Consider the following 71608-nt stretch of genomic DNA (forward strand, 5'->3'; position numbering starts at 1 on the left):
TAAACGACAGTATTTTCACATTTCAGAGGAGGAAAAATTTGGCACACGCTGAAACACTGTTTGTGGAATAAAAAACACTTTATTTTACTTTATTACAATTGTATTGCCTCTCCTTTGAAAAACTGAGTTGAACATTTGGGCCAGCAACCTCCCAGTCGAAGTATTTAAGAGTGAAACCTGCTCCGAGCTGAACAATTGACGTAAGACACTAACCCCATAGACCTTCCTCCCATCCAGGCAATTGTTCCTATGTAATACAGTACTTCCCTGTCCTCATGGTTTATTTATTCTGCTCAAAGGAGGATGTTTATGCAAGTAGGCTACGGCTTCCTTGAAAATGGTGGAAGTTTATATTCATATGCTTTTTTTTCTTCATATTTCTCAGAACCTTACGGTAAAAGATTATGCAAGGTTATGCAATTTTTCCCGGTTCCCGACTCAGGATACAGGGAGTCAGTATATGTGCTTCCGATATATGATCTGAGCTCAAGAGGCAGAATCAAGGGGAAGAATCCCAAGCCTTCCCACTACAAAACATATTTGTGTGAAAGTGAAAGCGAAAGCGTGAAAGTGAAAGTGAAAGCCCATTGGGAAACTCCAACTCCCATTGTCATTGTGACACAGCACTCCACAGCACACAAGTGAACACTGCACACTGCACACAACGAAATTGCATTTATGCCTCACCCGTGCAAGGGGGCAGCCCTCAGTGGCGCCCCATGGGGAGCAGTGCGGTGGGACGGTACCATGCTCAGGGTACCTCAGTCATGGAGGAAGATGGGGGAGAGCACTGGTTGATTACTCCCCCCACCAACCTGGCGGGTCGGGAGTCGAACCGGCAACCTCTGGGATGCAAGTGTTCTCATATTGGTTCAAAATTAGACATTCAACTACTGTGTTTTCAAATGTTCTTGGCGTAGAAACCCCCATACCCCCAAAAGCAAAGACCCTGTCTCTATAGCATCTTGGTTAAACCCCCAGATATTTGGGAACCTCGTGATGGATACAATTTAGCCATATTTTATTCATGAGTTTGATGTGAGTCTGTTGCTGTCCTTAATTGTTTTTCTGTTGTGGTGTCTGTGCTTTACTTATGTACAAGGACAATTGTACAAGAACGGAGGGAGACCCTTTCTTGTTGTTTGGCCAAGAGGCCCAGGGAGTCATAATCTGTCCCAAGGTGGACAAAGACGAGCAGACGAGTAGCCAGTGGTGTAGTCTACGTAGAACGCGGGTATACGGAGTATACCCACTTCTAAATTTCAGGGATTTCAGTATACCCACTTAAAATTGATTGATTGCTTTGAATAGCACAAATATATACAGTATACCCACTTCAAAAAAATGCTCAAATATACAGTATACCCACCATAAAAAAAGTAGACTACACCACTGTGAGTAGCCAACTGAAAATAAATGATACAGGTCCGCAATGCTCCCAAAATTTTAATGGCACGACGTTTCAGATTCTCAGTCCTTCAGTGCTGTGGAGCTTTCTTATTTCTTTTCAGAGAGGCAAAGCCTTCATTCCTGCTAAATCTCATTGGAGTTTAAAAAATATATATATATTATTGTAGACTACAAAAACACGTTTCGGCATGTGCGGTCTTCCCTTAGCGCACTATGGCTCTCTGTAATGTCATAGCAATGTTGCTATGATGTAGTTAAGCATTTTCAGCAAGTGAGTAGGGTCGCCGGCGACCCTATCTGCAGTAAGAGGCTACGGCAGAGCTAACACCACACAGAAACTTTTCAGAACAATTTGTTCGTTTGTTTTTCAGTTATTTTGCTAATAAGCAGAGTTATATACAAAAGCATGACCTCCTAGTTGAAACAAAAACATAGCCTTTGAGCATGGCCGTAGCCAGGAATTTGAAATAAGGGAGGTCCATAGTGCACGTGCTAGAAATTTTTTAAAGGTGCACTGTGTAGGATGTTGCCCGGAGTATCTATTGTATTTTCATGAATATTTGCTAAATAATGAACTAATATTTACTAGTATGACCACAGTTTACAGTATGTTTTGCAGCTGAAAAGATTTCTGGAAATTCAAAATGGCGGACAATGGAGAAGATCCCCTTTTTCATGTATGAAAAATATGATTTTCTCTAAAAATCCGGAGCTCCCTTACCTCATATGTGGCTATGGCCATGGCCTTGAGATCAAAAAAGAAACTCAGTGAAGATGAAAAAAGGGCCTATAACACACACAGAGTTTATAAGATAGAGAAAGATTGAAAAAAAGACATCAGCTGTACAAACAGTGAGGAGGAATCTAAACACAAGAATGTGGACCAGGCAGCTAGAAAACACACACACACACACACACACACACACACACACACACACACACACACACACACACACACACACACACACACACACACACACACACACACACACACACACACACACACACACACACACACACACCAGGCCCGTAGTCAGCCTTGTGGTAGGGGGGATCTTTCCCCCCCGACAGTGGACTTCATTTGGCTCCCTATTCCAATGTCCCCAAATACATTTGTTATTTTCTGTCACTTCAAATACTAAAGCCAATACAATAGGAAATATGTAGGCTATCACACTGCATTGTGTGTTTGTGGGTAAACAACCCCATACAATAAGAAATATGTACACTGCACTGCATTGTGCAAGCTGGAATGTGCGGAATAATGGGGAAAGCGCTCAAGTCGCTGCATACATAATGTGTAGTGTGTGTATGTGTGTGAGTGTGTGTTGGCTGGTGTGTGTGTGTGTGTGTGTGTGTGTGTGTGTGTGTGTGTGTGTGTGTGTTGTTTGTGTCATGGAGGCTGTCATGTAATAGCCTGGTCCTGACCATCTCATAATACTACCATTTTATTTGTGTGTGTGTGTGTGTGTGTGTGTGTGTGTGTGTGTGTGTGAGAGAGAGAGAGAGAGAGAGAGAGAGAGAGAGAGAGAGAGAGAGAGAGAGAGAGAGAGAGAGAGAGAGAGAGAGAGAGAGAGAGAGCACTGCATCATGCATGTTTGCATGCATGCATCTCTTTACATAAATCGTCATCTCGCATGCATGCTGACCATCCTCTGCCTATACAAAAAAGCTTTGTGTTTATAGTGGTGTGTTTAGAATATGTAGCAATATTTCAAACATATATTCAAATATTGTGACTTGAATATGGAGTGTAATGGGGGTTAAGAAGAGTAAGTATAGCTTCATATTTTGGGCAACATTTGTGCAATATGCCATGACTTATTTCAATGAGACCTTCAAGTTGTATGTCTCAGGCAGCTGTGCTATAAGTTTGAGGTTTTAACAAGAAGCAACATCCCACTCCTCTCGATGGGATATGTATGACCCCACATAGACAGCCATCCACATTCAGAGCACTTTTGTTCATTCATTTTGCCTGCTCCTAGTCCTATAACCTACAGTTTAATTCTAAACTACTACACCATAGTCTACAGTGGTGTAGTCTACTTTTTTATGGTGGGTATACTGTATATTTGAGCATTTTTTGAAGTGGGTATACTGTATATATTTGTGCTATTCAACAGGCTACACCACTGATAGTCTATCGTTTTCTTTTAACGGCACCCCTCGCCATACCACCCCCCCCCCACACACACACACACACACACACACACCCACCCCCTCACCCGCGACATCGCGCGGACCCAACCAAGCATCCAAAAACAAGGGAGGACGGGACTCAGCATATTGGAAGATAGAACCAACTGGGTTGTTCCGTGAAACTCTCACTGGGGTTGTCACAGTCCTACAGGAGTTGTAACATTTAAACTCGTGTTGCGCACAGTGGCATAGGCATCTAGACTACGATCTAGTTGGAATTTTCACGTCTCAATGATTGAACAAGTGATGTTAAACCACTGGTCGACGATCTTCATCGCGATTCACTTGTCCAGTTATGATGGGGGTAAGTTTGTTTATGGTCCGATTGTTTTAAACTTTACGAACCTGGCGAAGAGAGCGCATGCGGTAGGCCCAGGCTTTGTCATAAGCAGGCTACAGTTGTCAACTATTTGGCGAATTTAAAGGACGTCTGACAGTGATTTATGAGTGACTTATGATTACTATGATTTCTGTGACGGTTGTTGGGCACTTTATGTGGCGGACGTAGGCCTATTGCACCTGCCGTGCGTGCACAATGCTCATTGATCTAGCCTACCACCTCTAAGTATTGCGCACAGGACGAAATGGGCTCAAACTATTTCATACATTTGAGTTGTTCCTCCATTGCTACCGCCGTATAGGCCTAGATGTTCTGCGACGATAGAATCGCGCTGCCACAGTTAGACTGGTGGAAAGAAGGGGATAATCTTTTTTTTGCTTCATAGCAACTCTAGTTATGTACCTTTTGAGAACTCTTGGGTCTTGGGAAAAGCATTCTCTCTCCCCCAGCCTATTTCATACAGTACACACTGCAGACCCGAGCAAGCTGGCAGGCAAGCAGACATTCAGAGCTAGACAGACACGCAGACAGATTGCCAGAGATCAAGAGAGACAGGGGTTGAATACTTTTAATGTAGTCTAACTAGATGCTTCTTCTCTATACAACGTTGTAGTTGTGGTTCTGTATTTTGTTCGTGTTTTGGTTGTAATCTGCAGTTTGTCTTGTTATTCCATCAGCGATATCCAATTCCCTCTGACTTCCATGCAGAGGTGTGTACCTGGCTTGGATGATGCTGAACACTGAACACATTTGGTGTTCCCATGTGGGTTTATTGCGTAATATCAAGAACGGATGTCTGTGGAAACAATTCCTGAGAAATTCACAGCCCATGTGTGGGTTTCAAAATACCTCCATGCAGTGGCGTACACAGGCATTTTGGGGGCAGGTGCTGAAGGGGGGGTTGTTGGGCTAAATGGAACTTTCAGCTGCCTTACTAGGCTATATGTTTTATATTAGCCTACATCAGAGGCATTATTGTCACATGCTTTTGACCGTGAAGTATTTGTAGACTATCATGTCGAAATGAATATAGAAGACTACATTGAGACAAAAAAAAACGTTCAAAAAGAAGTTTCGAAAAGGGCATTTTTTCCGCTTGTAGGGTACTTTAGCACCACCTCGTCCCTATCTGTGCACACCTATGCTTCCATGACTGTGCAATTCTACAGGCAAAGAAAAGGAGATTGCCCTAACAGAGCAGGTGAGGAACAGTGCCAGTGCAATTGCAGGACAAATGCCATAGGCGTAGCCTTTATACTTTTGGATATTGCATTATCGTCATCGTCATAATCATGATGAAATAGCCTACATGCAGTCTGATTTGTTTGATGGCTATGCTACACAGCCTGTGATCTTGGAAGCTCTTCTTATGAATTCTTGGAAGCTCTTCTTATGACTTCTTGGAAGCTCTTCTTATGAATTCTTAGAAGCTCCTACATTATGAATTCTGAGGCTACTCTGAATTGTGCTTGTGTGCTTACAAAACATGGGCTTTGGAAATAGTGACATCCATGCCCACAGAAGGGCATGTTAAGCTGCGGTCAGTTATTCTGGTATTTAACCCATTGATGCCTAAAGCACTTGCAAAAAAGGCTGCTGAACGCCTACGCTCTTTTTAAGAAAAGGTTCCCTCAGTCTATAAAAACTGAAATATATCATCCTCTGAAGCACATAAAAAACATGCCATAGGTTGCATGTAAACGCTAAGACCCCCATCTTGCATTAGAATGTGTTCATTCAACTCTAACATACCAAGATTTTTAATAAAATTGTCTAAAATCTCATGAGCCTGAATGTTGCGTCATGCAGCTCCAGGCGTCAGGGCCAATGTTCAACATCCAGCATCAATGGGTTAACGGGTGCATTTAGGCCTTTCCTAACTTTTCTGCCACTTCATGTGTATATTTCTGAGCTTACCATTTGGTCAAGTCTGTGTAACAGGCCATTTGACAGAGAAAATGCCCGAGCAGGTGAGCTTGAGCAAGTTTGTTAAAATTGTTGGTGGTTTTTGAAATAGGGAAATAATATTTGTAAACCTACTATAGGCCTACCGTATATTATGTGGCACATAGATATCAATAGAGCAGTGATTCTCAAACTTTTTCAGGCCGAGGACCACTTTGTCCCCCAAAAAATGTTCAGGGACCACCTGTCAACCGAACTGACAGTTGACGGGTGCTAATTTGACACTGCTAATTTCAATGCAGAACACTTATTCTTACTCACATGTATTATGTGGTTATTGTGATGAAATTAAGACATCAGCTATGCTTATCTTTGTAATAATGTTACAAATATAGCCTACTGCTAGCTTGTCTTGGAAAATTAGAAATCCCCATACGGACCACCTGAGCTGTGTCGCGGACCACTAGTGGTCCCCGGACCACACTTTGAGAATCACTGCGATAGAGTTACATCTTTGATCCATTTGTCTTTCATCCTTGGACAAGGGTTTCAAGGAATGTTAGCTAAACTGATAGGGATGGATTAAATACAAACTGAAAGACAGAAGGTATTGTTTGTCTGAACTCTCAACCATCTGCCGTCCAGTTGTCTGTTCATAGGGGGAGTGTGCTCACACTGGGAGTGAATGTTTCCATTGAGTGCCATTTGTTTCAATCTTTTTTGTCTGTTTTTGTTTGTTTATCTGCATGTGTGCAAACAGTGTTATTTGAACAGGGCAGTAAGATTGAGACAGGGAATTAGGGGGAGAAAGAGATGGGACAGATCCCAGCTGAATTTGAAACTGAGTTCTTGTAGGCAGCTGCCCATATGCTGGTGTTTTAGCAGCCCAATGTTGAAGGGGAAAGCTCGCACATCCAGGCGTCTGACCTGGGAGCAGGACCAATAAATATCCAGATAAAAAAGGGGTTCTACCCGAAACGTGACGGAAAGAATACAAAAATAATTGGGAGCATGAAATCCTGGTTGTAGCGAACTTTTCTCTTTTTATCTTAGCCTCCCACTGTACCACAGAACCCCCCTCAATTTGTTTCAGTGTCCCCCCTTTTTGCCCCTACCCCTTAGCCCTTGCTATTTGTGGTAACATTTATTTCCTGTTCATCCTCACACCACACATATTCATTTGACTTATTGTTTCCTGTGACATTTTAAAGGTCTAGTGTGTAGGAGTTTGGGCCAAGAAATGACAGTATGATGCCAAATAGCTGCTGTGACATCCTCATGTATCATAGCGTGAGAAAAACAAGACATTTGGATTGTGGTGATGATGATGGTGGTAGTAAATATTCATGAAAGAGCACCCTTTGATTGGCTACTTTGTATCTGAACTTGTTGCTTTTTGATGAGTAAGCTTTGTAGAGTCATATGGAGCACCACGACAATGGAACATTGTAATAGTGGTTGAAAAGACTACTGCTAGGGGTGTAATTAATAATCTCAATGTATTGATACATCGCAATATAATCTGACGATTGAATAGAATCGCATTGTATCTTGGGGCATTTTTTAAGTATCGAAAATAATCGAATCGCTGGCAATGCCCTAGCTCCATAATATAATGGAAGTGAAAAAGTAATTGGAAAAAAGTTGAATCGAAACGTATTGTATCGTATGGTGGGGCATCGAAAATAATCAAATCACATCGCATCGAATAATAAGATATCGACATTGAATCATATTGTCATGGAGGCTGTGATATACACCCCAAATGTATAACAGGAGCCATGTCGTAGTCCCTTAATGGTCACCGTCCTGCCACTGGGACATTGTAACTATAGTACATAGGACCACACCACTATGACAGTGCACAGGGCCTGTAGTAATACATTACGACTTGTTCATTGCCATTCTGGTAACATCTACTTTATAACAGGGGTAGTGCCGTAAGAGATTTAACAAATAAAGGACAAACACAACACTGCTGTTTTCTAATCGATATCTTAACAGGCTCAAAGCAGTCACTGACTAGACACTGACACTGACCCTGACTATTCACTTGGTATTCCTTTCTTCTTAGGAGGATATGGAACTTGTGTTTCAATGTGGTTTGCTTGTGGTCTAAAAAATTATCTATCCCCTAGAATCTCACATATCCAGTAAAATGTATAGGCTATGTCAACACAGACATAGTATGTGGGACAAGTTGACTTGGAGAGGGAGAATGTGAACCCCTTACATGTCAAATTGTTCTTCCTTTTTGTCATGTCACTATGTTCTTGAGAAAACCCAACTTCCTGTAGCTTATTTTGGCTTCTTTGCTAGCACACATACACTGTCTATTATTGTTTTTCGTTCTAGCGGATATGTGTGCACTAAAAGATGAAAGTCAGCATTTTGGCCAGGGATGTGTTTATAGGCATACTTTCTTTAGAAGAATCTGAAAGACGTATCTTTCTGACATAGCAGTACCAACTTTTCCCATGGTCAAATTGCATTACATTTCAAAGGTCTTACATTCAAGGTTTTGAAATGTAGGTAATTTAATCAACTATATGTTATCCAGACTTCACTGGAAATGTTCATCAATTGGTTCTAAGGAACAGGCAGTTAGACATTGCCATGTGTGACTAGAATTGCAAACAGTTTTCCTTTATGCCTTTTCCAGAAGAGTGTGACAAAGGGTCACGCAACTGGCACAGGTGACCAAGGCAGCTAGCAAGCCGAGTTGAATTAATCAGTTGGTACATGGCCTAGAACAGGGGTGTCTATCTTACATTCAATATGGGCAACAGCAAAAAATCTGGAACGAAGTTGCGGGCTGAACAGAATTTGTATTGAATGGTGGACTGTATTTGCACATTTCGCAATAATGCAATATGACGATATATATCGTTGTCGTGATATAAAAGTGTATATCGTTACCTTTCTCCTATATCGTTTATATTGTGATAGTAATTTTATCAGTTGTATACAATTGAATATAATTTAATTACATTTCATGTTGTCACAATACACACTATAAGTTTGTGTAACTGTAAAAATAATAATAAAAAGATCCAATTTAAAGAAAGGTTGTTTTGCGACATGAAAAAATAAAGAGCAAATAAAGAGAATAACTGAAAACGTATGTAATTGTGCTATATCGTGATATACAGTCCCAGGAAAAAGTTTGTACACCCTTTGAAATTTCTTACATTTCTGTCAAAATTAATCATAAAACATGGTCTGATCTTCCTGGAAATCTCAAGAAGGAACAATCAGAGTCTGATTTAATTAATTCCACCCAAACATTTACATGTTATCATATTTTTATTGGTCATAAGGCCATAACATTCACAGGAGAGCAGGGCATAAGTAAGTACACCCTTGCATTAAGTAGGTTTTAACCCTCAGTTAGTTGCAATATCATCAACCAGACTTGTCCTGTAGTTGCAGATCAGATTAACAAAACAATCTGTTTGTATCTTGTCTCTCTCTTCTTTAGAAAACTGCCTCTCGTCAGCAAGGTTTGTGGGATGTCTGGAGTGCATAGCTTTCTTGACTTCATGCCATATAATGCCATATAATCTCAATTGTTTTTTGTTCCAGAAAGTGTATTTCATTATTATGAAGCCATTCTAAAGTCGATTTGCTTCTAAAGTATGGGTTGTTGTCACATTTCAGGACCCATACTCTTGTGTGCTTCAACTGTGTGACAGACTTCCTCACGTTTTTTCTGTAAAATATCACAATAAACTTGAGTTCATTGTTCCACTGATAATAGCAAACTGTCAAGGGCCTGAGGCAGCAAGGTAGCCGCATATAATGATGCTCCCGCCACCATAGTCAGAAGAGGAGATGTAACCAAGAATAGCTAAAAATGGGATTCATTCTGCCAATCTTAAATTAATGGGGTTTCTGTCCAAAAAAATATTGCTGCACCTTTGAGGTTTGCGAAAAAGCATTTATATGCTTCATAAAATTACTGCAAAATATTCTGTAGACCAACGTTGAAACCAAAGTTGAATTGTTCAGGGGAACACACAATGTCATGTTTGGAGGAGAACTGGAGAACCACACCTTCACCAAAACATCATCTCCACCTTCGAGTATGGTGGCGGGAGCATCATTATATGCGGCTGCTTGCTGCCTCAGGCCCTTTTCAGTTTGCTATTATCAGTGGAACACTGAACTCAGAAGTTTATCGAGATATTTTACAGAAAAAAGTGAGGTAGTCTGTCACACAGTTGAAGCACACAAGAGGATGGGTGCTGAAATGTGACAACAACCCATACTTTAGAAGCAAATCGACTTTAGAATGGCTTCATAATAATGAAATACACATTCTGGAATAGCCAAGTCAAAGCCCTGACAAAAAACAATTGAGATTATATGGCATGAAGTCAAGAAAGCTATGCACTTCAGACATTCCACAAACCTTGCTGACGAGAGGCAGTTTTCTAAAGAAGTGGGAGACACGATACATCCAGATTGTTTTGTTAATCTGATCTGCAACTACAGGAAACATCTGATTGAGGTTATTGCGACTAACTTAGGGTTAAAACCTATTGAATGCAAGGGTGTACTTACTTATGCCTTGCTGTCCTGTGAATGTTTACATCTTATGGCCAATGAAAATATGAAAACTTGGAAATGTTTGGGTTGAATTAGTTAAAGCAGACTCTGGTTGTTCCTTCTTGTGATTTCCGGGAAGATCAGACCATGTTTTATGACCAATTTTGACAGAAAGGTAAGAAATTTCAAAGGGTGTACAAACTTTTTCCTGGGACTGTATATCGTTATCGTGATATAAAGTAATCCATACAGTGATATAGTTTTTTTCCATATCGCCAAGCCCTACCCAGTCCCCAGTGGGGCCAACGTTACCCCACTTCACCACTTGTCTTCTCAAGACATCTCTACAAAGTGCCATATACTGTAGTATCTTTTTAAGCCATCTTCTGACTAAAGGTTGACTATTATTTGTGTGTGTGTCTGTGTGCTCGTGTGTGCGCGCGTGTGTGTGTGTGAGAGAGAGAGAGAGAGAGAGAGAGAGAGAGAGAGAGAGAGAGAGAGAGAGAGAGAGACAGAGAGAGAGAGAGCGAGCAAGTGTGTGGGTTGGTTTTGGGGTGAATGGGTCCTTTCATATGAATGGGTCACTTTTTTCAGACTTCCTGAAATTCCTCACCTGAGTTTACTGGAAGTGGAAATACCCTCTTTCCTGGCACCGCTTAGGCTGGCCAGTCTGGGTTTAACAGAAGTTACTTTGGATAAAGTTTCACATATATTTACTAGGGCTGGGACATTAACGTGTTAATTTCAATGAATTAATCACGTGATTCGATTAATTAAGTAATGTGATTAAAAAATTAATCGCAGTATAATATAGCTACATAGTTCTGGATTAGACCAGTGGAGGGCAGTATTACACCTGATGGTGAACAGTGTGCTGAAATTGAGAAGAATTCTCTATTCTTTTAAAAATGAACAATATTTTTAGATTAAGCTTGTTTATTGTAATTATTCAAAATCCATGTGAAAAAAAATATTTTTCACTGTTCTTAAGTCAGATATTTAAATGTGATTATAATGTGATCAATTGGATTAATTCATTTCAAAGCCTATAGATTAATTCGATTAAACATTTTAATCGAGTCCCAGCCCTAATAATTACAGATTCCTGTGAAAAATCAAGTGCACACACATGTTTCCTTACCCAGAGACTTTAAAAAACAATATTCTAGAGGTTTCTTTCATAGGTTCAAACAGTAAACTACCATCTGATCTCCCTGAGTAGCGCATCTGAGAAGACCTGTCTTGAGAACTAGTTACGATCAGCTGATTCAGAGCTTGTTGGATGTAATTTGTGGCAGTGACAGGATTTCTTTTTTTACTCGTTTGAACCTTGTGTTGATGCCACTGAAATACAGTTTCTGAGACTGAACATCTGCTCATCAAAGAGAGGACAACTATTCATTCAGATCAAACCCAATAAAAGCTGTTTCTTAAAGGTACACTGTGCAGGAAATTGTCAAAAAAGGTACTGCAACTATGCTGCTCATTGAAACTGGGTTGCCCATTGCCAAATTTGATTTTTCATGAAAGTTTACCAAGTAATAAACTTATATTTTCTAGTATGGCCCAAGTACAGTCATTTTTGCTGCTAAAAATGGCTAATTCTTGAAATTCAAAATGGCGGACCATGGAGAAGATCCCCCTTTTCATGTATGAAAAGTGCGATTTTTCCAGTCATAATGAATACTTAGTATTTGGTGGTTATATGGTGGTGGTAAGTATTCATGAAAAAGGTAACAGTGAATGGGAAGCATGAATTCTGGAAATAAACAACTAAAAATCTTACACAGTGTACCTTTAAAACGTAATTATTGCTGTTGCTGCAGCTGCTTTAAAAAACTTGTTTGCTAGGGGTGTAAATCACAGTCTCCATGATGACACGATACAATATTGATTTCTCAAGAAACGTAAGAATGCCCCACAATCGATTCGATGTTTTCCAATTACTTTGACTATTATGTTATGGAGAGAGGGCATTGGGCAGGGACCAGCAATTTGATTATTTTTGTTTCGAATGCCCCACCACGATACAATTCGATTCAATCGTCGGCCATAATAGGATCGATGTATCAATACATATCGATTACTATTTACACCCCTATTGTTTGCAGAGTAAGTACAGCTACAGTGAGTCTGATTGACCATGTGTGTGTAGCACATGGCACAGGGGCATTGGCTAGACAAGTTTAATGAGCCATGGTGGAGGCAGGAAGGGGTTTCCTTTCCACACCATTTGCCGTGCCCAGAGGTAGATGCAATCCCTGTTATAAGTTTGTTAGGTTATAGCTAGAATAACATTAGTCAAGTAGTAATGTATTTATAAAATGTCTGTTATGCTGCAATAGTAATATTGCCATTTAACAGATAAAAAAAATCTGAGAACAACTAAGTGTTTCACTGGCAGATGTGTTACCACTGGCTACCACTGTATGTAGATCAGTGATTCTCAAAGTGTGGACTAGGGCCCACTGGTGGATGGCAAAGAAGTGGGCCTTGAAAAATAATTTTCAAAAAATCAATCGACAATATATGTGTATCTGTTGCTGTTGACTATTTATTTGAGTTGTATTGTTGTTTGGGTCAGAGGTCGGTTTGCCCCTGAATGTTTGTGAACATTTCAAGTGGACCCCAAGTTGGAAAAGGTTGTGAAACCCCTGGTGTAGTAGATGCTAGATTTGTAGATTTGTGTCGCTAGTATCTGCCATTTTTAAGTGCTTCCAAATGCTGTTTGTTGTGGTGTCCACTGTCCAAGAGAAGGGAATATTTACAGTGCCCTGGGTAGTGGGTGGGTTTGGTTGAGAGGCAGGCCCCACCACGCTGGGCCTCAAAGGACGGTGCTGATTTTTTCTGTTGTTATATGGAGTTCTGTGAGGTGAGGGGCCGATCTAAGCCAAAAATGACTGGGACGTTTTTTGTGCCACTCCAGCCCTGGATAGAGAAGAAGCTTAGAGGCCTGGGTCTGAAGTCAGGCTGAGCAACTATCCCCTCCCTGTTTTTAAATAGTAATTCAAACAATCCTTTCATCTTATTTAGTATGTTTCCAAAAGCTTTTCAGGGATTCATGAGCTGGGTCAGGGAGGGTGGCAGGCCCTTCTGAATTTATTTTGTCGCCCTCAAGGACCTTTACCCACAACTAAGTCATTCTGCTCTACAAAGGCAAAGTGCAGTAACATCAAAACTGAAACTCAAAAACATGCCCTAAAAACCTTGGTTTTAGCTGTACATTTGACAAAGGGGACACATTTGGAGCATAAGGCTTTGTCACTCACAAGATAAAGGGGGTGTTCTGAAAACCACTTTAACTCAGTATAAACTCAATTTTTAAAGGGACACTGTGCAGGAAATGGTCAAAAAAGGCGCTGCAACTATGCTGCTCATTGAAACTGTGTCGCCTATTGCCAAATTTCACCTTTTCATGATAGTTTACTAAGTAATAAACTAATATTTTCTAGTATGGCACAAGTACAGTCATTTTTGCAGCTAAAAATTACTATTTCTGGAAATTCAAAATGGCGGACCATGGAGAAGATCCCCCTTTTCATGTATGAAAAGTGCAATTTTTCCAGTCATAATGAATACTTAGAATTTGATGGTGGTGGTAAGTATTCATGAAAAAGGTAACATTAGTGAATGGGCAGCATAAATTCTGGAAATAAACAACTAAAAATCTCACACAGTGTTCTTTTAACAAAATATGATGCAGTTACTGCACTTGCCTTTGTACGGCAGTATTGTGTAATAAAGGAGTTGTAGGGTCTACTTTTAACTTTTTTTAAACAACTTTTGACAAATGAAGTTGCAATGTGTTACATACCGTAAGGGGCCTATACTATAAAGCTGGTTCAGGATAAGTTAAGGTTAAGTTAAGAGGTAAATCATCTAATACAAGAGCTTGTCTTGGGAAAATGAGGACTCCAGGCTCTTCTATTAGATGATTTGCCTATTGACTTAACCTTAACTTATCCTGTACCAGCTTTGTAGTACCGTCCCAAGGCCCTGTGCAATGTCATAGTAGTGTGCTTTGTATTTGAGCGGGGAGGGGTAAGGGCTGAATTGAGATTAAGCCTTAGTAGAGTAATCAGGGCCGCTGACAGCTTTGGCCATTCCCAGGACAAAATCGCCTGAAAGCACCGCCCCAGCCCAATTGTTGTGATTTTGGGACATTTGTGACATCTAGTGGCCACTATGGCCTTGTTATTCTTGTTTGGTGGGAGTGTGACCATGTTTGTTTTTGTTTACATTGGTCCGTTTTGCCATGTGCTTTGTCTCCGCCCCTTGTTTTTTTAGCTGCCTTTGCCACCTGAAAGGTTGCCCGGTTACCACCAGACCTAGAGTGCATTGCAATATGCGACCTTGCCTCCTCCACTTGCCTCCTCCACTTGCCTCCTCCACTTGCTTCTCGTCATGATGACATCACTGACAACAGCATTATATTTCAATATCTTGCAAAAGCTCAATTGTAGAGTCTTTTTCTCATTTGCAATTGGGATGGTGAATGAAAAACAGTCCCTCAAAAGTTGTTGTGGCGAGGCTGACAACTGGGAAACTTTATCGTTTTCTCCACGGAGGAGGGGCCAGGAGGCGGGACGAGGAGACAAGCGCAAGTGGAGGAGGCAAGGTCGCATATTAAGACGCACTCCTAATCCTAAGTGATTCAGATCGGAGCAATAATGTAGAACTAGAGGCAGTATGGGAGTTCACAGGCTGCCTGAAAGTCACCTTTGCCTGTCTGATTGTTAATTTGTTTGGTATTTCAACCTGCCTTTTTCTTTATTCCACATTGAATCTGTGTAATGCTGCTTCGGTGAGTGACTTTGAAACTGTGATTTAAAATCTTTTTGAATATTGCTCTGTGGATTACTTTGCTTTGGACTGTTTTGCCCAGAAGAACTTTTGCTTATGGATTATCCTGAAAACTTTATTGGATTGAATATATCTTTTGCGCTCGGATTAATTGAACTTTGGATATCTTAGACATTGTGAAACTTGCCATTTGGATTTTGGAACTTTGACTTTTGCGCTTTTTCGTTTTGGAGCTTTATCCATGAATTATTGTGGATCCTCTGTGCCTTTGAACTTTAAAAACAAAACTAGGGCTGGGCGATATGGAGAAAAAACTATATCACGATATGGATTACTTTATTGTCACGATAACGATATATATCAAGATATAGCACAATTACATGTGTTTTCAGTTATTCCCTTTATTTGCTCTTTATTTTTACATGTCACAAAACATTCTTTAAAATTGATCTTTTTATTCTTATTTTTACAGCTACATGAACTTATAGTGTGTATTGTGACAACATGAAATGCAATGAAATTATGTTCAATTGTATAAAATTGATAAAATTACTATCATGATATAAACAATATAGGAGAAAGGTCACGATACACTTTTATATCACGATAATGATATATATCGTCATATTGCCCAGCCCTAAACAAAACCTTTCTGTTACATCTGCATCTGCATACCTTGGACTTTTTAACTGCACTGACTGAGACTCTTAACATAGAACCCAGGACAATCACTTTTACTCCACTGTGTGTGTGTGTGTGTGTGTGTGTGTGTGTGTGTGTGTGTGTGTGTGTGTGTGTGTGTGTGTGTGTGTGTGTGTGTGTGTGTGTGTGTGTGTGTGTGTGTGTGTGTGTGTGTGTGTGTGTGTGTGTCTGGGCTTGACACAGGCACATGCAACCGGCCAAATGTTTGTAAAACCTGGCTGTGGCTGGTAAACATTTCAGTGTCACTAGCCAATTTGGCAGGTAGCTTATTCCTTGGTATGACATCATATCAAAGTAGCCTATATTCTGTTGTTTTCCCTTTTTATGCCAATTGTTTGTATTTAAGTTCAAGAAAAAAGTCAGTTACTGAGCTTCCATTTGTTTGCTTTATATCCATGTACAAAGCTATGCACTTGTCTTTTTGTTTTAGCACCTCATCTTCTGAAGTTAGATGTACAATATCATGATAAAGAAAAATAAACAATATCAAATTTGTGGTTAGTAGAATAGCTGAATATCCTGTGACCTGGGAAAACCACTAGCCACAGTGCCTGGTTTGTGTGCATGTGCGTGTGCGTGTGCGTCTGTGTCAGTGTCTGTGTCTGTGTCTGTGTCTGTGTCTGTGTCTGTGCGTGCACGTGCTCATTAAGGTGGCCACCTGTGCACCTGTTGTGTGTGTGTGTGTGTGTGTGTGTGTGTGTGTGTGTGTGTGTGTGTGTGTGTGTGTGTGTGTGTGTGTGTGTGTGTGTGTGTGTGTGTGTGTGTGTGTGTGTGTGTGTGTGTGTGTGTGTGTGTGTGTGTGTGTGTGTGTCTGTGTGTGTGTGTGAGAGAGAGAGAGAGAGAGAGAGAGAGAGAGAGAGCTAGAGAGAGAGAGCGTGGACGTGTATATGTTAATTGATGTAAGGTTTCAGATTTTGCTATATGTTCACTGCAATGTGCAATAATGTGTATTAGGTCTTTGTCTATGTCTTGTATCTACTGTACTGTATGTATCTAAGCTGTCAGACACCTTAATTTCCCTCGGTATTAATAAAAGTACTCTACGCATCTGAGTCCAGTTCCATTGGGTATCCATCCAACCCAGGTTTAGTTCCAGACCGTTGTAACAGTAATAAGGAACCAATTCTGGGCCTCCTCTCTCCCTGGGCCCGGGACAACGATCGGCACCCCCTGAGAGTAGTCCACTGGCAGAAAGGTGTGTCTTATGAAGACACTAACCTTTTTTTTCCGCAAAAGCTTAAAGGGGTATGCCATTATTTTGAGGCTAAATACAGTTAAAATTGTTGCTGGGGTTTATAAAGGTGGTAAAGTGTCTTATTTTTCATGTTAAGCGTTGTCTTTCTTTAAGACAAGTTAAAAGAGGGAATATGTCGCTAAGCTAGTGAAAGTCAATGGATCCGTGTCCCCTTTAACAAAAGCTTTTACCTCTCTCCCCATCTCCCTCAGCTGCATTCGAGGTGCGAGTCCTGACCAATCAGATGGTAGCAGTACACGGGTCCCCAGCCGTCCTGGGATGCGCCTTCAGCCCTCCCCCCAGCCTACAAGACGTGGTCATCACATGGCAGAGGACGGAGGACAAGCGCGTGGTGCACAGCTACTACTACGGGACTGACCAGCTGGAGCGGCAGAGCCCGGCGTACAAGGGCAGGACGGCTCTGTACCACGGGGAGCTGGAGAGGGGCAACGCGTCTCTGAGGTTGGCGCGGCCGGGCCGGGGAGACACAGGGGGATACCTGTGCAGCGTCAGCACGTCGCAGGGCACGGACAAGGCTGAGATGCGGCTGGGTTACGCAGGTGAGGGCGTCGTCTACACAGTAAAACCAAAATGCAGTGTTAATTCAACACTCAGAGAGTTCCTCTGGGACCAAATGCACGCTAGAAGATGTTAAATTATTGAATTAGAGGTTTTTTTTGTTTGTTTTTTTACTGTGTGTCTGTGAAGCCTCTCAATCATCTAGGTCGTCGTCTTTGTCGAAGGGGCTTATAGTTCTGAGCAAGTGCACTTTCTTTCAAGCTCCAGTTGCTCACAAATTAAGTCAACTAAGATGACTGAGAACTTAACTCACAACTAAACTCGTTTTTCAGTTTCAGGTTTTCAAGTCAAAAGTCACCCTCGTAAACTTAAGTCTTAACGTCTGTGAAGCTTCTCAGGGCTGCATGTGTAGAAGCACTGGTGACTGGACATGTGTAATGCTTTTTGGGGGCCCACAGAGACAATAGGCCTATATATTGCCCAGGGGTAAGCCCAATCCTTATAATATGCTGGTCAGATGGGCAGACTAACATTAGCCAAGTTGTAATGTGTTTATTGTGCTGTATTCATTAGTAATAATATACAATTTGATTGATATTGTGCTAATACAATGCAGGGAATTGGTAGAGGTGTGTGTGCATTAAGAGGTTTTAACCCATTGTGTCCTGGAGCGACATATATACGCTGCATACAGCCTCTTGAGATTTGAGGGTATTTATTAACAATGTTGGTATGTTAGAGCTGAATGAACACATTCTGATGCAAACAAATGTCTTTTATCTGGAAATATGGCGCCATATAAATCAACTTGTTATGAGCTCAGAAAAGCAGTGAAGCTGGCCAAGAAAAGATATCGAGAGAAAGTTGAGTTGAATCTGAGTAACAACGACAGTAGAAGTGTATGGCAGGGGTTGAAAATGATCACTGATTATAAAAGACCCCCTCTCACAATGGCTGCGGACTCAACGCTGGTCAACGAGCTCAACGCATTCTATGCGCGCTTTGAGGTCAGTGACGACGAGCGCACTCACAGTAACGCACGTGTTTTTAACAGCGCAAGTGATGCAATTGATGTATACACCGGTGTTTGTCCTCTACCATCAGTGTCTATGCACGATGTTAGAAGAGTACTTAAGCAAGTAAACGGCAGAAAGGCAGCTGGGCCAGATGGTATTCCTGGAAGGTTGTTAAAATCTTGTGCTGATCAACTTGCTCCTGTCTTCACAACAATATTCAATCTGTCCTTAGCCAGCTCCACTGTTCCCAATTGTTTTAAAAGGTCAACTATCATACCCGTACCCAAAAAGGCCAATCCAAGCTGTTTGAATGACTACCGCCCCATTGCTTTAACATCTGTTGTAATGAAGTGCTTTGAGAAGCTTGTTAAAAATATAATCTGCTCTTCTGTCCCTGGCTCATTAGACCCCCTTCAATTTGCCTATCGTGAAAATAGGAGCACTGATGATGCCATCTCCCATGTCCTTCACACCACCCTTTCTCACCTGGATAAAGGACAGGGCAACTATGCAAGACTACTATTCATTGACTACAGCTCAGCATTTAATACCATCGTGCCCTCAAAACTAGTATCCAAGCTGAAAAACATTGGACTTTGTCATTCTCTATGTGCATGGATACTCAACTTCTTGTCAAACAGACCTCAGGCAGTGAAGATTGGCAACTGCTCCTCTAGCATAATCTCCCTCAACATCGGCGCGCCGCAAGGTTGCGTTCTCAGCCCTCTGTTGTACTCCCTTTATACCCATGACTGCTCAGCTATCCACAGCTCCAATTCCATCGTGAAATTTGCAGATGACACAGTGGTGGTAGGACTCATCTCCAACAACGATGAAACAGCCTACCTAAATGAGGTTGAGATGTTGTCATCCTGGTGTGCAGAGAACAGTTTAGAGCTCAACGTCACCAAAACCAAAGAACTTGTGGTGGACTACAGAAGAGGAAAAGATCAGAAGAACTATGCTCAACTGGAAATCTTTGGTACCCCTGTGGAAAGAGTGAGCTGTTTCAAGTATCTAGGCGTCAACATTTCTGAAGATCTGTCTTGGTCACCTCACATCACCACCGTAGTGAAAAAGGCCAGGCAGCGTCTGTACCACCTCAGGAGGCTAAGGAAGTTCAGAATTCCATCAGACATGCAGAAGTCCTTCTATTCTGCCACAATTGAGTCAGTAATTACAGGAAGCATTACAACATGGTATGGCAACTGCACAGCTCAGGACAAGATAGCCCTGCACAGAGTAGTGCATGCTGCAGAAAAAATCACTGGCGCCATCCTTCCAGGGCTGCAAGATGTATATGCAAGAAGGACAAAGACACGAGCACAAAGGATTATGAAAGACACATTTCATCCTAGTCACTCCATGTTTGAAAGGCTGCCCTCAGGGAAACGACTACGTTCCATAAGATGTAGAACAGAGAGACTGCGTAAGAGTTTTTTTCCTCAAGCCATCCGCTTTTTGAATTAAGACAATAACTATTTTTAATTATTTTTAATTTAATTTTATTTTATTACTTTTATTTTTTACCATCCAACACAGCACTGAGCAGTTGCAACCCCCATTTCACTGCCAATTGTGCTTGCACAAGGAAGCATGTGACAAATAAAAAATCTTGAATCTTCTTGAATAAAACAAAGGTCCTGGCTTTTAAATACAACTTATTTCATGTTTGTATGTGCTTCGGAGGGTGACATATTTAGGATTTAATAGGCAGTGGGCACCCTTTCCCCAAAAGGGCTTAGGACAAAATGGGTTAAGTGGACAGTCTGGGTCCGTGAGATAGAGGAGGATACCTGTGCCGTGTTAGCCATCATAGGGCACAGACAAGGCTGCGATGCAGCTGGATTATGCAGGGGAGGGCCGAGGATAGTGTCAAAAGAGTTATTTTGTAGGCAATTCGATGATTTTGGAGCTTGAAAAAGTTTAGTTTGCTTCTTCTTCATCATCTTTCCATACAGAGGGTCTTTACTGGCCCTTGTCTTCATTGGTCTTAACTTGCCCTTTACTAGTCACCAAAGACAAGAGTCTTTACTTACGTCTTGAAAATGGAGAGAGATGTCTTAGTGCCTCTGGAAGTTTGTTCCACCACTGAGGAACAGTGACAAAGAACAGACTGGGATTGCTTAAAGCGAGCAGGAGGCATGGCCAGATAGTTTTTGTTGGAGGAGCGTAGGTAGCTATCTTCCAGGAACATGTGGCCTTAGATAGGAACTAGGGCTGTAACGATATTGTATCGAACCGAGAAATCGTGATACACAGAGTCACGATACTGTATATCGTGATACGCCCTTTCAAAGTTTTATTACCCATTAGTCCAGAAAACAACCTTATGATTTGATGTGATAGTATTTCCAAACTTCAGTGGAGATACATTTCAGAAATCGTGGGGTGTATTGAACCGTAGGTCAAAAATCGTGATACGAACTGAATCGTGAGTTGTGTGTATCGTTACAGCCCTAATAGGAACGTAGGAACATATGACCTTCAGATTAGCTGGAGCCGTTCATGAGGGGGAGTACAAATGGGAGTTGCATCTTTCCCATGAGCAGCCACTCCTGGCCCAGCTACACTATACTTCTAGAACACTCTGTTCTGGTTGTCCTGTTTAAAGTTCCAGAACTAGGGCCAGATGGGTTTTACAGGTACAAGAGACAAGAGCTGGACTGCCCTGACGAAGGCTCTGTGCCACTACACGTGGGTGTCTGCCCTGACTATGTTTTGAGCTTAAAATAGCCATGTTTACATAAAGGCTTTTTATACATTTTTGGATAATAATTTTTTCAAGGACAAGAATAGCTGGTTTCCAGACTATACTCACTGTATCAAGCTTGTGTTACATTACTACATTGCAGTTGGCAGACACTTTTTAACCAAAGCGACTGACATAATCATAGCCAACATCACTAGCAGATACAAAGTGCACAGGAAATATACAGCACAATTGCAGATGCTAAGTAGGGTTAGTCTTTTATTTATTAGTTTATTTTGTTTTGCTGATGTTCATTAGCACAGGGTTAAAGGTACAATGTGCAGGAAATGGTAAAAAAAAGGTACTGCAACTATAACTATGCTGCTCATTGAAACTGGGTTGCCTATTGCCAAATTTGATCTTTTCATGAAAGTACACTAAGTTATAGACTAGTATTTTCCAGTATGACCCAAATACAGTCAATTTTACTGCTAAAAATGGCTATTTCTGGAAATTCAAAATGGCGGACCATGGAGAAGATCCCCCTTTTCATGTATGAAAAGTGCAATTTTTTCAGTCATAATGAACACTTTGAATTTGATGGTGGTGGTAAATATTCATGAAAAAGGTAACATTAGTGAATGGGCAGCATGAATTCTGGAAATAAACAACTAAAAATCTCACACAGTGTCCCTTTAAGTAGTAGAGTACACACACGTGCCATAGNCTCTGGCTCAANACTGGGGCAGCTCAAGCATTGTTGGAAGTAGATACCAGAGATTCTTTAAATATATAGAGATATGCCAGTGTAATAGGTTGCTATGGGCACCTAACATGACGGTCCGGTCTGCCTAAAGAGACGTGTCATAATATTCCTAGCATTGAATAGAACAGTCCTTAGGTCTGCCTAAAGGGGGATTCCCCCCCTCCCCCTTGCAATAATAGAACCCGGAAACAATGGGCCAATGGAACCTCTCTCTCTACTCTCTCTGGTAGTGTGGCGATAGCCAGGCGAGCTCTGACCAGATACTGTTCTCCTCAGCTCTCCTCTGGGAGACCCTGGTGACAAATAAAGTCTTTGGTGTCTGTGTGAGTTGGCGTCTGGTAGAGTGTGTGGCTCTTTCACATCCTAGAAGGGCATACTCATACTGGCCAGCGCTGCACAGACAGAAGACTGTCTGGTTCTTTGCGACCAGTACACACAATGGGCTGTCTGGTTCTTTGCGACCAGTACAGACAATGGGCTGTCTGGTTCTTTGCGACCAGTACAGACAATGGGCTGTCTGGTTCTTTGCGGCCAGTACACACAATGGGCTGTCTGGTTCTTTGTGGCCAGTATGAGTATGGCCTTTTACTGTGCTGTTTCTGGGTGAGAGCTGGTTCGCACACTGAAAAAGACACTATGGTCAAGCATGAGGAGTTTTTTTCATTTTCTTTTATTTTCGTTTCAGGGCTCTGCCTTCATCAGTGCTCTCTGTGCTCACTGATGAAGGCAGAACCATGAAACTGAAATCTCTTCTACTCTGGTCTTCACTGTCTTTTTCACTGTGCAAACCTGCTCTCACCATTGAACTGGTCTGCTTGGGTGGTCCACACATCTGCTGATTTCTCTGTAGATCTTGAGCGCAACAGTATCCTTGCTTACTGTATTGGTTATGGCCCTGAACACCCCACTGACCTGACAGATGTTCTCCTCCTCAGCGGTCTTCTCAGAGCCCCGGCTCAGTATACTGGCCCACGACTCTAGCTTTACCATCCGGTACGAGAGCCAAGGCTACCCAGAACCAGAGGTCCAGTGGAAGGGTTGCTCAGAGCAGAACTTGACACACAGCTCGGAGGTGCTCGAGGCGAAGGAGGACCCGGACCTGCTGACGCTGAAGACTCAGGTAGAGGTGGAGAACGTCTGCAATTTGAGCTGGACGCTCGTCGTGGTGAACCGTCCCCTGGGACAGGTCATGGAAAGGACGGCCAGCTTCATATATGGTAAGCTTTCCTTCCGCATCCTGTCCTGTGAGACTTTTTTTAACTTTTAATTACCGAAAATATTTTCAAATTATTTGTTTGATTTGAAGAATGTGTCCTAACAGTAAACAAAGTATCTCATTTCTTTCCGGGGAAAGGCCTCTTGAGAAAACAGAAAGTAGTCTGCCTGTTGGTACCCAGTCCGTGCTGCCTGCACTGTCTGTTCTGCAATCTGGAATCTAGAATCCGCTTTCTAATCAGTTTATCTTCATGTTCCATTATCAACTCCAATGCCTATACACGTAATAGGTTCATACTTTCTAAAACACTTCAGTGTGAGTAGGGCAGGATAAACATTCGGCAGTAGAAATGACATAATACTTCAAACTATGAAACGCATTTGCCAATAACAGACTCTCTGATACAGATCAGGCAAGCTATGTCATTTGGCACAGCTGGATTTTTATTTTATTTTTATTATGTAACCAGGAAGGGGCTTTGATTGTATATATATTGAGTGCACCTGCTTTGTAAAATATTTACCCGACACTGAAGAAGGTTAAGACCGAAACGTCTGGCAATAAAACACAAAACTTGGGAGCGCTGTCCAGTTCTCTTTATTTGGTATATTCTTGAGGAATGAGCACCCAGTTTTTTACTTTACTTTGGTCGAGTTGAGCGCGTTACACCCCTTAGGCTAACCAGGAAGGTCCCATTGGGGTATAAAACCTCTTCTTCCAGGGAATCCTGGCCAAGGCGGCATAAAGACAAACAAGCAGAGGAGGCACATGCAGAGGACTTACAGACAAACAAGAAAAGCACATGCAAGGATATGCACAAGCCATACATGCATCAGAAATGGGTGCAAGCAGATAGACACTTGCATAATGGATAGCGGAGGCAGTATGGATAGAGTTTAGTAAGTGAAGGATTCTTGCACACCTCCTTGGTCAGGTGCGTAGGAGTGGAAGCCCTGGTGTGCGGGAGCTTTCTTTGCTTTAAAGTATTGAGGACCAGCGCTTCCGAATATGTATCTGGTGGTATGTACTGTAAAACAATTTTTTTCGTATTTCGTGTTTCCCACAACACTCGACTCGACTCAGTTCTCTGACAGCAGACTGTGAAAGTGGTCGCCAGAGTCATCGTTCACTTAGGCCCTACTATTGACTGAAATAAGTAGGGCAGTGATTAATTAACCTACAAATCCTAAAATAGTGCTGCTATAACTCTATAACATTTGGTCAACCTTCAACAATAGTGTCAATTTTACTGTTTTCAGAGTTTATTCTACTCATTTTCTCATTTGCAGTTGGGTCGGTGAATGACGAATAGTCCACAAAAAGTTGTTGTGGCTAGGCTGACAGTGGTGAAACTTCACTGTTTTCTCCACGCAGGTGTGGGCGTCAGCGAAACACGAGGCCACAAGCACAGGCCGAGGATGGGAGAACTTTATATGTCTAGTGTTAGGCTGCCACCTGCTGGGAATATACAGTAGCCTTCAAGTATTTACCACAAGTTCAAAGGTCGTAATCTGCATTACATTACTGTACATTACATTACATTTGGCAGATGCTTTTATCCAAAGCGACTTAAAATCAAGGACATAATCATAGCATACAACACTTGGTGATAGAAAGTGCACAAGAAATATATAGAAAAGTAAATCCATGCCAGGTAGGGTTAGTTCCTTTAATGACTTGAAGTACATTAGCACAGCATATTACATTAGAGTAGACACACACACATACAGGCCACCATGCATACACCATGCCTTAGAGTCTTCCCCGGGTCTGGGCCAGTTCAGGCATCAGTGCAGTAAATAGTGAAGAAGAGAAGAGTCTTGGTTGAGAGGGATGACCCTAGTCTTTTTGCCTCTGGGAGTTTGTTCCACCACTAATAGACAATGACAGAGAACAGCTTTGACTGGGATCGCTTGGAGACATCCTGTGGCAGAATCAATGGCGTCATACCTTGTTATGATGCAAGTAAAAATATGCCAAAGAAAACCATGCTGACTACACTTACAGTACATATAGCCTTTGTAATAGAAAATATACTTGCAGTGGCATATTATATGGAAGAGTTTTAAGAACAGGTAAGCATTATCTTTAATAGATTTAGGCCTACAGAATGAGGAATGTACATAGATGGATGAACCACTTTAAGAAATGACCAGACTCCCTTTGTACATACCAGACTTCTCTTCCTCTAATTCTCAGCAAGCATGTACGGGGTTTCTAATAATAAGAGATTGAGAAAAGAGAGGGGGAGTCCTTAATTTCTTTTATGGTTTTGTCATGACTTTGAACCTTATTATTTTTCAGATGATCAGAGAACGCAAGTGGACTGCAGAGGGCCATTTGCACTCAGTGCCATGTGTGTAGCTGGCACACTTGCACTCTGCACTTGTGGACTTATAGTGCTCTGGCGACGAAGGACAAAAATGTCAAGTGTACCTCAGTGAAGTGTAGCCTACCACCAACTCTGCCCTCTTTGCAGAGCCACCAGGAGTCAAATGGGTAGAACCCCTGATGAATGGAGAAGACCGACCAATCCAGTTCTGGCTATGGGGGCAAAAATCTGTATGTCTCATTCAGAATAGAAGGGGCAATGTTCCACTCCCTCACACTTGCATTTGACCAGCAGAGGGCAGCAGAGTGAACCAAGAAATTCCATGTTATTATAAGAAGTGGAACCACTCAAATGTTTTAGTCGTTGGATAGGCCTATTATTGTAACCTCTTACTGCAGATGGGCCTGTCAACCGGCTAGTCACTCTTTGGTGAAAACACTAAACTGCTTCATACCAGCATCGCTATGCCAATGCAGAGAGTCTTAACAAACTGATTAAGACATGTTCATTTTCGTAGTGAGGAGTCCGCACACTCAAAATTCCTTTTGTTGTTTTATTTCATGGCTGACAAAATAATAATAATAATAATAATAATAATAACAACAACAAAAAGGATTTTGAATGTGCAGACTGACTCCTCACTACAAAAAATACAGTCAGCCTTTGTCCTGCACCTTTTCCTGGGATGTGCACAATCTTCAACTTCAACAAGGACTTGTTCATTACCATTTTGGTGTCAATGAGGTTATAATGATGGCCCTGCAGCACTATTTCAGCATTCCAGGTGTAAAGAAAGAAGAACAGTGACATTTCAAATACCTCTAAAGATGCATCACCTCCATCATTTCAAGTTGTGGGATATTTGCAGATTGAAAGTTTGAAACTTTATTTGTACTTTCATATTGTGAACTTCATGGAAACATGAATGTAAATATTAACATCACAGAGTTGTATTTTAAAGTTACATTTTGAAGTGACTGAAAATAACAAATGTATGAATGAATCAGTCAAGAACACTGGACATGAATGATGATATTTCATTCTGTTTAAGAAGTAATACAACATGGTGTGTGTGTGTGTGTGTGTGTGTGTGTGTGTGTGTGTGTGTGTGTGTGTGTGTGTGTGTGTGTGTGTGTGTGCGTGCGCGGGCGCGGGCGCGGGCGCGGGCGTGTGCGTGTGTGTGTGTGTCCATGTCCGCCATATTCAATTACCAGTTAAGATCACATTTGTGAGGGCAGAATATATTTTGTAAATAAACAATTAAAATGGCATAGCCTACTCCTTTAAACAGAGCTGTCAAATAAAAAAGACAACTTAAAATTGAAAACTTAATACATTTAATATCAGTTTTCCTGCTTTTGTATCTTGTTCTGTAGGTCTGAAACTACCACAGTATTAAACTACCACACATACACTAATCCATTTTTTTTAGCACATGTAAAGGAGTAAGGGACATTATTTTGTACGACTTTGTAGAAATAACTGCATTAGACTCTAGACTAGTAGAAATACTGTAGCCTAAATGTGCTTATTATAGTTATGGCCAATGCGTCATCCTGGTAAAAATAGCAAGCAATGAACACAATACATGCACTTACATTACTTCCTGTGCACAGACTGTTACATTCTCAGTATTATCAATGCAGAATGCACCTTATATTGCACTAGTCAAAGCCACGACATGGCAATAATGTCAGACCAACAGCCTGAAATCGTACATTTGTTTGTTATGCTCGTGCACAATACTGAATGTCAAATTACAGTCATCTATGAAATCAAATGAAGGCAATACAACAAAACATTCCTCTAGTGGACTGATTCTCAAACAGTGGGAATTGAAGGTATTCCAAGTGGGCCTTGAAATCATTTGCCACAAATCAAAATGTTGATGTTGCTGCTCATTACTTGTATTATTTGTATTGTTTATTGGGCTAGAGGTGGGCCCTGGATATTAGTGACCATTTCAAGTGGGCCCATGTTGGAAAAGGTTGGGAAGACCTACTGACATATAGTTAACTACCATAGTAGGCTACTACACTACTATGACATAATACAGGGCACACCAGGCGTGGCACCAGGCGTGGCGCCAAATATCGTGGGGGCGCCAGAAATGCCCAAAATATACCACAGAGTTAGAATGTCAAACGAAACAAAAAAAACTCTACACTTAACACGTTGATAATGATTATGCATGGACTTGGCAAAGATTAGCTGTGTTCGATCAGATGCATGGCGCTATGTTTACAGATGACAATGTCTAAATGTAGCCTACAAAAAGGCAAGGGAGTGCTCGCCCAGGGCACCAATTCTACTAGAACCGTCCCTGCCTTTAGTAATGTACTAACTAAAACTTAGCCATTGCCATTCTACTGTAGTGACAGCAAATGTATAACACTATGTCTTAACGTAATCATGTTTCAATCATTTTTTTTTTTTTCTGTCAGAGTTGCACAAATTGTCCAATGGTACTCTGAAATGTCATCTTTATTGTGGGGTGATAAATGAAAATGTGTCTTTTTTTTCTGTTCTTGTCATCATCTTGTTTGTTTTAATCGTTTTGTTTTACCTGCTGCTGATTAATAAAGGTTTATTTTGCAAATGATTGTATTCTGTGTCAGAGAGAGAGAGAGAGAGAGAGAGAGGGAGAGAGAGAGAGAGAGAGAGAGAGAGAGAGAGAGACCCATACAGTAACATCAAATCATTATCTCAAATTGGCAATGATTGTCTAATAATCTTGCATGTAAAGCGAAGTTAAAACAATGCAAGGATTTCATCAGAGGATAAGTATGTAAATTGGGGCAGCCGTGGCCTAGTCGTTAGAGAGTTCGTCTTTCAATCTAGGGGTTGCCGGTTCAAATCCCCCCTGACCTCTCCCTCCATCTCCATCCATGGCTGAAGTGCCCTTGAGCAAGGCACCTAACCCCACATTGCTCCAGGGACTGTAACCAATACCCTAAAAAATAATAGTTGTAAGTCGCTTTGAATAAATGAATGCGTCAGCTAAATGTAATGTAATGTAAATTAAATGTAGGCCTACAGACCTACAGCTAAGATCGAATAAATCAAATGAATAGGTAACAAGATCTTGTCCTTCGTCACGGCGAAAGGATCTTGTCTGCACCACAATATAAACTGTACACTCCAATGTCGGTTGACGCACATACGCAGTTTTCAGAGGGATGCTTCAGTTGGTCAGCGATATGGTCCAAGGCAGGCACCGCATCTCCGCAATCATTTGCATATGAATCTGAGATACAGCCCGCCGACCTATCAGAGCTCAACATATTCCGAAGTCCCTCCCTCCAAAGTCATATGCTCTCTCCGCCTAGCTTTCCAAAGAAGAAAGGTGTGTTATTGTACGCGCCCCGTGGAGAAATAAACGAGCATCCATCACTGGAAATTTGGCCTAACATCTGTGACATTTCCATGAAAATCGTTGACTAGAAGATTGAAATAATTTGACGAGAGGAAACACGGAAAGTCGCCACCATGGGTTGCGCTGGATTCACCTGCTCCAAGAATTCCCTCTGCGCTCTCAACATCCTCTATGTTGTAAGTAGCGTGCCATGATAAAATTGTACCATATGGTACGGACTTGAAGGCTGTTTGAAAACATTGTCAGAGTTCCACTTGTGTACGTTTGACATGGGATTCAAGACTCAAGATGCAAATGGTTGTAAACAATATGCTAGTAGCCCTGTGTGCACATCGCCTGTATCAATTATTCAAAATCCTTCATTGTCTGGAATTAGATCAACGTCCGCAAGGCCGACAACAGCGTTTCGTGTTTCAGTTAGGATGCCTGGCACAAATGTTTGAATTATACAAAAATAAGGGGTGAAAACAGCTGTCTCGCCCGTTTCCTCTCACGTCTCTGGGAGATAACCCACGTCCTGTCTTTGTTCAGTGCTCAGGCTGGGCCTAATGGTATCCTGTTTTATCTGAAATAAACTTATCACAGTTTTACCACTGTTTTTCAGTGTTGCAATAATATGCAGACTGATTTGACTACACCATGTGCCCTATAAAGCTAACAAAATCGCTGTGAGAGAGATTTTGTTTTAAAGAGCACTTTAAAGTTTATTTTAATTGACTTAGGCTACCTTTGTCTCTTGACCTAGTTATAGTAGGCCTATGTAGGCCTACACCATTGGGTAAGCAAATAGACAAAATAAGAACCAATGTTTTTTTTTTTCTCAAGGAGATGTCAAACATAGTTTGCCATTCTGTCATTTTTTTGTCATTCTTACACACATATTATTTTTCTATGCTGAGGAAAATGAACTTTGCTCTAGAAGAGGTGGACGTACACAGCTGCTGGCAGTAATGGATGCCCTTGACCTTCACAACTTCTCCAACCTCATTAAGATGGCCACCTGTGCACCTGGTGTGTGTGTGTGTGTGTGTGTGTGTGTGTGTGTGTGTGTGTGTGTGTGTGTGTGTGTGTGTGTGTGTGTGTGTGTGTGTGTGTGTGTGTGTGTGTGTGTGTGCGTGCATACGAGGTATGGAACGAGACTCTTGTGCCACTGACTTGTGACTTGTGTCTGGTCAATCTTAATTAACGCTACAAATTACTGTCACCAATATTTGGATCTGCACTAATGCCCCTGAGGTGAGATTCAAGTCCAATGATTGTGGCAGCAGTGCAGTGCAACGTTTAAGATGCCAGCTGCTTTTCAAATCCAACAAGTAAGAAGAAATAAAATGATCAAATGTATGTCTCTGGGGGTGACTCAGTGGGCGCGGGTTCGATTACACCCCAAAAATTCGTTCCCCATCTCTCTCTCCACTCCTTTCCTGTCCGTCTCACTGTCCTATCGAAATAATAATCGTGTGAAAGTTTAAAAAAATATATCAGAATAAAATCTGTGTGTCTCTGTGTGTGTTTCATTCCAGATGGTGAGTTTGCTGATGATCGGGATCGCGGCATGGGGCAAGTGGTTTGGCCTGGTGTCCAGTTTCCAGGTGGTGGGGGGCATCATCGGTGTGGGCGTGTTCCTGTTCGTGGTGGCGCTGGCGGGCCTCGTCGGGGCCATGAAGCACCACCAGGTCCTGCTCTTCTTCGTATCCTTTACTCACCTGACCAGATGATACCAGAGAGTCTGAACTATGCTCTTAGAATCTCTGGTTGTACTGTACATTGTTTCCCACACATAGACCCATAGATAGACCTATATGTTTTGTGGCTCAAAGTGATTCTTTCATTCTATCAGAGAGAGACTGAGAAAGATAATACTCTTAGAATCTTTGGTTATACTGTACGGTGTTTCCCATACATAGACCCATACATTTTGTGGCTCAGCACCTCAGAATGAAAACCAAGCACTGACAAATTAATTCTGCCTCTTTTCTCATCAGAGTGATGCTTTCATTCTGAGAGAGAGAGAGAGAGAGAGAGAGAGAGAGAGAGAGAGAGAGAGAGAGAGAGAGAGAGAGAGAGAGAGAGAGAGAGAGAGAGAGAGAGAGAGAGAGAGAGAGAGAGAGAGAGAGAGATATATCAATGAATGAAGAGTTTCCAGTTTTGAAAAGCTTTATTAGTCACATGTAGTTTCCCTTAATGTGATTTCGCTGGCTGATTACAAAGATATGTGATTGACTTGGAGTAGTATTGTGTTGTTTTGGTCTTCCCATGAATTTCTTGAGCAGTGTATTTTGGGGGTCTACTGTATTGTTTTAGTTTTAGTTCAGGGGGCACTTCAAATGTATCTATTGATGGAGATGTGAATGACTTGACTGACTTGAGTGAAGTCAAGCTTGATGTTATTGTCGACAGTATTGTAGAATTCATGCAGCTCAGGAGTATTTGGAGGTAAATGGATGTGAGTGGACAGGTAGACAGGAAAGTGCTGCGTTTAAAGAGGACATGAATAAATGTGATGAGTATGAGTGGGCATTAAAACCTGGTAATGGAAAGGGAGTGGGACGTTTTACCTTGACTTTAGCAGACATCCGTTCTCCATTGGTAGACCTGCAGTCAAATAGGCCTACATGAGGGAGTGTAATACTGGTTGTGATCTCATGAATAACTGGCAGTCTCGAGCCAGAGTGTATGACATGATGTATCTGCACTTGTCGTTGTTCTGTATATTTCCTCTGCACTTTGTATCTGCTACTGATGTTGACTATGATTGTGTCCTCGATTGTAGGTCGCTTTGGTTAAAAAGGGTCTGCCAAATACAATGTAATGAAATAACGTCTACAAAAGTGAGCTGCATCTTTGTGATAATTACAATGATTTCCTGAATGAATGTTGTTGCTCAGATACTAAAACACGAAAGCAAAGTGCTGCTTCACTTTTTCTCTACAGCAGGGGCTCGTTGACTCAAAGTAATTAGTCACTTAGAGATACGGTCAAATTTAATTTCAGTGGTTACTGTTTAGGTCTTGCCAAGGATTTCCAAAGATACATTGCTGGATTTAATTAAGAAGACTCGTGATGGGCTGACTGACGCAGTGTGTGATCAAAGTGTCTTCTTCAGAGCCTATAAATGGGTCAATGATGTTTTAGTAGGCCTAGTAGCACATGTCAGGGTAGTGCAAACACAGCTAATGCCACTAGTGTATGGATTAATCTTTTTTATTTGTTTTTAGTGAATTATCTAAGAAACATATTCATTGGAGTATATTAATCATCAATTACTAATTAATTTATGGGCATTACAGTAGGTGTGGTTGTACCGTCTGACGTCTGAGCTAAAAAAAATGCCCTTAACCCAAATATAAATGAGTGCTGCTATCGCTTTGTTGGGGTCGTTCACTGTGCTTGTCCATGTGAATATGTTGTTTCCACTGCTGCATACTGAACAAGTGTACTGTATGTCACCAGAGAGTTGTCTGTGGTTCGGATCTGGTTTCACACTGCGCAAAAGCAGTCTCCGAGGATGAATGCTGCAACTCTCTGGCAATCTGTTAGGTAGTCTGTTCAACATTGAGCGCAGTTATACGTATGCCTGGTGTATTCCAGTTTGAAATGGATTTTTTTCAGTATTCATTTGAAAACAAGTTCCAGAATATTCTGTGAATATGTGTGGAACAGCGTTTTGCAACCGAAATATTCAAAGCACTTCGAATTTTATCACACGGTAGATATTCATGGAACATGGTCACATTCAGAATGAATAAAGAGTTTACATGATTTGTGCACAAATCGAATACTGAATGCCACCATGACGTTTAAAAAGAGAATGTTCCCCGAATCACATACAGTATAGGATTAAACCAGTATGTTCCAAGATTGCTGTGTATACATACATCAAGACGATGTATGTGAACCTCTTGTGTCAATCTTCCATTCTTATCTTTCCCTATCTCTATTGTTTTCTCTATGCCTATTGCTTTGTCAATTTGGTTGTGGACTTTTCGGTATCCAGTTGACTTATGCCTTAACAGGCAATACCCCAGTATATGATTATCCTTTTCATGGTGTTCGTGGTGCAGTTCTCTGTGTCCAGCGCTTGTCTGGCCATCAACAAAGATCAGCAGGTATGTACGTACATCGTCCACAACATGTGTTGTATAAGACACTGGATACAGACATGCTTAAGTGCTTTCTCCACACAACACACACACTGCCAGACATGGCATAGTACATGACCTGACACCGCTTCAGACCATTGACCTACATTACTTTTGGGATCAGTGCTTTAGACCTGTAAACGAATAATGTACTAAGGTAACATCAAAATGAAAGAATTTCTTACTTTCCGTTAGTTGCATTAGTGGTCAATGGTGCTGTAGTTTCAGACTTCAATACAGTTGTTTTTTCCCTCAAGAATGCTTTCTGATTCGGACCGTATCTGGCAATAAATGAAGATCAAAATACTTTAAACCAAACCAAACACTCGTATACAGAAGTAGTAAAACCTTACAGAACAGAAAACTTGTACAGTTTTAAACAGAAACACATACTAGACTGAAGTTAGTTACAGTCACTTGAAGTAAATGAGCTACTTCAGCTACTGCAGTTTTGCATAGTCTGGCTTCATATGTTTTGAGTGTAGGTAGAGTTAGGTGCGTGAAAAGTGTGTATACTAATGTGTCAAATGATGTGCTGTATAACCACTCGTACTGAAGGAGCAACTGCTTGAGGTGGGTTGGAACAACTCTCAGAGCACTCAGGCGGACGTGGAGAAGACGCTCAACTGCTGCGGCTTCCTCCAGCTCCCCAGCGGCAATGACACATGTCCTGCAGTAAGACATTTTCAATCTCCCAGACATATGTACATGTATGAATACACGGTTTAAATTGCACATTTGTATAAAAGGTGTTCTTTTCTGTTCTATTCCATTCCATTCCATTCTATTCCGTTCTGTTCTGTTCTGTTCTATTCTGTTCTGTTCTGTTTCTCTGACTTATTTGTCTAATTTATCCATTCCCAACCCTGTTGTTACTTCTCATTTGTGTTCAACATTCATCATGGAAATATGCATTTTGCTGAGCCAGTAAGCCTGTTGTGTACCCTCTCATTAGCTTCACTAACAGTATTATCTGTTTGTGTATCCGTTTGATTCCTGGAGCTTTTGGCCTCCATAAACATACCCTACTGTAGCTTGACACTGGCAAGCAAATTACATTGCATATTCAACAGTGTTTTTGTAGACTGCTCTCCATGGTTGGCTGCCAAAAATGAGCGTTTGTCATGTTGAAGTGATGCCTGGTCAAGTATTGTTGATGCTCCAGAGTAGGGATGTCAAACTCAGGCCAAATTTGGCCTGTTGAGTTATTTTTGTTTGCCTGCGAAATCATTTCACATGTGTATTACAGTTGGCCCACATATACAGTACCATTAATATACAGTATACAGTAGTAATATGACTTGACTACAGAATGTTGTGCATCATAGGAGTGGGCCGAGGGCAACGCTACATAACCCTTAGTGCGTCAGCAGTGATGTCTCCGTATACGTATGACTAAAATGTATTAGTCAAATTAGCCTAGACTTCAGTAGTTGAGTGTTTTAATAAATGTTGAGCTTGTCCCATGACTTCGTCTCAGATTTAGATTTTTGGCCGCACTCTGAATTACAGTTTGATACCCCTGCTTAAGAGCTTGTTAGACCAAGGATTCTGAACCTTTTCCAGCTTGGGGGCCTCTTAGTACAAGTGGATGTCGATGAAGAGCACACCACTCCAAAACATTCACTTGGTAAAAGAAAAAAGCAAAAGAAAAACGGGAGCAGTGTGTGGACATTCCACCTTTATTTTCATAGTATTTCATTTTTTGTCCTGCACCTGCATCTTGGATGTGCGCACCACTACCTTTCTCGATTACCCTCTTAGTACAACACATAACACACACACATATCATTTTTATTAGAAAATGATTTTCAAGGCCCACTTGGTATACTTCATTATGGCCCATCAATAGGTTCCTTGCCCAGAGTTTGAGAATCACTCTGTGACTATGTGTCCCCTGCTGTCTACAGGCCTGTTTCGCCCAGCACACGTGCACCACCTGTGCTGCCAAGATCCAGGAGCATGCGGAGGAGGTGCTGCACTTCGTGGGGGGCATCGGCCTCTTCTTCAGCTTCACTGAGGTGAACACCACATCTCTCTAGCTCACTGTGTAACACACACACACACACACACACACACACACACACACACACACACACACACACACACACACACACACACACACACACACACACACACACACACACACACACTGTCTCTCTCTCTCACACACACAAACTCTCTCTGTCTCTGTCTCTCTGTCTCTCTCTCTCTCTCTCTCTCTCTCTCTCTCTCTCTCTCTCTCTCTCTTTCCAGAGTTTCTCCTTAGCTCATTCTGTACCAAACACACACACTCTCTCACTCTCTCTCTCTCTCTCTCTCTCTCTCTCTCTCTCTCTCTCTCTCTCTCTCTCTCTCTCTCTCTCTCTCTCTCACACTCTCACACTCTCACGGACACTATCACTCTCTCACACTCTCTCTCTTGCTCTCTCCTTCTTTCCTGAGTTTCTTGTATTCTCTGTCTGTCTGCTCGCAATCTCTTTTTCCGTTCTGAGGTTAGTGCCATCATGCAGCACTGTCTTTCTCTATCTCTTGCTATCTCTTACTGTCTGTCTCGGTCCTCCCTCTCTTCTTCTCTTTCTTCCACTCTCACTTTCCTTACATACTCTCTCTCTCTCTCTCTCTCTCTCTCTCTCTCTCTCTCTCTCTCTCTCTCTCTCTCTCTCTCTCTCTCTCTCTCTCCCTTTTGCTTGAAGTATAAGCATAACAGGAGGAAACACTACTCTACATGGTTACAAAGGCATTAGAAATGTGCTCTTGAGGAAGTTGGAGAACAATCCTCCTGAGGAATGTGGCTGGCATGCTAATCTGTTTAGGTCTGGTCAAGTAGTCCAACCAGTTCACGTTTCCTGAAGTGAGGTCATTTCATTTACTTGTTTATTTTCGAACTTGTGAACAAGTTATACTGCTCTCATGGTTAAAAAGAAAAAAAAACATTTTGAAACAACTATCCGCACACTTGTTCTCTAGTTTAAAACATGTACTGTGAGAACAAATGTAAAAAAAAAAGTATGTTGTCGCACATTTGTTTCAAAATTTAATTTAGACCACAGGTGGCGCATTCAGGCTGACTGAGAACCGTGCGGGTGCCTGTTCCCGCACCTAATCGCAAACCGCCCGTCGTGTTCACGCCACAGATCTTAGCGAACAGCAAAATTCTTGGGGTTTTTTCCGTGAACCGTGACGACAGCATGGCCATCAGCAGGTTCATCCGGGTAACACAGTCACGTGCAGAATAAGTTCGGGGCCCGGTATGAACACAGGCGGTTCGCATATAAGCACTTAAGAGCTGATCGTAACTGGTGCAGGCACCAGCAGCGGCTCCGTTCTGGTCGGCCTGAAAACCCTAAGTGAGAGTAGAATTCTTTTGCCCTTGCTATCAGTTGTCCATTTTGATGCATTTACATGATAGTGATTGTTTATGCCGGTATTTACTGTACTGAAGGAAGCTTGGCTTCTGTATCCGCCATCTGTTTCAAAGAGGTCTGCTTTTTAACCACAATCTCACAGCTCCGTTGCAAGTTGGCACTTTCTCTGCGTGCCCATATAGGATGCGAACGGTGCCATCTGTGGTTTCCTAGGCAGGGACAGATTATGATTCCCATGGGCCCCTGGGCCAGGCAACAAGAAAGGCCCCCCTCCAGGGATGTTGCTAGTTTACAAAAATATTCAAGATTTTAGATCATATATTTGAGACCCTACGTTGTTGGGGGTTTTGTGATGAAATTTTGAAAATAAAGACATTAAAAGTGGTTTTAACTCGATATGAGAATGGAAACATAGAGACTGGGGCTTCAGGGCCCCCTTGGCTCTTGGGCCCCTGGGCTTTGTCCCAGTAGGCCCCGTGCTTTAATCTGTCCTTGTGCCCAGCTGCTCCCTGTGGACTCTAATGATGTCAGCCAGTTCACAGCGCCTCATCACAGACCGGAACTACAGCAGTGTGACTTTCAACATGTCCTTTCTCTTTCTCCCTCCTCCCCTCCCCCTTCTCTGGCTCTTCCCTCACTTCCCCAGATCCTTGGCGTGTGGCTGACGTACAGATACCGCAATCAGAAGGACCCCCGAGCCAACCCCAGTGCCTTCCTGTAGCTTTTCAGGCATCGATATGCGGTCTACAACTTACAGTACACCTCTACTAGGGTCAGTGCTTAATTTGTCAAGCGGGGGGAGGTCCTGGAGCGCAGAGGATGGGTGGCTCCACCCCGAGTGGGGTGGGGTCTATGATGTCTTTCTATGAGGTTCCATCCAAGGTTCCGGAGCTCTCGTCTGAGGTTCCGGAGCTAGCTCCCCCTCAAATTAAGCACTGACTACGGTGATTCCCACTCTACACTGCATTCTCTCTCCTGCACTTCTTCTCCAAAACCCCTGAACTTTTTTTTAAAGCTTTGTTTGGGTTTATGCAGAAAGTGGTGTGTGTGCGCGTGTGCGTGTCTGTGTGTGTGTGTGTGTCTGTGTCTGTGTCTGTGTGTGTGCGTGTGTGTGTCTGTGTCTGTTTCTGTGTGTGCACATCTACTCTATATATACAGTATGTCTGCTACTGTAGGTATGAGGCGGTGAAAAAGTGTTTTTAAGTGCTCTGTGTGCTGGATTTGCACGAGTGTCGTGAGTCTTATGGCTATGTACAGTATAATCAAATCAGTTCACGATTACGGGCACTCCTCTGCTCTTTTCAAAAACTCCTGTGCGATGCCTGGCATGAGAAACTAGTGACTAATTGTATGTATACAGCATAAGTGACCAGAGCGGCGTAAGTCATTATTTCTCTATGGAGGGTCATCGAAAAGAGAGACCAAAGCTAATTAGCTGGGGGCAAAGTGAGTTGGATGACCAGAGCGAATTTCAGCTGTTAAAAGCCAATTCATATTGTGGTAATGAGCTATGACGCAGTTCGGGCAAAAATAATTGGGACGTCACGGTCATATCTTCGAATGAGCCATTCTGTGAATAGCTAAAATCAACACGTCAATATCATACCAAGAGCAAATTTGCTTTGGTTGTTTTCGGTGTACACACACACACACACACACAGTAGTAACTCTTTCCTACCCTTCGATGACCTAGATCGGCGAGAACAGCTGTGTTTGAATCATGATGACTCACTGATAATGAGTGAGCGTAATCAATCCGGGTATTAAAAGAAAGAAAGAAAAAACTGCTGCTGTACCTTTTGGAACATAACTGCTGTTATGAAGATCCTAATATAACTTGAGCATGTTGGACTGAATGGAAATCACCACTATTTATATAATGATCCTTTGGTTTTTGTACTATATAACTCCTGGAAGGAGACACTTATCATTTTTGATTCCATGGCTGCTTTTCAAGATCTTTTGACAAACTCCTATGCTACAAGACTGCAAACCTACTTACTACCATGTACTAGACGACAATTTACAGAAATAATTATTTCTTTACAAAAACATTGGAAGCATCAGAGGTTCAGGTGAAGGCAATAAAAGTAATCGTCAGTGTGGTCTGATGCTGCGTGCGGTAACTTTTCTTTGGAGAATGAAGAGAGAATATAATGACTTGGGGGAGGAATTAAGGCACTGAAGCAGAGCGCTAGGGACATGAGAACCAGAGGCATGAGTTCAAAGCAAAGCTTCTTCCCCGGATTTTGTATCGGATGACTGCATCCATTACTGGACAGTGTGCTTGTTTCGAAATGGCATGGCTAGCTCAAAGCGATACATCCTGGACTTGTACTGGTGATTCATTTGGACAATCTCTTCCTACAATGTTAGCCTACCATACCCATTGAGATACATATACAATATGTACTCCCATTGACCATACCTGATACGATGACGTTCAGGCCAAACCAAAGATCGTTGTGTGGACTGGACTTGTGGAATGTTCGGTCGGCTCACTAAAGTGGCATCCATTGTGGTTCAGACCATACTAAATGTTTGAGACGTAGGTGACCTATCTTGTCCCGGTTAACGATCTTTGGTCAAACTGTCACCATCTACCTTATAATCCATGGTGACAAGGGATGCGCCATAGCTAGTTCGGTAGCAGTTGCTAGTGCTAAATCGTTAAGGGGGCAGCCGTGGCCTAGTGGTTAGGGAGGTGGACTTCAGATCAGAGGGTTGCAGTGCCAGACCACATGGCTGAACTGGCCCTTGACCAAGGCACTTCACCCCACATTGCTCCAGGGAGTGTAACAATACCCTGCAAATATATGTAAGTCGCTTTGGATAAAAAACGTGTCAGTTAAGTGGTATGTAATGTAATTTACAGGGGCTGTGAGCAGCCTAACCGGAACTAGTAGAAGTGTGGCCAGATGTGTCTGATCAAATCCCGCCCAGCAAAAACGCGCTAAATTCCGTCCAATTTCAACAAATTGCATTGATATCTATGGGCACAAAACTGCAGGAAAAAAACGCCAAATGGCCAATTTTCCCCCGTTTTTACTCGAAGACGGCCTTCCCAAGTAGCCCAATTGGGCGGGAAACCGACTAGTGACACTGACACTGACTAGTAGACTGGAAATCCTGTGAGAGCCTGAGAAACATTGAAAAGGGTGGGGCTTGTTGCCGGGGTAACGAAGTGGATGCTGAATTTCAAGTTGAGAATGCATTGCCAGTAGCCAGTCACTATGTCAAACAAGCACAGAGTAGCCTGAAGGCAGGTACTAATGTGATTACAAGGCCAACATGCACTAAAAAGACCAACATCCTTGTATCCTTGTGTCCTTTCGTCCTTGTATCCTGAAAAAGGATGCCCCGGGCATGCCTGTCTGTTTTTGAACCTAATTTGCAAATGTCGTTCCCAATTACAAAAGGTAAGGTAAAACCATGTGTAGGCCCATTTGCCCTAGGCTGTGCACCTAAGACACCAAATTCACTAATCAGATCTACCTGTCATTTGACATCATCATTAGAATCAAGTTATTCACTAAATTGCCGTGTTTGTGATGGTGCAAAGCCGATAAAATCGGTGCCGTACATATGCACTATTCACAGTGCCAGTGATCCCCAGAATGCCTGTCTGTCTATATCATAGCACTGAAGCATGTTGGGTAACACTTCACATGATGCCGGCGTCATACACATGTCATGACACAGTCATGGACGAATTATAAACATGATGTCAATGTCATAAACGTTTTACGGTCATGAAAAGTTGACATTGTTGTGCTATCTTTACCAAAACCGACTGTCATTTTATGACAACTATCATAAAATGTTCATGCCGTTGACATAATGTTTCTGATGCATCCATGACATTACGACACTGTTATGACACTCTCATGTCATACATATGACGCCAACATCAAGTAAACTGTTACCGCATATTGTTTAGAGATCATTGCTCCCGAAGCTGGTGTTCATGTGGATCTGTTCCCTTTATGAACGCTTAAGATTGGATGGATCAAATACTGTATGTAGGCAGGGGTTTTACTTCCTGAACCTGGGATTGTCGGCTCTGCTCATTTGAAGAAACTCCCGCACACTGACCATTTCGCTGTTCTTTCTTTAATAAACAACGTTTCGGTACTAGACCTTCATCAGGCAAGATTGCCTGACGAAGGTCTAGTACCGAAACATCGTTTATTAAAGAAAGAACAGCGAAATGGTCAGTGTGCGGGAGTTTCTTTAAAGTATTGCTTAGTGACCCATGGTGCCATCTTCGACGCACCTGCCAGCTGAGGTGTGCGAAAAAAGCCGAAGTTTAACTGCTCTGCTCATTTGAAATCGACATGACATGCTGACACAAATCACTTTATACATGTTGCCTGACCACTAGGAGAGTATATCTACCTGAAACATGTTTGTGGTTTGACTTGTACAGCTTTTGGTTCTCTTTTGTTGCTTTTTATTTTTGGGCCGTCCAGGTGTACTTGAGAGGGATGGCGATAGTAATAAGACTACTATGTTCTGGTTTGTGTGTGTACTGTATGACCAGCGGTTGGACAAAATAACTTGAGACACCTGTAATTTTAGTGTGGGAAGTTTCATGGCTCAAGTGGACCAGCCTGTTGGCCAATCTTCATTAATGGCACATTGCACCAGTAAAGTGAAGTCTGAAGGTTCAATTAGCAGGGTAAGAGCACAGTTTAGCTCAAAATTTTGCAATGCACACAACATTATGTGTGACACGTCAGAGTTCAAAAGGGAGAAATTCTTGGCACGTGTGCAACTGACCGAGACAGCAAGTCTTCGTGATGTGTCAAGAGCCACAGTATCCAGACAGAGGCGATTCCTCTTTGAGTACAAGGGAGGCGCCGCCTCCTGTCCAAAATCACGGAGAATAGTATGTAAACTAATGCTTTACACAACTTAATAACATTGCTATTTCAGACCCAGCTCCATAGAAAATGCATGTGCTCAACTTAGAGATGAAACCAATCTGTTATAAGATCCCGAGGCTCGCACGAGTTTTTTTCCGCTCATGACAACGCAAGCGAGTCGAGTCTCAATGGACTTCAATGGCATGTGGGATTGTACGATTTTTCAATGGCAAAATGCTAAACGGTCATTGGCTATTGCCGTGAAATTTTTTTGATTTTGAGACTGAGCCTCACTGGGAGTGAATGGAGAAGAGAGAGGAGGGGGGAGGGACCGGAGACTGGAGCTCCGACTTGTGATTGGGTGAACCCCGTGTCAGTAGGCTACAGTTGATTTCATTTCGAAATGCGGATATGTTATTAATTTGACTGAGAAGTTTCGTCGTGGTAACCAGTGGGGAAGCTATTCATTGCGGTGTACTCCAGTTTTGTGTATATTCTTGTAAACCTAGTGACACTAGTGTTGCGAATAAAGTCTTAGTGGCATGTCCTTATCCTTTTTAATCTCCCAATTCAAAAGTTGAAGTTGCCTACTTTTCGTTAGGGCTAGCTTGCAAGAAAGAGCTATGCAAAATGCCAAGCATTGTGGATTAAATTCTGGCGAATTCCAGTCGTCCTTATGAGGAGAAAATGAATATCAAGGAGCAGAGCAGAGCACTGCCTAATATTGACTTGGTGAAAAAGGTAGGGAAGAACAACCGTTTCTTTTGAGCTTTCGTGGTGTCTTATCAACTGGTTAACTGCCAAGTCCCGTGAGTGGCGAGTCCTTGTTTCCTACTGTGTTGGCAATGTCTGGTAAATAATTAAAGATTTTGCGACCTCTAGTGGTAAGTTAAGCCGTGCACCCAGTAATGAACAAAGACAACGAAGGCAAACTAAATCACATCATTGTGGCGGAGGTAGGCCTAATGATAATAATAATAATAATAATAAAAACATTTCCCTATGAATAGGCTACAAGGGGGATAATGATTAATGATTAACACATTGTTTCAACAAGAGTCCTTTAGTGTGTGAGGCCATATGTGGCTCAGGACCAATGTAAGATGTGTGTCAAAATCCCCCCCCCCTTTATTTTTGCGTTCTGGACATATTGTAATTGAACAGCCTCCCCTGTTTGACAGACTACCAGCCGCCACTGGTATCCAAGGTAATGTCACTCTGCATACCACCAAGAAGGATGAACCACATCCAACAGGATTAACTGTGGACGCAAGATGAACTAAATGACAGTAAAATGACAGGTGTCTAAGTTATTTTGTCCAACCCTGTACATTTAGCCTCTTGCATGAACTTTAGTTTTTGTTTGAATTATGCATCTATGTATGAAAGTTCTGTGAACTTACTGACACCACAGAGTTGGTGGGAAGCGATCTCTCAATAAATCTGAAAATACTCCCAACCCTCCCCCAGAGTTTTTGTCGTGCTTTCGCTTTGTCATCAGTCGCGAACAAATATGCGTTTTGTGTGACTTGAAACAAAAGGCCTTTCTTTGCTGCTGCCATTTAAACCAATCAGGGATCGACACAGTCCTCTTGTGCCTCATAGACCCAGCAACTCATTAGGCGTTTAGACAACAATGGCAGTGTTGGCCTATGGCTGCTGCCAGGGCCAGATTAAGATGGCCCGGGGCCCCTAGGCTACAGTTTGCTGTAGGCCCCTGCGGAGGGCAAATTCTGTGGTAAAACTAGACTGCCTGTGCAGTCGCCTTCGACTGCTTAAGGTATATCCCCGAAACGCGACGCTTCCAGTCCCCCATCATTCCTACCACTCCCGTCCACCATTTCGTAAACGTATATGATACATACAGACGTGACATGACGTGCATAGGCTTAAAACCAAACGACTATTGTGAAAATGAAGCAAAAAATGGGGCAAATGGTAATACTATTTTAATGGTTCAGTGGATATACCACATTAGGTACAGTGTAATAACCAGTGTAACAATATTTAATATAATGTATTTTTTTTACTTACATCATGTGTTTGTGCTTAAGTGGTATTACATGGTATTGCATATTGTTACACTGGTATTACACTATATTACATGGTATAGCATACTGTTACACTCGTTATTACACTGTACCTGATATTGCATATTGTTACACTGGTATTACACTAGTATTACATGGTATTAAATATTGTTACATTGGTTATTACACTGTACCTAATATGGTAGATTCATTGAAATGGTGAACCATTAAAATAAGATGTTACCGGGCAAATCAATCCACCCAGTCAGAAGTTATGGGCCAAATGAAAATTCCGCCATTTTGAAAGTGTTGTCTTCCAAACTCGAATCAGTTCATGAACCTACCCTAGAGCATTCACACACAAAATCTGGGACAAATCCATCCACCCGGTCAGTAGTTCTGGGCCAAACAATAATTCGGCCATCTTGAATTCCGCCATCTTGAAAGTGTTGACCTCCAAACTCGAATCAGTTCATGAACCTACCCTAGAGCATTCACACACCAAATCTGGGACAAATCCATCCACCCGGTCAGAAGTTATGGACCAAACAAAAATTCGGCCATCTTGAATTCAGCCATCTTGAAAGTCTTGACCTCCCAACTCGAAGCAGTTCATGAACCTACCCTAGAGCATTCACACACCAAATCTGGGACAAATCCATCCACCCCGTCAGAAGTTATGGACCAAACAAAAATTCGGCCATCTTGAATTCAGCCATCTTGAAAGTGTTGACCTCTAAACTCGAATCAGTTCATGAACCTACCCTAGAGCATTCACACACCAAATCTGAGACAAATCCATCCACCCGGTCAGAAGTTATGGACCAAACAAAAATTCGGCCATCTTGAATTCAGCCATCTTGAAAGTCTTGACCTCCCAACTCGAAGCAGTTCATGAACCTACCCTAGAGCATTCACACACCAAATCTGGGACAAATCCATCCACCCGGTCAGAAGTTATGGACCAAACAAAAATTCGGCCATCTTGAATTCAGCCATCTTGAAAGTGCTGACCTCCAAACTCGAATCAGTTCATGAACCTGCCTTAGAGCATTCACCCAAAAAATCTGGGACAAATCCAAACATCCGTTCAAAAGTTATCGCGTTAACACGAAAGACCTTACGCGGCGGCGGACGCGGCGGCGGACGCGGCGGCGGCGCACGCAAAACCATTACATCCCCGACGCTCCGCGTTTCGGGGATATAATTACCGGTACATGCCATAATTCAGAGCCATGATTGTGGGACAACATGTCTGCCAACTGTGGAGTATTAACATTTAAAACTTCACTTTTTTTTTTTTTAGATCGGGGGGCTTCAGCCATAATATGTAGCCTGTGTGTTAATCCGGCCCTGGCTGCCTGGCAACCGGGTCACTCAGGATAAAGTATGCCAAGCCCACACAGCCCAGCCCCTCCCCTCCCCTCCCCGCCCCTCTCCTCCCCCTGCCTCCCCTCCAGGATGTGGGACGGAGCTAACACTCCCCAGACTTCCATCAGCGTCTTTTCTTTTCTTTTTTTTCCTTCTTCCTTTCTTTCCTTCCCTCTTCCATGCCTCTGGGTAAATAGACTAGTCACACACACACACACACACACACACACACACACTGGCCTAAGCAGCAAACACTAGTCGGTGCTCTCGGCACACTGGGCTTTAACTGATAGAATCACCTTCAGTGGAGTAAATGCCAACCTGAAGTACCATTTCCCCCTACCCTAACCGGATCCATGGGAAAAGACCTATTTGCCCAGTTAATATTTGCAATGGAGTTCAGAGAAATAGTGGTGTTCTGTAGATAAGTGGAGATATTTGTGTAATTCCAGCCCTGTTTAGACTATCGACGACTCAATAGAGGCTGAATGATTGTGAAAGTATTTCACTTGACTTATCAGATAATTAGCGGTTGTATAGAGGTACATGCTAGCATCTCAGGCACTATGGCTGAGTCTAGACTCCAGGCTACATATTCTATTAGAAAGCCCCAGGGCTGATAGAATTCAGGCTCTGAGTCTGATTTCAGGCTTGACAGAGTTTGTAAGAGTTAAATACATTCCTTTATAGGTTTTTCTTGTTTCAAAAAGATTCAGGGCCAGGGTTTTGTTCAACTGTAAGGTCTGAAGTCCATACAATTTAGAGGTGGTTTCTCTGTACAGAAAGAGTCCGTTAGGAAGAAGGGTCAGGTTTGGTGACCAGTAAGAAATCAATAAACAAAAATGAAACTTAATACATATTAAGTCATGGCTTGAAGCCTGTTGGGTAGCCATCCATGTAATGTCTAATACAAGCACTCCACTGCATAGGTTGATAAAAGGCTTCCAGTTTGTTCATTGTTATTTGTTAATACTGAAATGCAAAGAATGGAACAGGAGTAAGATGTATTCATGAAACACAAATAGTATACACTCATCTACTCTACATTAATTCCCAACTGCCCTATAAAGGCAAAGTGCATAGACTAACCACACCAACATTGAAATGGAGAAAAAACCTTCAAAGCCTTGGTATTAGGTTGTATGTTGTAGTTACTGAAATAGCAATATAGCATAGCAATATCTCTAAGATTGGACACATTGGGATCATAAGGCTTTTTCAGAAGTTAAAGGAGGTGTAATTAAGACCATTTACAGTCTAAACTCAAATTTGACCTATGTAGTTACTGCACTTTGTCTTTTTATAGGGCAGTAAAGCAGTCTTTTTTAGTCCAGAGTACACTATTAGTTAGGCCTACGGTATTTGTCAAGAGGGATTTTGAGCCTGTCTTATCATAATTGGTGATGCAGATGTTTGTCCCTTCATAAAATACTGCTTATAAGTAAGACTGTGAATCAAAATTCTTCATAAAATGTATTTAAATGTGCCTCAGGAATTCCTCCAGCTTATATGAAGGCTTTACTGAAACTTAACGTTCATTCCAGTTTTCTGTGTCACTCCACCACAAATTGTCTAACCCGCTCTGCACTCACACAGCAATCCTAGTCCAAAACTGTTGGACACCATTGCCCCCCAATGGTGGAACAAGCTACCAGCTGTTACACAAGCCAATTCAATCTTTTAGAAGTGTGTACGATTGTCTGTTGTTCATTCTGCTCTGTTGTAAAGAGACTTTGTATTAAAATGTCTGCTAAATGTATTCTAATCTAAGGTAAATGTAAAGTAAATAAAACAAACTGAGGTAAACCATCACATTTGGGTACATATGCATTTATTTTAAAAATTCACATGAAATGTACATTAAACCAAAACAATGACAGAAGCCATTATCCGTAACTCAAAAGACAAAACAGTTTAAAAATCGAAATAATTCTCCAGTGCTCGACTTGACGTCAGTAAACTGTGGTGGGGGATGTTGTTTCAGCACTCCAGGTTGCTGCCCCATGCAACATCACGGGGGGTGGTGGAGGAGGGAGGCGCAGGTAGGCTAGTGATGTAGGATGGAGGGGGTCCTCAGCTTCACAACTCCGTCTTCAGAAACTTCTTGGCCTTCTGCATGTTGCTCAGTACTGGAGCAGAAATGACAAAGAAGGGAGGTTCAAGTATGTTTTAAAATAATGATGAATTCATACAGAATCTTGTTTCAATAAACGTCAGCTTTTTCTGACAAAGTAGCTTATTTGCATTTTAGAATGGTTCTGCACGGGGTGGACTTCAGGATGGAAAGAGCTCATGTATCTTTGTGAAATGAATGCAACTACACAGAAGTAAGTGAAGTGTTTGTGTGTGTGCGTGTGCGTGTGTGTGTGTGTGTGTGTGTGTGTGTGTGTGTGTGTGTGTGTGTGCGTGCGAGTGTTTGTGTGTGTGTGTTTCTAAAAAAAACACCTCTTCTTTCAGACAAGAGGTAGCTAATTTAGCCCTTCAAATGGTTAGGTCAGTGCCAGTGTAAAAAGAAAGGAAATCAAAATAAGCTGGGAGAGGACACTTACGCAGTTTGGCATCAGATGGCTCATAGGCATACATGCGGTTAGCATAGCGGCCTGTGATGTCAGCACGCACAGTCATGGAGGGATCTGATGAGAGAAGAGGAGGAGAATTACATGTTGTTGTTGTTGTTGTTGTGGTTGTTGTTAATGGGGCTGTCATATGGGCCTATTAATTGGGCCTGATTCACTCTACGACGTCTTATTTAAATGATTTTAGTTAAACTGCACATTTGAGACTGATCAAACGCAATTTCAAACTTCTGTGCTAACCCTATTACATCGATTTTTGACAATAAAGTACACTTGAACTTGAACTTGAACTTGACTTAGATCACTCTGTCCAAGGGCCAGTCAAAGATGTCAGCGCCCCAGGGTGTGACACTGGCAATAAAGCTCAAAGCTAATGATGTGTGCCACACAAAGCAATCTTCAAACACTTACCAACAAAAATGATCCTAGGCACATATTGACCGTCGGGTGACAAGTGCTTATCTGTGGTTTCGTACTGCAATGGAAAAGGGAGACATCGTAATCCATATATTACTAGACAGCATACCATACATCAAGCTACTAGGTATTAGGCCTTCTAGAGAAAAATGTGATGCTTGATGTGGCCCAGGGTCTATTTGGTGGACATTGTGTGGCAGATTGCAAACCAGAACATTACCCATAACAAAGGGACCCAACCACTTTTATTATTTTATTCCCATGTTGAAGTTACTCACATTCTATGTATTCCTGCATTTTACATTCATGTTGTGGTGAATGATTGAAATGGATGGATGCAAGGAACTATATGCAGAGGCGATTCTATGGTCAGTTGGGGCCCCAAGCGAAAATACAAAAGAATGAACATTTGAACCAAAATCGCCACTACTGTGGTAAAGTGTGGGCTGTTATTCACTAAAAAGGGGGTTGGGGGCCCAGAGCGCCTGCCTGCTTTGCCTTGTGGCAAGATGCGCCTCTGACTATATGTATCATGCTCTTGGCGAAACTGCAAATAACTAAATTGAAATCGAGTTGAGCAACGCACCACAAGGTTGAGAAGAATGAAGTCCTCATCTGCTAGCTTCTGGATCTCCTTATCTTCAGCAAAGACCTTCTTCATGGCTGTGAAAGGTTAAAAAATAGGGCAGAGAGGGGAATATGGTTGGTGAGACCGGATGCGGGATTTTTGTGTTGTTGTTGTAATCATGAAACTTATCAAGCTCCTTTTCTTCTCCACACTCAATTCAGCCGACTGACTGAATGCTGAATAACTTGCCAAACAGGATCCTGTGTCGATGAAATGAGTTCAAAAGACTGCAGGAGCTAAGAAGGCGTGGTGGAGCACGTTGTTCTGAGTGTCATTAATACCGAGCAGGAAATAGATGTGTGATGTGTGTGTCCGGGATTTAAGGAATTCTGGGATGTGATGGGAACAATGCCTTGCTTACCTTGGCTGTGTGGGCACTCTTCCAGGTGAAAGATGACCATGAGAGGCTTGTTCCTGTGGAAAGACAAGTAATTTATTACATTTCAACAACCACATACTTGTTTCTCTGGAAAAAAACCCCATTACATTTCAGTAAAGATCATACTTATTTCTATTGGATAATAAAACATTCATTTCATTTTTTTCCCCAGTATGTGGTGAATTCAGGTAAATTGGGCCACTTTTTTGCTTCTAAGTGAATGGCCGAAAGCGGCCCAATTTACCTGAATTAAACATATATTTTTTGTCTTTTTATGCCTTTATTTAATAGGATAATAAAAAGTAGATGGCAAATAACAGAGAGAAATTGGGGTAGGGCTGGGAAAGGACGGAGGCCTACACGTGGCCCGAGGCCTATACACATTTGTCTGCACATGCTCTGTTAGCACAGCGTCATAAGCACTCCCCCATCACACTTTGAAACTCATATCCTGCATCCTGGATTAGGCAAACATTCCTAACAAACACTCAACCTTTGCCCTCTCAGACAAGTGAGTATTACATTCAATAGAAGCCAAATCTGTAATCAGGTATCTAGCCAATAGCAATTTCAGTAACGCTTTCTTTGAAGTCCATATCTATAGCGCATTATACACAGTAAATGTTGCGGTGTTAATTCAACACTTAGTTCATTTAAGTCCAAATGATGTCAAATCAACTCTCTGAGTGTTAAATGAGCACTGCAGAATTTACTGTGTAAGGGCCTTATAATTACTGATAACGTATTATGACTACACCAATGATGTATAATTTGTTATAAATGCGCTATAGATATGGGCTTCATAGAAAGTGTTACAGCAATTTCTTTATAGAAAGTCCACACCTTAAAGCAGTGGTGCAGGTGAAACAGAAAGTACCTACTTGGATCTGGCCCAGTACAAGGCCTCCTCGTAGGTCTGAGCCCAGATCAGCTGATCACCCCATCCTGAGGAAAGATGAACCATTCAGAGTTCTTTTCTTTTGAAAAAAAAACAAGCTCACAGAAGATACACCCTTTACTTATTTAAATCGGATTTTGTGTAAGATGGGAGCAAGTCCTTCTGTCATGTCAATAACTCACTCAAAAGCTCAGCTCTTGTGTGCTCTTGCTGCATTTCAGCAAAACGTTTAAGATTCTTTGCCCTTTAACTCGTTAAGACACACAGCATCCTAAATGTGCTGCTACCAGAATGGTAATGATCAAGTTCGCAGTGCATCACTAAATACCCTGTGTCTGTCATAGTAGTGTAGTAGTGTGGTAGTTAACTTTTCATTGACAATTACAGTGTTCCACTGGTGGAATGCCACGCATTATGAGGCTATCATTTCCCAAACAAATTCCAAATACTAATATTTAGCATCCAAAGCAAAGAAAGCCCTCTGAATCTGGCATTCTGAAGCAGGGCGTCTAGTTTAGATTGGCATGAAAGGGGGCCTCACCCCTGGAGAGAGTCTGAGGAACTCTCTTCTCCTTCTTGGTGGCAGTCTTCTCTGGTTTGGCCAGGGAAGATGACACAGCCACCAGGACCAGGAGGACTGACAACAGTGCCTTCACCATTTTTGCAACCAAACTGGAGAGAGAGAGAGAGAGAGAGAGAGAGAGAGAGAGAGAGAGAGAGAGAGAGAGAGAGAATGAGAGCAAACAAACATGCAGCACGTTGGCAATACGTCACAGTTCTTGAAAGACATTTCAAACCTTTGAGAGAAGAGGCGTCCCCCTGTGTGCATTGCACTTATGCCTCTTTTCCACTGCCGGTTTTCTGGTAGGTCTACAGCTCGACGCATCACGACTCGGATGCCACTTTTTGCTTTAGCATTGAGCGGTGTAGTGCCCATTTGAAAAGGCGGCCGAGTCGCGCTGTGCCGAGCTGTAGGCCTACCCGAACACAGTGGCAGTGGAAAAGAGGCATAAGGTTGCCGGCAAGAAGCAAAACACTGTAAGCTAAAGACACTGAGCCAGACCACAAAGAGTTACTGATAGCACTGAAAACAGACAGTTAGATCCCAGATAAGATCCAGTGTGTGTGTGTGTGTGTGTGTGTGTGTGTGTGTGTGTGTGTGTGTGTGTGTGTGTGTGTGTGTGTGTGTGTGTGTGTGTGTGTGTGAGGCGGTGAATGACAGCATAGATGCTCAGATGCTGAAAGGCTGAGTGAAAGAGGGCTCTGTGTGGCCGACTTACCTGTTGTAAAGTGGCCTTTGTGCAGAGAGTCCAGAGCGCCTGATGGCAACTGTGCCCGTCAGCGCGCACCTGCCCCACTCTTTATACACCTGTGCACCTGTTAGGCCCGCCTCTTTCCCATCCTTTCTCCCTGCTCCGGCATCATGGAGGAATGTTTGCTCCAAGATCCTTTATTGCCCGGAGATATTAACTTTTTAAGTCGTTTACACTTTTCCAACATATACATTTTGACTGGATGGTATGTGCAGTATTGCGCAAATGTGGAGGAGCAAGGCCTTTGGGTTTCATTTGGTTTGGAGTCAGTAGTGAAGGATATTAATGGTACTGAGTGTGGGTAAAGCTAGCAGTTTGGCTCTGGTCCAAGGACAGATCAGCAGAAATTAGTGGACTGAGTCGAGAGTTATGGATGATTAGTCGCACCGCGATTGGCTCGGATCACATTCATTGTCTCAGTCAACACACGTTTCATTACTTCATATTTAATCAGATTGTCCATTTTTGTGATCCAAGTCAAATTTCATTTACAGTAGTCTATAGCACATTTCATATGGTAACACGTAGACTCAATGTGCTTTAAGAAAACAAAATGAAATAAAATAGAAATCAGAATAAAATGAAATCTGTAAAATGCAGAAATAGGAACATGTTCAGCCCTCTACTGAATTATGACATAGTTATGACATTTTAACACACAAGAAGAATATTCATTTATATACTCCAGACCTGATGTGACGTAGTAGCTTTAATCAGTGTCATAATAAGCCATATTTGTTTTCACACACAGTATTATGTTACTACTGTTGTAAGATGATATGGTGTCCTATTACAATTACACCTTGCAGTAGCTTACTATGGTAACATGGTCTGGTCGAATACTGCACTATGTGCTTTCGTTTAGACTCGAACGGTTGAGTTATCTTTGAGGAAGAGTTACATTGAGTGTGTTTGCAAACAGTATCTCCATAGTGATGGAGTCACTGACCAGCTAACCAAGGTGAGCCCGTTCAACATTAATGCCAACTCTCTCTCTCTCCTCCCTCTCTCTCTTTCAGTCTCTAGGTGGTTCTGTGTACATATTAACAAAGGGCAATCCTGCACGTTCCAGTGCAAATAAGGAATCTTTCTAGTAGGAGGAAGAAAAAAACCCCAGGCTCTTAGTTTGATCACGTGAGGGAGTGAACAGGAGGAGGGAAGGAGGAAAAGCAGGATCAGGCCAAGATCTGACGTGTCCTTAGAACTGCAAAAACTGGCCCCTTGCCTGGCTTTGCATGGCCAGTCCTTAGATTGAAATGCTACTGAAATGTACAGGCTACTTCACAAACAGACTCATACTCATGATGCACTCAGGCACAGTAGTATGTGAACAACTGATATTTCCTCCAAAGATTTAATTTGGATATTTGAAACATAACCATCAACGTAACATAAGACCTACACATACATTTCTAACTTTTTAACATTTTGCTGCATAGAATGTATTAAAGAACGGATCCTCGGTGGCTGTGCAAACATTGTGTAAATTCCTATGCCTCAGTTTGGTTTTGGGTCCTGTGAAAGTTTTTGGACCAAAGGAGGCTACACTTTTTCCTCCCTCTCTCTCTCCCTCTCTCTCTCTCTCTCTCTCTCTCTCTCTCTCTCTCTCTCTCTCTCTCTCTGTCTCTCTCTCTCTCTCTCTCTGTCTCTGTCTCTCTCTCTCTCCCTCTCTCTCTCTCTCTCTCTCTCTCTCTGTCTCTGTCTCTCTCTCTCTCTCTCTCTCTCTCTCTCTCTCTCTCTCTCTCTCTCTCTCTCTCTCTCTCTCTCTCTCTCTCTCCCTCTCTCCGGCCCTGGTCTCCTGGCCGAGGTGTAATATAACATGCAGCGAGTGTATCAATGCCCCCCTTGTTCTGCATTCAATCAGAGCAGGGGCCCTCAAGACAGCCGGCTGTCCATCGGACGTTATGAATCAACTTCTTTGAAAATGGCGCTCTTCTGCCTGTGTGCAAATGCAGGTGTTCATAATAATTTATAATAATAATTTATAATCCACTATCAGGGTCGTGTTAAGATGACCTGGGGCCCCTAGGCTACAGGTTGCTGTGGCCGGCCCACCATAAGGCAAATTTCGCGACACATTTACTAATGGCGCATTCAGGGCGACTTAGAACCATGCCGATGCCCCTTACTGAACCGGAAAGTTAGTTCAGAAAGTGAACCGAAAAATACATGTTTTTTTTCTCTGCGACGATAATGTGGACGTCAGCAGATTCATCCGGGTTTCACTTGCAGAAAAAGTTCAGAGCCCGATATGAACGGGGTTGGTTCGCAGGTAAGCAATGCAGTGCCAAAGGTAACTGGTGCGGGCCCCGGCACCATTCTGGACTGCCTGAAAACGGTATCAGTGTCATAATTAAGAGCTAGGAAGGTAATATGTCTACCAACTGCACTCAACGTGAAAGATGATTTTTTTCAATATTGCATCTTGTTCTGCAATTTTTCACTTTTGGGCAATCAGGGGCCCCCTGGCAAGAGGGGGGCTCTAGGCTGCACTTATATCTAGCCTGTGCGTTAATCCAGCCCTCTACACCATTCAGTGATGATGTATGCAGCATAGCCTCATTGTGCAAAAATTTGTCTGGCATTACGCTTCTCCACAATCCACATATATGAAGACATTAGAAAACGCACTGTAAAAACCACATAAACACACAACATGGCAGACATAGAGTCTGTTTAATCGACTAGGTCCATAAACCGTTGAAGTAGAGCTGCAGTAGACCAGTAATGTGCATATTGTTGGTTAAATGGTCAGGAACAGACTAAACTTCATGATGTTACTGTACATTACATTAAACTTTGCTTTTATCCAAATCAACTAACAGATATTTACGGGACATTGGTTACAGTCCCTGAAACAATGTAGGATTAGATGCCTTGCTCAAGGGCATCTCAGCCACGGAGTAGGGTGAGGCAAGGGTGGGATTTGAACCGGCAACCCTCTGATCTAAATACCAACACCTTAACAAATTAGGCCATGGCTGCTCACGGATGAGCTTGAGAATCCACAAGTGGGGCCTGTGCTTTTTGTTCCTACACCAGGGGTGTCAAAGTCAAATTGACCAAGGGCCAAAATCAAAATATGTAATGAAGCCGAGGACCAAACTGAAAATTTGATTTTAAAAAATGTGCATACACTTAATACTCATATTTAAATTTCACAAACAGTTATATTCTAGACCAAATGTGCGTATATATCCTGTTGCCTATGTGTGGGCTGCTTCACTGTCCTGGGCCCACTCATATTCCTGTGAGAGACCAAAATTCATGTTACGCTGTATATGGTGTATAATGGGCCAACTGTAATGAATATTTGAAATGGTCTCGCGGGCCAAATAAAATGGCTCTGCGGGCCAAATGTGGCCCCCGGGCCTGAGGTTGACACCCCTGTCCTACACCATGCAACGTTAGGTTAGGTTAGGTTTCTTTATTAGTCTCCACGAAGGAGAAATTTGCTTTGGAGACAGGGAGGTTGCAGCATCATAAAACACATAGAACACATAGGACACATGACACCAACACAGAAAAACAAACAACAATAGAATTCACTCACAAGAAAAACAGTGTACATGTTCAGAAGCACTGGATGTCCTAACCCACTGCCCCTGACCCATCCAGTCCATACACGCTACCCCCCCCCCCCCACACACACACACAATACACCCCACACACACACACACACACACGCACGCACACACACACACACACACACACACACACACACACACACACACACACACACACACACACACACACACACACACACACACACACACACACACACACAGCTCAGTACACCCCAACCGTCCTACAACCACCCACACCTTCACCCTGCAATAAATAACTAGGTTACATCCAGTCCATAATTTACATAAAAACAGACTCTATTGTGGCTCTATAGAGAACAGACTCTATTGTGGCTCTGTAGAAGATCAACATTATGTTTTTACACACTCCAAAGACAAAAAAATGGAGACGCTGGTATCCTGGCACAGACATTGGTGACCTGGGTGCGCCAGCTAAGGTCGCGATGTATATCTACCCTCAAACGTAATCATCTCTTGCCACAGTTTTATAGAACATTGGCAGGTCATGGATAGTGATGCCAAATATTTTTACATTTTAATTTCACATTTTTTTTTATTGGGGTTTTGTTCCATTTCCACCACGTGATTAACAGAGACTTTTCAACTGGAACATGTGATTATTATGGATATGTGCGATGTGTTTTATGAATTTAGTGCTACCTTTATTTTTGAACACCATAATGTCAACTCAAGGTGTACTTCTGGAGACTCGCTGTCAGTCTGTGCCTAGACAACTGATGGTTTATTAAAATTACATCCGGGTGACAAGCCCTGAGTCGTCACCATTGCGTCACTTTCTCCTGAGAGCCAAGTGCTATACCACAAACTGTGTGTGTGTGTTGTGAATGGGAGCGGAGTGATGAGGTGTCCTTAACCGTAACTGTGTGCAGTGCACACACGTTCACACACACTCCCGCTCACCCTCAAACACACAGATGCAAATTGAGACTGTACTAACGCCAGGTCAATATTTACCCAGGAGGGGAGGGTCCCTAAGGCCACTCCTGTCCACACACACACACACACACACACACACACACACACACACACACACACACACACACACACACACACACACACACACACACACACACACACACACAAACACACACACAAACACACACACACACACACACACACACACACACACACACACACACACACAAACCACATGTGCCACCTGTGCCCGGTCCCGCCCTTGGAACACGGATCTCCTTGGCGGTCGGCCAGATGCACTGTGATTGGCTAAGGGTGTTAATGAGTCAGTGCTGATTGGCGGTTGCCAGATGTCCACTAGGCTCTGGAATTAAACAGCCCTGGGGTGTTAGAACAACAGCCGCAACCCAAAAGCAAATACTTATTAAAGGAACAGTCCATTTTCTGGTTACCTTGATTTCATTTCAGGGTATTGTTAATATGTAGTTAAGCCCTGGTAAAGTATGATAATACATTGGATTTTGCATTTGCATTGCCTAGTTTTAACCCTTGTAAGGTGTGTGTGTTTGTATTACATATGGTGTTTGGGTCATTTGACCCAGTCATATTGAAAAGTAATTTAAAACTAACCCTACCCTAACCCTAACCCTAACCCATATTCACCCTCATGTTCCCTCCATCCTGCTTGTAAATTCCTGTGTATACAGTTCTGCACATAATAATAGCAGTGCCACTGCCTTTACACAGATGAGTAAATGTCAAAATTCTTCAAATAAATTGTACTTTAATGAGCAAAAATGCTATAGAGACACTGAACATCCACTGCACAGTCCATTGTAAAGCAAAAAAAAAAAAAGAAATGGGAAAAGTAATTACATTTCATAATATTTCATAGAAAGTTCAGAAATGTCATCATGTCCAAAAACAATAGCCTAGTTCCTACCAGACCTATGTGTGATCTGTATAGCTCTGGAGCCCCCTGGTGTCGCTCAACACACACGGAGGTCTGGGAGCATGTACCAGGATTCCATTTCTCCAGTCAAAAAATTATGTATTGCTTCAATATCAATGGCAGTTCGCATTGAGGAGTCACAGGACATATTAAAGACTATAGGCCCTATTGGCGCTTTAGAGATGAACAGAAAATGTTTTTGAAGGAATTTGTTGATATTGAATCAATAAATGCTCCAATTATTTTTTGACTGGGGAAATGAAATCCTGCTACATCATCCCAGACCTAGTGGAGCTCACGAAGCTGCGCGAAACTACTGGTCGGGCAAGAACCAGGCCACGTACAAACTAACACATTCTTTACAGTTCACCTTTGCTGAGCATCCTAAACTAATATTTTGTTGCATAACTATGGTTTTTAATGACAGTTTTGCATCTGTGGTGCATGGAGTCGACCAACACCTGGCATTGGTCAACAGGTATTGCAGGCATCCGATTGATACGGGTCATAGTTATATTAAGTGTATGCTAAGAAAAGTGTAGGCTTATCCTATGAAGTGGAAGTAAAGTTGACAAAGACATGCGCATACGGCGAATGAATGAATTAATAGCCTATGAATGAATGAAAAATTCTACTTTTAACCTTTCAAGCCATTTAAAGTACCTCTTCACATCTACCCAACCTCCTCAACAAGGTGTCCAAAATGCATACACACTTTAAATCATTGCAAAGAAGGTGTTTCAAGGTCAGTTTCAGAGTAATTGGATTTACTTTTACTTTCTGAACCACTGAATCTCTGAATCTATAATGCTGTTGATATTTGAACAGATGTGATCATCACTACTTACCCCCCCCCCACACACACACACATACCCACCCACACCATCTTCCAATTTACCCTTTGTTACAAAATTTAGCATAAATTGTTCTAAAATAAATATTTATTCATTAACAAATATAATATTTTTGTCCATCAGTGTGTTGAAGGATTATCGCCATGTCAGGTGAAACGCGAATGTCAAAACAGGGATGTGTGATAGAGAATTAATGGACCTTACAGCTCCAGGTGTCAAATTGCCACGGCAAATTGATAATAGGCACCCTATGATGACTATGCTAATTTTACCCTTAGATACGAAGTAGCAGAGTGCTTGTTTGTTAATATATGCAATGAAGACAAATTATAGGCCCGCCAGTGGCGGGCTGCCTAGTTTTGCGCTCAAACGCGCAAGCGGTCTAAAGCTCTCCAAAAGCGCTCCAAAGCCAGCGCCCCATTTGGAAAGCTATGACGCACGGCACAATTGATGCGGGTCATAGTTATATTAAGTGTATGTTAAATAAAAGTGTATGTTAGCCTATCCTATGCAGTGTAAGTACATAATGGGCCCGTGACGGGCTGCATTATTTTGCACTCAAACGCGTTCCAAGCCAGCAGCCCATTTGGAACGCTATGACGCACGGCACAATTGATAGGTGTCATAGTTAAATAACCCATGGAACAATTTCCATTGGGTTCGGACACGGTGGCGTGGTGGTTGGCGCGTCCGTTCACCATGCAGGCGACCCGGGTTCGAGTCCCGCCAGGCTCAGACCCGGGCGCAGCATGGGGCAGTGCCGAAGAGAGGACGCACGGCGAGTAGAACAGATGACACGTAGGGACAACGTCACACAGGACCGTCGATATAGACAGCAAGCAAGTCGAGACAGCAGGCAGGGAGGGCAACACGTCACTCAACGTTGAGCACAATGCCATCGATGGATCAATATCAATATGTGCTAGTATATGCACTATGAATCTACAGTGCTAGTATACGCACGGCACTGCTAATAAGACAGCGCGCTCAACCCCGCCAGTGTGACTGAACCTTTTGTATTTCCAGACTGGACTAAATAATAAAAAAAACGTTTTTGCTTAGTCTGTCAATTAAAGTCCCATAATCATACTTTTATTATTATTCTTTTTTTTAAAGAAATCTGTTCGGCGGTGTTTTCTGCTCAGGCAATCTAAGAACCTATACACACCTCAGTACAGTTGGTGTTTCCTGAAATTCATGTAGACTACCTTTCAGAGTAATCGAATTCTTCTATATTGTCCACCATATGAAACATCACTTTGTCCAGTCATCACCTACTCTCAAACTTTTCTCTGAAGTTTATGAGACCTACTTACAGCAGCAGTCACTGACTGAAAGTGAATGCACAAAGATAAGTGTGTGTGTGTGTGTGTGTGTGTGACAGAATGGACTCAAGTTTGACAACAGGTGGTGTTAAAACACAGTGATGAATTTAAATCTGATTAATGAAAACATATTTTGCACAAAATATATATTTGAAGGTCGGTGCACTGTAGAATGTGGCCAGAATGGGTGGGCTACTGCAACTATGCTGCTCATTGAAACTGTGCTGCCTATTACCAAATTTGATCTTTTAATGAATATTTATGGAATAATATTTACTAGTATAACCAAAGTACAGTTTTAGGTCAAAGTCAAAGTACAAGTTTTGCAGCTAAAAATGTTTATTTCTGGACATTCAAAATGGCCGACCACGGAGAAGATCCCATTTTCATGTATGAAAAGTGCAATTTCCCAGTCATAATGAATACTTAAAATGTGGTGGTTGTGGTAAGTAGCCTATTCATGAAAAATGTAACCTATTTGAATGGACAGCATGAATTCTGAAAATAAACTACAAAAAATATTACACAGTGCCCCTTTTAAAAATAAGTTGCAGACAGTGTACTTCAGCTTCTCTCTACAAGTGATGTTTGTCCCATGGTGATGCACAGGGATGATGAGTCCCAATTGTACTGAATCTAAGCTACTTAATGATTTAAACTTTAATACTGAAGAGAAAATTCCCTGAAGTGGATGTTTCAACAAGACAATGACCCCAAACACACCAAGCGAGCAAAAGCATGGTTCCAGACAAACAGCATCCAACTAATGGAGTGACCAGCACAATTTCCAGACCTCCATCGCATCGAAGAGTTGTGGGCTGACATAGAAATGCTGTTCATGAGGTATTACTTTCCCCAATGTTACTGCTTTGAAATATAATGTGCAGTGAATGTACAGTGTTCCCAATGGATTTTTGCTCATGAAAGTAGAATTTATTTGAAGAATTTTGACATTTATTCAGTCAGTGTAAAGACACTGCTATTATTTTGAGCACTACTGTATATGTTTTTGAGAGTGAGAGTTCAGAGAGAGAAAGATAAGGAGACGGTGAAGAAAGTGAATTGCCTAAACTTAATCCAAGATCTTGGATTGAACCACTAGTGCTCTTCTCGTGCAAGGTTGAAACATTGATGCACAACTGAGGGACTGAACATTATCTACACCTTCTGTCAGTCACCCTCTGCCTTGTCTACTCAACACGTGCTCATTATTCTATCAGAGTTTAGAAAATATTGATGTATAGGCCCCCAAAATGATATGGGTCAAAATGATCCGGGAACACCTCCTGTGTAATAGAGATGTGCAGGGGTGGTGCCTTTTTTTCCAGATTTATGTTCCTCACAGAAAATGAGCCAAAGCCAGTGGATTTCAGTGTGAAACAATATTAACTTACACTATTGTTCTCAAGCAAAACACTGAATACGGGTCAAAATGACCCGAACACCTTACAAGTGTTAACAGTATAGCCATATCAAGCATAGCAATGGAAGTCTAGGTTAAACAAAACATAATGAAATTTACTTATACAACTCTTTAAATTAATGTAAAATTCACGACAGTGCTGCAAACGGACATTTAATTCCATCCAAGGATCACTTGTGGCTTGATCCTAATGGTTCTATACACTTCCAGTGATTATGCCAATAGCTACCTGTATGCTAATAATTATAATACTAATAAAGCTACATACTGAAAACACAGAGAAGAAAATTATATGCACATCCATGTTTAATACTTGGAAATACAGCAAATCAAAAAAGGGCGGACTGTTCCTTTAAGGGAGAGTTAAGATTTGTGACGTTTGCTGTGAACTGTCGTTGCCATGGGTGCTTTAGTAATGCAGCATATTTGTGCTTTTTCATAGTGATCTCAAAGCACTCTGAAATAAACCCCCCGAGATTCCAATGGTAGTTTTTGTTTCCCACATTTATTAATTCATGTACAAAATACTTATGACAATGTGTGAATACTATACAATTTACATCATGTGCATGTGTCTATCCACTCAGACAAGTACACGCACACACATCACTATACACAAAAAAGAAACCCCTTCAGCACCGAGGGGTTTTTTTTCTTAAAAAAAAAAAAAGCAAATTTATTAATAATGTATAAAAATAGAAACCCATAAGCAAAACTCAACCAAACGAGCGAAGGCGAGGAGGGGGCAGACCTTCAAAATAAACAAAACCTTAACAAAAAGTAAACAAAGTTACGGTCCCACAAGAGACATGAAGGCCACCGTTTTCACAGAAAACAATTGGAATAGGCTTGGCCCAGAGTGGTTCATGACCCCACTTTTCAGCTTCCGGCATTCGCAACACACACACACACACACACACACACACACACACACACACACACACACACACACACACACACACACACACACACACACACACACACACACACACACACACACACACACACACACACACACACACACACACACGAAAATGAATAGAGCTCAATAACATGGGACGGTGAAATGAATGTACACTGTCAAAGCTCAGCCGAGCTCACCTGGCACGTTACAACATTCAATCTACGTTGAGATAACCAACGCATGCTGTACCACCCCATGATTGTCACAATGTTACAGGTACAATTAAACTGGTACGGCAAAAACATATCCATTTGAATTAATGTTCAATCAACCAACCAAATCCCATCAATGTCGCAAATGAACAGTCAAAGAAAGGGGAAAGAAACGGTACAATTTCAAAAGCCAGTGGCAAACTTTCCAAAACAGTAATCAAAGTTTGTAGTCAAAGGCCATAGTAAAATCCAAAGAAAAAAAGAGAAGAGTGGAAGATGGGTGTGCCCTGTGACAGGTTAACCAAGGCCTGAATGAACCAGAATGTAGCCTAATCAGTGGTCATTAGCTTTCATGCCAGTGCATACGTCTCATCTGATCTGTGTATAATACTGCATCCTCCCCATATTTCTTTGGGGCATAATCATCAAGTCTATGTATTTATGGTATTTGTATAAGGCGTCAAACCAAGTGATGTCTACTGGACCTGACAGGTGTCTCTTTAGTTATCGGGGTACAATGGGGGCCAAGAGCAGCAGAGACAACAACAGCAGCAGCAGCAGCAGCAGCAGCAGCAGCAAAAACACACACAAGTCCTTAGGCAGAGAGCTGCTTCTTCAGAGGGGTATAACCAACACGCTGCTTCAGGAGTAAGAGGTAAATCATCAGTTAAGAGGTAAATCATCTAATGGAAGAGCCTGGAGTCCTCATTTTCTTGCTCTTCTATTAGATGATTTAAGAATTGCTCTTAAGAAAATGAGGACTCCAGGCTCTTCTATAGATGGTTTAGGTCTTACCCTGGTTAACTACTGAACCAGCTTCTTAGTATAGGCCCGTGGTCTTTTGTGTTCTTGTGTAGACTCAACAAAAAAGAGGTGAATTCACATGGGAAAGCCGTAGAGGAACACACGCCTCAAAACAAGTAAAATGAACAACACAAAAAAAGGAAAAAGAAAAAGAAAGTGTGCCATCAGATGTGTGGTGTGACGAGACTTTTTTTTTTTTTTCTCGGAATGGAAGTCATTCTCTCGTGGACTGTGAAAATTAAGCCGCACACAATTGTCAAGCAAAGTCTCGGGCAATACAACCTCTTCATGAAAAAAAAAAAAGTTTGTTCCTTTAGTGTGAATTTCTTGCGGAGTTCTGCTGTCTTCAACAGCAGGTATATCCTTCATGCATACTCCAGGTTCTAAAAAAAAAGTTCAAGGCCACAAAACGCCAAACTTTTCACGAGATTGCACTTTGTTTTGTCGTGAAGAAGTCGAAACAGTTTCCATCTCACGTTTTGTCCTTGAGCCATACCATTCAGTGGGAAGGAACAGCACAAATGCACTGGGCTCAAAGAGAGGGGCTTATGAAATGCCTAATACTTAAACCTGTCGTTGTTAAATAGTAAAAAATAGAACTCTGTAAAATCTCTCTCTCTGTCTCTCTCTCTCTATATATATAGATATGTTTGTCACTCATTTTTTGGATTTGGATAGGGCATCACAAGTACCGGAGAGGAGAAATGCAGGGCTCTTAGAAAAGGAAGATGGAATGAGTGTAGGACAGTGCCGTGAGCATTGGCCATATCCTTGTTATCTAGCCTGTGTCTGCCTGCCTGCGTTCACTCTCGTTAGTGGTCATAGAGGGGGACACATGGGGGGGGGGATTACAATCTCCACTGACATAAGGTGGGAAATAAAGCAAACAAACAAAACAAAAACAAAACAGAAAAGTGTATGAAAAAAAAGCACAATGCTCCTCGGCTCACACGTCTAGACGGCCACCTCGAACACCACAACAGTCTTTCTGAGCCGTTCCAGCACATTATTCGCTCCCGCCAGAGCCTGGTTTGGTGAACATATAGACGACTAGAGAAGTAGTGTTCGTTATCACAAGGCCGCCAGGGAGAGGCATGCGAGCAGAGGCGCTCGTGAGAAGCAAGGAAAGGTACTGGCCATTTGACCACTGGGTGTGGCAGGGCTTGGGGCTGGTCCAGTGGAGTCCTCCCCTGCCAGGCGAATCTGAAACGTCAAGGCAGCCACGGGAACTCACAATGGCAGCAGCGTCTTTTATGCAAGTCCAACTGCCCCCTAGTGTCACTCCGAGGGAAGTGTCCCAATGATCACTGCTCTTTTGGATGTGTGATTGTGTTACTTTGAGTTAATTGAGTTGATTCAGTGCCCAACACTGTGGGGAGATGAGAGAGGGGGTGGAGGAAGAGGAGAAGGAGAGTTTGGGGTGTTACAGGTGAGACTGTCAGTGTTGGGAGTGTTGAGAGTATGCGGGGTGATTGGGGGGCAGGGGTGGTCCGTTGACCCCGGGGTGGTAGAAGGCGCAGTTGTTCTCGTACCGGCAGTTGCCCTTCATCATAAAGTGCCGACACACAGCCCTCTTCGACATGTCTGAGGACAGGAGAGAGCAAAAGGGGGACACATTAGACATACAGGCCTATGGCATGTCTGAGAACATATAGGAGAGAAGGGAGAGACTTTATAGACACACGGCGCGAATCCAAATACTTAATTTTACTCCCCCACAACCAAAACTTATTATTGATCATCTGAATTGCCTTGATTTACCCTCTACCAATCCAATTACTTTATGGGATATGTGAAAGCAGCTTCGTCTTTTTAAGTGTTCCTCAACGGGGGCACTACAGCCCCCACTGTGTTGGAGAGAGCCCTTGGGGGCGTTGACAAAGAGGGTGTTGGGAAGACCAATTCACAGTGAATGGAAGCCCTCACATCATTCTAGAGAGCTGTACAATAATAATACTGCATAATCAACAATAGCATGCAGAAAAGTAGCTTTATTTATTTATTTATTTATTTAGGTGTGTATGTATGTATGTATGTATGAATTTTATTTATTTGTAATCTTCAGCATTATACTGTTGGTTGGGGGGGCGTTGCCATGCTTGAGGACGGTGGGGTGCGTTTCTTCAAAAACAATGTTGGTCTTTATCTGGTTGACTTACCACCCATGTTGTTGTGTCCTCCGCGGGGCCCTCCGCGGCCCCTCCCCCTGAAGCCCGGCTCTCCTCCCCTGCCTCGGCCCCGGTGGAAGTGTCCTCCCCGGTGCGGTCCGCCGCGCATCGAGTCGTCTCCCCAGTAGTTGCCGTTGTCTCCGCCGCGCCCCCCTGGGCCTCCAGGGCCTCCAGGGCCTCCAGGACCCCCGGGGCCGCCGGGAGGGGGCCCCATCATGCGGGGTCCGCCGGGGGGTCCGCCGGCGTTGAAGCCCGGGGGCCCATGGCCGTGCGGGGGCATGGGGTGGTTGTAGTGGGGACCGCCGGGGCCCGGGGGCTTGTTGGGCGGGTAGCCGCCGTTCATGGGCATGTTCATGTTCATGGGCATGTTCATGCCGGGCCCGTGACCCAAGAGACCCGTAGGCACTGGAAAGGACAAAGACACAAACATTACAAATTAGATTCTCCACATCGTTGTAGTTAAGGAACAGTTAAGTATATTCATCAATCATCACTACTTAACACAATAACAGCCCACGAGTGCTTCTACCAGTATAGTGTATTTAACCCATTTTGTCCTAAGTCCTTTTTGGGAAAGGGTGCCCTCTTCCTATTAAATCCTAAATATCTCAGCCTCCGAAGCACATACAAACATGAAATGAGTTACATTTAAAAGCCAAGACCCTCCCCTTGCATTGTGATGTGTTCATTCAGCTCTATCATACCCACATTTTTAATAAAACAGCTCAAATCTCAAGAACCTGAATGCAGCGTATATGTCGCCCCAGGACACAATGGGTTAACACAACAACAGTACCGGTAGTTATATCAATAGTTCTGAGGTCTACCTGGCGGCATGTTGTTGGGCATGTTCTGGTTTGGGTTCTGGTTCTGGTTCTGGCTCTGCTGCAGGGAGCCCAGCAGCTGCTTGATCTTGTCCGAGAAGTCGGGCTGCTTGATCAGGTCCTCTGCCGACTGGTTCCCTCCGGCACCCTGTGAACATAGTCAGCATTTCAAAATCAAGACATGACGACGGTAACAATACAACAAATTGACAAATGAACTAGTCAGAACTATTCACACAGTTCTGTGAATGTCCACAAACATACTTACAAGTTAAAATCAGGGGTGATAGTGAAAAAAAATCCTGAGCCTGAACTTTTTCCCCTGCTCTAACGACAACGACAAGCTACTGCATAGTGACGTAACGTAGGCCTATTTTGACACATTATTCAAACATTTAATAGCCTGTGTATGACCATTATTCAAGCCTGATAGTAGAAGAAAACCCTAAACGTGTAACACTTTCTGAGATAAGAATAACCTAATGGTTAATTATTATCAATGTTTTTATTTTTGCAAACTCTGTCAAGCCTGAAATCAGGCATGGAAACTGAATACTATCAGCCCTGTAAAATGATACACAAATAATGTATGCATTGTTTCTGAGCATGCTACAATGCCAGCTGCAAACAGCAGCATTCATTCTACTACCAATGCGATGCCTTGCACACATTGACCAACACAGAAACACAGTAAAAAAACTCCTCATTCTGGTGCCATCAATGCAATGTCATGTGACGCGTGCGTTCCCCGTCCTTACCATGATGGAGGTGAGCAGCTCCTGAACGTTGAGAGCGGGGTTGTTGGCAGGGGCCGCGGAATTGCCCTGCATCTGGGGGCCGGGGCCGGCGGCGGTTGTGCCAGGGCCCCCCAGGTTGCCGATCAGGTTGGCCAAGACGGGCGGCAGCCCCTTGTTGTTGTCCTGGACCATGCCCGAGGAGGCGGCACCGCTCTCCGTCTGGTCCACATAGGGCTCCTCCATCATGGTACAGTCCTGAAGCACAGGAGAAGAAGAACAGGGATGGGGAGAGAGAGAGAGAGAGAGAGAGAGAGAGAGAGAATAAACAAACGTGTGAGCTGAAGTGTTCCTGTACATTTCAGTCAGGTGCATGTTTCAAACTTGCATAACAATACAACACAACAAACAACAGAACACAAAAAAAACAAAGCAACATTTTTTATCTACGCAATATGAAGACGCATTGTGAGTCTATGTCGTCAAACAGCAGTTATATGTTGGCTATATGTTTGACATGAGTGAAGTGTGTGTGTGTGTGTGTGTGTGTGTGTGTGTGTGTGTGTGTGTGTGTGTGTGTGTGTGTGTGTGTGTGTGTGTGTGTGTGTGTGTGTGTGTGGTTACCTCGTCCAGGGGAATGAGACGTGGGGGCATGGGCTCATAGGGTTCAGGATCAGGCTCTTTGGGGCAGTCTGGAACACTAGAGAACAAAAGAACAAGAGACACATCATTACTCTAGGCACTGAAACCTCACACAACCATCATTAGACTCAGCCTCAAAAAAATAAATAAAATAAAAATACCACTGCTGCTGCTAAACCTTATCACACCACCACCCCATGATCATAATATTCAAAACGTCACTATCAAATTCAACAATATCACCACCAACTTCAAATCCCTCTTCATCTCTAAAACCAACTAAGTGAGATCCAATGACAAAAAGTTCTCTCTCTCTCTCTCTTTCTGGTATTTTAAGTCCTTCCAAGTTCCCGGTGTCTCTCCACAGGTACGTACCTCTCCTTGCTGAGGAAGATCTCCTGCAGGATGCCCATCTCACGGTCCCTCTGCGTCAGCTTCTCACTGCTGTTGGCGCCGGGCGTGACCAGCGAGGCCGGTAGGCTGAGGGCGCGCGGCAGCGACCAGGCCACCCGCTCCTCCATGGTGTCGTGCGAGAGTCGCCGCGCCATCTCAAACGTCTGCCGGTCCATCATCAGCTCGCGCTTGGCCGCCTCGCCAAAGTCCTTGATCTTGTTTACGTTCACTGGAAGGAGCAACATCAGTTATTTAACCACTTATGGATGAATGAGAACACTCTACATTCTACAACTGCTGCAACACCATGTGCAGCACAATCAAACTAGATAATCGCTTAACTACTTACTACTACTTTACTTCAGGTTACTTCTATTACGGAAGTAAATTGACAACGTTTCTGAGGCTTAACGCAGCCCTAATCGCAGAAGAAAATCTTGAGCATGAACCCTTAACATTTTTTAAATAACAAACCCTAATCACCATTTTATTTTTTATTGCAAACAAACTCTGTCAAGCCTGATATCGGACCCTGAATACCACCAGAACTAATAGAATGAATGCTATTTCAGTCTACCTGTATGTGCCAGATTAGTAGACTTGAGAGAAGGGGCGTTAAGAGTTGCTTCACCTCTACGTCTAAATAAATAACTGCAATTGCATAAATTAAAAATGTGAGCTACACGTATGCTGATTTAGCCTGCTGAAACTACCGCTAGAATTTCTCGTCCTCCTTCTCACCTCTCTCGGTCTCGTCCAGGTCAAAGTAGAAGTACTCCTTGAGCTGCTCCTCCTCGGCCCACGTCACGCTCTTCTTCTTCTTCCCCTTCTTGGTCAGGTTCTCCTCCTCCCCTTTGGGCTCAGCCAGGGCATTAGGCTTCTCACCTTCAGAGGAAAGCAGAAACATCTTTTAAAGTCATGCATTTAAACAGGCACTGTTTAAAAAAAAAAGAGTTTGTGGGCGTTATATGAGCTTGTCTATACTCATCCAGAGGTTTCAGTATATTGTTGGGTTAACAATTTAAGAGTCAAGTTAGACCCTGTGTAGGTAAAGCTACATTATTGACCTGGACTTCTTGGCTGAACAGCTGCTTTGTCTTAATGTCAATTTCCTGGCTAAACAAAAAATGTTAAATAAAGAAATGTGTTGAGTGCATGAAGTTGGGGCCTGTGAAGTAATGACTAGCATTTCCTAGCAAAACAAAAGGTTAAATAAAAAAGTATTTTGAGTACATGTTTTGAGTACATGTAGTAGGGTCCAATAAGTAGAGTAAGGAGCGAGGAGGAGGCTTACCAGAGGTGGTGGAGGTGTCCATGGCCTCGGGGTCCTCTGCAGGGACGGGGGTGCCGGGCTGCTCCATCTCCTGGGGCCCCTCCTCAGCAGGGCTGGCGTGGGACGCGGGGGCCTCGGGCGACGAGGGCTTGTTGGGCTGAGCGTTGGGGTGGACCGGCTTACCCGTAGAGTCGAACGGAGACGGCTGGAGAGAGAGTGAGAGAGAGAGAGAGATTGGCATTAATGTTGATCTGGATCACGTTTGGTTAACTGGTCAGTGACCCCACTACTACAGCGATACTGTTTGCAAACAATCAATTCAACTCTTCATGGTTTTGCGATCAGCTAATAAACAACCTAATACCTGAAACACATAATTTGCACACATTCTAGTAATTCCCTGAGCGTACAGTAGATTGAGGGGATGGATGGTAGCCCTACCTTGGCAGAGGTGGGCGAGGAGGCCTTGGTCTTGGACTTCTTCTTGATCTTGATGCCCGGAACGGGAGCCGAGTTGAGGGCATCCAAGAAGCCAGTACACTCCATGGCTGAAGAGGAGAAGGAGGAAGAGGAGGAGAGGAAGGGGTTGATGAGTCACTGGTGTAAACAGACACTGAGGAAAAGGCAGATCACGTGACTGAAATGTAAACCAAGAAAACAGAAAGAGCGGACGAGCAAGACTGTGTGTCTGTCATGAGTTGGGTGGGGGAGACTACTTACGCTGAGCGGGAATGAGTTTGACGCGAGACTCCTTGGTGGAGTTGGTGTTGAGGGGCTTGTACTTCTTCTCCATGGGTGGGGTGTCCGCTGGACCACCACTGAGATGAGGAGAGGAGAGAGAAGAAAGAAAAGAGAGGAGGGAGGAGAAAGGAGAGAAGAAATGAGAGGAGAGGAGAGGAGAGAGGATAGTGGGACAAAGTTTGAGTTTCACTGTCAGAGCATAAACAATACCAAAACCCTAAAACACAACACTTCCAACACACTCAATAAAACCAAGCTAGTGAGTGATGAATACGTTACCTGGGTCTCTTGCTGACCATTGGCTTGATATTGTACTTGTCCCCAAGGATGGGTGCAACGGGGATCTTCTTGGCGGGAGCTGGAGCAGGTGTGTCCATCTCCAAACCTGGGGGGCAACGGCAGACAGAAAGAGATGACGTGAATGTTTCAAAATGAGGGAGTAAAAGTCCTTAGGCTGCAGTGATAAAAAACAAACACAGTTTGTGTGTGTGTGTGTGTGTGTGTGTGTGTGTGTGTGTGTGTGTGTGTGTGTGTGTGTGTGTGTGTGTGTGTGAGAGAGAGAGAGCTGTGAAAGTCCAATTTCAAATGAATAAAGCGTGGCCAGGTTTGTCTGGGCAGGCTATAACGCACCTATGGAGCGAATCTTGGCATGGCTGGGGGCATGGGCCTTGGGCTTGTCTTTCCTCTTCTCCTCCTCGCCACCTTTGCTGTCCATGCCCTTGGCCTCCGACCGAGACTTGCCCTCTTCCTTCTTCTTCTTTTTATCTGACAAAAGCCAAGTAGATAAAGACACACAGGTCATGCACAGATTTGAAAACAGGACTCCCTCTTGTAAACACTGTCTCTCTTTGAAGAACGAGACAGAAGGACCCAGAGAGCCATCAAGGAGGCCTTTGTGCAGCGTGGCAAAACATGAATGCCAAGAGAAAAGGGAAACAAGAGTGTCAAGACATAGAGGAAAATAGCCTTGAAAAGCAGGTGTGAATGGCAAAGTAGGAAAAAAAAATCCACATTTGCTCAAAAAGACAGCACAACATAGCATAAACGTACTGTGCCTGATCATACACATTGTGATCAATTTACAGGTCAGAAATGCTATATTTCTAACCGGAAATCTGGACTCTCGCCAATTGAATGCAGTTCTGCCACTGGAACGCTATGTGGAGCTTGGTGTAACTACATTCATTTGGCGAGGCAAAGATCCAATAGAATGAAAGTTTGAAGGGAGAGTGAAAGCTGAGAGTTTGCTGCTTACCTGATGGCGATGCCCCGCTGGTGGAGACGCTCTGGGAGCGGACGATGCTCATCCAGCCCTCCACCACTATGGACGCCAGCTTCCTCAACTCTGCAAGAGACACCCGGCACACATTAGGGTGGTTAACAAGGACACATCACAAGTGATGTTATACTACTGTTTTCACTTAAGCAACCAATGAGAGGGACTGTGCCCGATTGTGGCCTAGAAATAGACAGCAACAACACAGGAGAAAAAAAAAACAAAGAAAGAGAGAAAATACTCACCATCTGTGTCACCGTTCTTGCTCAAGTGCTTCACCAGTTTGGCGGTGTTGTTCTGTTTATGGGAGGACAACAAGCACTGTAAACAAACTCACATACACAACATCACTTGCAAAATATCATCAGCATGAGAATGAACCTGAACATTTAATTTGGCCCCACAGGGCAATTCAGTTGAATAATCTCCCAACACATGATAATAAATTAAAATAAAACAGAGAACCCTGTCGTTCCCTCACCTGTTTCAGATGGTCCACGGTGAGAGGCAGCTTCTGCAGGGTCTGCAGGATGAGCTGGAGCATGGGCGTGTTGGTGGTGGTCTTGGAGTAGGTGAGCCAAGAGTTCAGCAACTTGTAGCCACCCACACGAATAAATCTTGGGGAGGGAGGATATATGAGAGAGAGAGAGAAAGAGAGTCACACACATACAAAAAGGGTAAGTCAGTAAGCCAAGGTCAAGATCGCTATTATTTCAGTGTGTGTGTTAAATGTTGGGTGAATGAGGCAAGTCAAGAGGAACTTCATACCGGTTCAGAACGTCATGGGACTTGGTCTGCAGCAGGATGTTCAGGTACATGCACCTGTTGACCATTTTTTGGGAAGTCTTCATGAGACTGAGGGAGACAGGAAAGAAGGGAGAGTTGGACGGTGGTAGTGGAATATGTGATCACAGCTCATGTCATCTGTACATCACAGGTGGCTCATGGCTACTGGTTTGTTTTATTTGTGTATTTTAATTTTCATAATGCTTTCAATTAGACAAGGGCAGCTTTACAATGATTGATGGTGTATTTTTTCACATAATAATGATTTGTGTAATTTCTTTCATGGAAGGCCAGTCATTTTAATAAAGCCCTGTGCTTGTAGGTGTAAAAGTGGTATGGCTGAAAATGCAACGGTGATTAGGTGAGCGGACAAGGACCAAACTTGAAGAGAAACAAAGGTGTGTATTGTGGCACAAATGTTCACCTGTAGACTTTCGCGACTCCCTCAAGGCTGCGCAGTTCGCCATCCTTCCCAAGGAGGTTTTCCACTGCCTCCAGGGCGTCTCTCGGTTTATAAGGCACCACTGCCATCGGTGCGACTGGAGAGGGGAGGGGAAGGGGAAAACACAAGACAGTTATGTGCACACATCCAACACGATATCATACACCCACCAGACTGCCCCCACACCGCTTAGTTTATGAAGCGGTGCATTGTTAGATTTTCAAGTCAAATTAAATAATCAATGAAAGCACTTGTGCTTCCCTGTTGGAAAGTAATACAAA

The 71608-nt window shown here is 42.7% G+C and overlaps 4 protein-coding genes across 6 annotated transcripts in view; 2 read left to right on the top strand and 2 right to left on the bottom strand.

Moving 5' to 3' along the window:
• Nucleotides 1–3734: 3734 nt before the first annotated feature.
• Nucleotides 3735–26778, top strand: LOC134435893 (V-set domain-containing T-cell activation inhibitor 1-like). Its single transcript, XM_063184934.1, has 4 exons — nt 3735–3916; nt 17360–17707; nt 23076–23357; nt 25661–26778. Exons 1-4 carry the CDS (start codon nt 3844–3846, stop codon nt 25798–25800), a joined length of 843 nt encoding a protein of 280 aa, XP_063041004.1. The 5' UTR covers nt 3735–3843; the 3' UTR covers nt 25801–26778.
• Nucleotides 26779–29032: 2254 nt separating this feature from the next.
• On the top strand, nt 29033–37489 carry tspan13b (tetraspanin 13b). The gene is made up of 6 exons (XM_063184936.1): nt 29033–29240; nt 30585–30752; nt 33090–33170; nt 33762–33878; nt 35114–35224; nt 37218–37489. Exons 1-6 carry the CDS (start codon nt 29178–29180, stop codon nt 37290–37292), a joined length of 615 nt encoding a protein of 204 aa, XP_063041006.1. The 5' UTR covers nt 29033–29177; the 3' UTR covers nt 37293–37489.
• Nucleotides 37490–46662: 9173 nt separating this feature from the next.
• Nucleotides 46663–51065, bottom strand: agr2 (anterior gradient 2). Its single transcript, XM_063184937.1, has 8 exons — nt 51019–51065; nt 50280–50410; nt 49722–49785; nt 48823–48875; nt 48420–48496; nt 47828–47891; nt 47390–47473; nt 46663–46969 (listed from the first exon to the last, which is right to left on the bottom strand). The coding sequence occupies exons 2-8, from the start codon at nt 50395–50397 to the stop codon at nt 46920–46922; spliced, it is 510 nt and encodes a 169-aa protein (XP_063041007.1). The 5' UTR covers nt 50398–50410; nt 51019–51065; the 3' UTR covers nt 46663–46919.
• A 9549-nt stretch (nt 51066–60614) lies between these two features.
• The window catches only part of ppp1r10 (protein phosphatase 1, regulatory subunit 10), a 16069-nt gene continuing 5075 nt past the window's right edge, over nt 60615–71608 (bottom strand). The window contains exons 3-19 of one of the 3 annotated variants that reach the window (XM_063185884.1): nt 71310–71424; nt 70868–70954; nt 70581–70716; nt 70345–70396; nt 70079–70168; nt 69454–69588; nt 69103–69208; nt 68803–68900; nt 68524–68630; nt 68104–68287; nt 67551–67694; nt 66792–67038; nt 66399–66474; nt 65799–66032; nt 65044–65188; nt 64208–64621; nt 60615–63632 (exon numbers count right to left, since the gene is read on the bottom strand). In XM_063185884.1, coding sequence (XP_063041954.1) covers nt 63487–63632; nt 64208–64621; nt 65044–65188; nt 65799–66032; nt 66399–66474; nt 66792–67038; nt 67551–67694; nt 68104–68287; nt 68524–68630; nt 68803–68900; nt 69103–69208; nt 69454–69588; nt 70079–70168; nt 70345–70396; nt 70581–70716; nt 70868–70954; nt 71310–71416 — 2508 coding nt within the window. In that variant the 5' untranslated portion in view covers nt 71417–71424 and the 3' untranslated portion in view covers nt 60615–63486. The other 2 variants (XM_063185883.1, XM_063185885.1) reach the window with 2 other exon arrangements.

This window comes from Engraulis encrasicolus, chromosome 20, assembly GCF_034702125.1.
Source record: "Engraulis encrasicolus isolate BLACKSEA-1 chromosome 20, IST_EnEncr_1.0, whole genome shotgun sequence".
Classification (NCBI taxonomy): Eukaryota; Metazoa; Chordata; class Actinopteri; order Clupeiformes; family Engraulidae; genus Engraulis; species Engraulis encrasicolus.

Coding starts and splice junctions, on each gene's coding strand:
- tspan13b (XM_063184936.1), top strand. CDS start 29,178: ATGGGTTGCGCTGGATTCACCTGCTCCAAGAATTCCCTCTGCGCTCTC. Junction 33,879..35,113: donor GCAATGACACATGTCCTGCA/GTAAGACATTTT, acceptor TGCTGTCTACAG/GCCTGTTTCGCCCAGCACAC. Junction 35,225..37,217: donor TCTTCTTCAGCTTCACTGAG/GTGAACACCACA, acceptor TCACTTCCCCAG/ATCCTTGGCGTGTGGCTGAC.
- agr2 (XM_063184937.1), bottom strand. CDS start 50,397: ATGGTGAAGGCACTGTTGTCAGTCCTCCTGGTCCTGGTGGCTGTGTCA. Junction 49,786..50,279: donor TCCTCAGACTCTCTCCAGGG/GTGAGGCCCCCT, acceptor ATCTTTCCTCAG/GATGGGGTGATCAGCTGATC. Junction 48,497..48,822: donor AGAGTGCCCACACAGCCAAG/GTAAGCAAGGCA, acceptor AACCTTTCACAG/CCATGAAGAAGGTCTTTGCT.
- LOC134435893 (XM_063184934.1), top strand. CDS start 3,844: ATGATTGAACAAGTGATGTTAAACCACTGGTCGACGATCTTCATCGCG. Junction 3,917..17,359: donor CTTGTCCAGTTATGATGGGG/GTAAGTTTGTTT, acceptor CATCTCCCTCAG/CTGCATTCGAGGTGCGAGTC. Junction 23,358..25,660: donor GACGGCCAGCTTCATATATG/GTAAGCTTTCCT, acceptor ATTATTTTTCAG/ATGATCAGAGAACGCAAGTG.